The 71870-nt window shown below is 35.1% G+C and overlaps 6 protein-coding genes across 7 annotated transcripts in view; 1 reads left to right on the forward strand and 5 right to left on the reverse strand.

Annotated features, from left to right (window-relative positions):
* Positions 1-4861: 4861 nt before the first annotated feature.
* On the reverse strand, positions 4862-11197 carry LOC133870111 (transcription factor bHLH110). 2 transcript variants are annotated; one of them, XM_062307163.1, is made up of 8 exons: positions 10866-11197; positions 10606-10757; positions 9439-10117; positions 8714-8836; positions 8541-8606; positions 8006-8071; positions 5586-5645; positions 4862-5297 (listed from the first exon to the last, which is right to left on the reverse strand). In XM_062307163.1, exons 2-8 carry the CDS (start codon positions 10731-10733, stop codon positions 5148-5150), a joined length of 1272 nt encoding a protein of 423 aa, XP_062163147.1. In that variant the 5' UTR covers positions 10734-10757; positions 10866-11197; the 3' UTR covers positions 4862-5147. The 2 variants fall into 2 exon arrangements, with proteins under 2 accessions (XP_062163147.1, XP_062163146.1); XM_062307162.1 differs by having other exon boundaries at positions 10606-11197.
* A 13439-nt stretch (positions 11198-24636) lies between these two features.
* Positions 24637-28988, reverse strand: LOC133870222 (cyclin-T1-3). Its single transcript, XM_062307304.1, has 7 exons — positions 28837-28988; positions 27664-27957; positions 27474-27555; positions 26409-26546; positions 26160-26329; positions 25892-26046; positions 24637-25507 (listed from the first exon to the last, which is right to left on the reverse strand). Exons 2-7 carry the CDS (start codon positions 27831-27833, stop codon positions 24924-24926), a joined length of 1299 nt encoding a protein of 432 aa, XP_062163288.1. The 5' UTR covers positions 27834-27957; positions 28837-28988; the 3' UTR covers positions 24637-24923.
* A 1746-nt stretch (positions 28989-30734) lies between these two features.
* LOC133870223 (anamorsin homolog) lies at positions 30735-35620 on the reverse strand. Its single transcript, XM_062307305.1, has 8 exons — positions 35463-35620; positions 33852-33999; positions 32542-32708; positions 32376-32450; positions 32061-32214; positions 31786-31919; positions 31148-31222; positions 30735-31029 (listed from the first exon to the last, which is right to left on the reverse strand). Exons 1-8 carry the CDS (start codon positions 35463-35465, stop codon positions 30991-30993), a joined length of 795 nt encoding a protein of 264 aa, XP_062163289.1. The 5' UTR covers positions 35466-35620; the 3' UTR covers positions 30735-30990.
* Positions 35621-43936: 8316 nt separating this feature from the next.
* Positions 43937-47276, reverse strand: LOC133870126 (alcohol acyltransferase 9). The gene is made up of 2 exons (XM_062307182.1): positions 46718-47276; positions 43937-45042 (listed from the first exon to the last, which is right to left on the reverse strand). Exons 1-2 carry the CDS (start codon positions 47144-47146, stop codon positions 44116-44118), a joined length of 1356 nt encoding a protein of 451 aa, XP_062163166.1. The 5' UTR covers positions 47147-47276; the 3' UTR covers positions 43937-44115.
* Positions 47277-56955: 9679 nt separating this feature from the next.
* Positions 56956-64727, reverse strand: LOC133871842 (AP-4 complex subunit mu-like). The gene is made up of 13 exons (XM_062309281.1): positions 64498-64727; positions 63471-63565; positions 62859-63062; positions 62342-62458; positions 62112-62240; positions 61688-61814; positions 60929-61032; positions 60734-60838; positions 60535-60629; positions 58209-58296; positions 57958-58018; positions 57790-57863; positions 56956-57233 (listed from the first exon to the last, which is right to left on the reverse strand). The coding sequence occupies exons 1-13, from the start codon at positions 64553-64555 to the stop codon at positions 57135-57137; spliced, it is 1356 nt and encodes a 451-aa protein (XP_062165265.1). The 5' UTR covers positions 64556-64727; the 3' UTR covers positions 56956-57134.
* A 1487-nt stretch (positions 64728-66214) lies between these two features.
* Positions 66215-71870, forward strand: part of LOC133870462 (mitogen-activated protein kinase homolog NTF3) — a 6939-nt gene continuing 1283 nt past the window's right edge. Inside the window, exon 1 of the mRNA XM_062307592.1 lies at positions 66215-67071. Within this exon, the coding sequence (XP_062163576.1) occupies positions 66649-67071 (423 nt within the window). The 5' untranslated portion in view covers positions 66215-66648. The remainder of the gene's footprint in view (positions 67072-71870) is intronic.

Consider the following 71870-nt stretch of genomic DNA (forward strand, 5'->3'; position numbering starts at 1 on the left):
AATGTACATCGTGCAATGAGTCTAAGTAGAAGGATGATGTAACTAATAAAAATGAGTCGACAAAAAGTTCGAAAAAAAAAGCCGGTCAATGTGTTGCATTGGTTTCTTCTGATACTAAGGCTGCAGAGGTTGTTTATGTTACATCATACATCGCTACATATGTAGTCCCATGCTCAAGGCCGTACAAAGGACGAATATGGATTCAATCTTCTAAATTTCAAGAACCTAATACACACGGGTGCGCGAATTACCGATGATCCGTTCGTACTACCAAATCAAGTATCGCAGGTGTATTATGTCCAGGATCCGAAAAACCAAATTGGGCTGACTAAGAAACGTGTATGATGTTGGCAGTGGTGAAAGTGAAGATTATGCCGAGACTGACAGTTATCATGAGCACCAGCCTTTTAACATCAACATTACGGGAGATGTTGGTTTTGATGACATTGATTGTGCACGTACTAATGTACCGGCCACCGAAGCAATATAATAATTGTATGTAGAAATATGGTTAAACTATTACAGAGAATCCAAATATATGGTGTTTTGAATGATTTACTTATAGTCATTTCACTTTTATTTTTTAAGCATGTCATTTATGTTGCTACATATTGTATATTTTATTTACGATTAGATCTAATCTAGTTTAATGTGTTTGCAGGTAGACATGGCCCCCAAACGAATGACGTCGCAACCGAGAATAGATTTTTAGAAGCCTATAGGCCGCACACTGGTTGAGCGACCGGCTGTAGGGTCAGACGATACGACATAGGACCCTAACGAGACACAAGGGGGCGTAGATTCTCAGCAATGTGTAGGCCTTGATATGGACTTTGGATCATCAGTACGATCAGGACCTGAGACTTCACATCATAACGGTACTACCCGGGTGCCACATATATTATGGAATGGGAAAGTTCAAACAATAGGTATGAATTATTTTATATTTTATGATAGTAAGTTACTTTGATAATCTTCTACTAATTTAGTAATAATCAAGTGTGACGTAAATCATTTTATGAGTTGCAGATGATCAGGGTAAAAGGATTGTTAGGACTGTTGGTAGTCCTAAGGACATATGACACATACTTGAAAGGGAAAGTGTAGTAATCCAATTCAACCCCGCCTACCAACCAACTAGCCCGGGTAGCGAGAAATTTAGAAGGATTTGTGGGAAGATCATAAGAAATGGTCGATTTGTACAGTTGCATGGTAACTGGCGGAAGTTACCTACGAAAAAGAAGGAAGATATGTGGCGCACCCTAACGGTATGAAACTTTTTATTGACATGTCAATTACTTCTTATTTATAGTTTTGTAGCATTATATTTCCAATTAAGCTATGTGATTTCATTTTTGGTTTAGAAAAAATTCTATGTGGAGCCTGTTCATGACCTCGCAAACATAAAAAGGATAACGTTGATGGACCTCACAAAGAAAAGAAGGCAATACAGGTACGAGGTCAAGAAGGGTCTGAATTTGAAAGAATATGATACTGTAGAATTTGTGGTCAATAGAGCGGAGACAACGCCAGTTTTTGATGCAAAAGACTTCGAAATGCAAGTTGATAGGTGGTTGTCTTCGGCTGATAAGGTATTTTTATTTATTTATTTTGTTGAAGAAATCCTCATATTAACATTACGAAGTTTATAGGAGATAACATTGAAGGCCAAGACAAGCCGTGGCTTCAACGCATTTCTTCACACTCTAGGATCGAAGACAATCGCACAGGTTGCACGAGAAATGATACGTATAATAGAAAAACGTTCACGGCTCGTACGTACTGTAGTAAGATAATAAGCTTATAACTGATAATGTTAATGATATTGCAGGAGGAAGACACAGGAGAAACCCCGAACCAAGACGATATGTTCATTGTCTCGCATACCAAGAAAGATGGGAACTTTGTGAATGCAGCGGTTGGGGAAGCTATGGTAAGTACTAAATACGTAATATTATTTGTATGTTCAAGTTTTTATTTATATGTTTTGTGCAGGCGAAGATGAGAGAAATTATCAATAATCAATCGCCTGCAGAACGAATGTGCTCACAAGGGTCGATCTATTGGTCACATAAAGATGCGTGCGCACAAATGCTAGGACGGGAACATTCTGGTCATGTACGTGGGATGGGCTAGGGCCGACTCCCGGTAAATCCACCTCTTATACCTTCGGACAAGGATCAATCTCTAGTGCGTCTACTCCTAGGGAACTAGAGATGGCTGTTGAGATGAAACGTTTGAAAACTTTGTACGAAGCTCAAAACGTCCTACTTCAAGAGCAAAACGAGAAACTTGAAGAGCAAAACGTCCAACTTAAAAAAACAAACAACAAGTATGCAGCGCAACAAGAAGAGCTGGCAACCATCAAACAACTATCAATAGGAAACAACCAAGAAGGTGATGTTTTGGTTTAGTCTTAGTTTTTCATTAATTAGTCATTAAGTGACAAAGAAGCATAAAAATTTCATTGTTCTACACTTTGAAGAGATTTGAAGGGAAACCTTTGTGTATGTACAAATATTGCAGGAAGCCGATGATGATGATGAGAAATGACAAGGTGGCGCATAAAAGGGATAGTGCTTGTTGGCTACGAGTATGTTCTATAAAACAATCCCATCTATGCTCATTATGTTCTATTGTTTTGGATTTGTAATATTTTGGACTTATATTTGGATTTGTAATATTTGGGTTTTGAATTTGTTTGTATTTGGTTTCTTGAGTTTAATCTGTCTCAACTTTTAGCAAAACCCACTTGTGCTATTCATCAAAAAAACAAATACTTTTGCTTTTGCTTTTGCTTATATATGTGCCTATAACTACAAGATGTGAGTGGACTTTGGTCATGATTATGGATTTTTTCCATTGAGATTAGTTAAAACTTGTGTGATGAGTATCTCTTAGAGTTAAGAGTTAGATTTATCCATTATATATTTTTTAATGGATGAGGATATATCTCCTATCAAGACCCACTTGGATAAGGATACTAGCTTATTTTGGTTTTGAAAGAATATCAATTTTTATGAGACTATAAAAGCCTAATGACACAACAACATTTCATTTTTAAGCTTACAAGGGACTTATGAGTGAGTTAATAGTAAAGATGATGATAAGAAAGCCAAAAACAAAGAGCATGTACGAGGAGGAAACTCGGGCCTAAATCGTCCATAACCAGTTACGGACGGTTTTGGCCCAAACCGTCCAGAATTAATTCCAGACGATTTGAGAAAACCGTCAATAACCCAGAATAGCGACCCATTTTTCTGAACGGTTTCAAATCGTCTAGGAAAAACCGTCTGGACCTTTTTCCAGACGATTTTTTTTCCAATTTTTGGACAGTTTGAAACCGTCCTGAATTCTTTATTTTTTTGTAGTGTGCTCTCTATTATTCGACAAAAAAAATTATTTGACTTAAGTATTGGTGTGGTCTTATAATACATGATTTTAGAATTAATGTTACATGTCGTTCTTGTATCTCTCTTATATATAGGGGTAGGCAAAAATCAGCCCACCCGCCCCGACTCGCGCCTCGATTTCAACAGTTTTAAGGGGTACATGTACGGGTACGGGGCGGACCGGGTTGCGGGTGGGGGATTTAAAAAAGCCCAGGGACTCGCCTTGACCCGCGTGAAAAAAATAATAAAAAAAACCCTAATCTATCCCTAACTAAGTAAAGGCGCTGCATCTCGTTTTTTCCTCTTTCTTATTTTCTACTTTCTACTTGTTTAGACTCTTCACTTCATTCTCAAAGACTCTAAACCAGTAACCCTAAGCTCTTCCACTTCCACTAAGCCTCTAACCTCTTCAATCTTTATCCTGCGATCTTGGCTATGGCAAGATGCACTGCCTTCCATCCGCGACTTGACGACAGACGTAAAAAGACGTATTCCAACAGGGAAGAAGGACTTCTTTTGGTGGTATATTTTTGAGGTCTCTCTCTCTCTCTCTTTCTTTTTTTTTTTTTTTTTTTTTTTTTCCTGTTTCATGCTGGATCCCTTGAGAGCTGTGTTGAGAGCAGTGTAAAGAAGAAGACAAGATCTACACTTGTCACTCCAAAGACTTCCCTTGCTCTTCTTGACATTTTTAATTCCAGGTCTGTTTCACGCTCTCATTCTCTCCCTCTTCATGCTTGATCTGTTTGGTTCTATAATTTATAAATCGTATTTGTTTCGGCCTGTGCAATTTGGTGTTGATTTATGTTTTGTTTTTAGTTTTGGTTGATTGAGTGTTGATTTGGAGTTGATTTGTGTTTTGTTTTTAGATCTAGTGCTTCTGCGTTGCTAATCTACCCGTGGGAACAAGACAAAATCACCAATCTAGTACTGGTCTAGGACAAAAACACTCGCCCCGCCCTGCTCAACCTGTACCTCCCGTCCTGCACCCACCTGCCCCACACGTTGTCACCCTTTATTGTGCGGGGTGTGGGTTGAAAGTCATCAACCCGCAACTGTGCTGGGCTGGGGCAAAAAGGGCGGAAAACCACCTCGCCCCGCTCCATGCACACCTCTACTTATAGCCTCTAAAAAATAATGTGGCTTTTAAAATAATTAAGCATTTCAGCTTCACTTGTGACGCTTTTAATTAATTACTTTTTGGAATTAAGTCTTTGGCCAGACAACCTGTTTAGGACCCCGCCTGCTAAACGAAGTATACAAACACCTTCGAACTCATAATGCACTTAATTGGGTAAGAGAAAATTTCTTTAAATTGGGTTAGAGAGATTTATTTATTTATTAATTCATTTTATTAGACTAACTGACGTCATATGTTCTTAGAGCATACATAATTCTTACATGCACTATCAAAAATATTTGCGTGAATTTTATCAACCAAAATTGAAAGAAAAGAGAAAGGGAAAAAGAGGTTATGAAAAAGCAGCTTGGCCGGAGGTTCATTTTGTGAAGAAGAAGTACAGAGAAATTAATTAAAGGAGGTACGGTCTTCAAAATACATGTAAATGATACATGAATTTTTAATGGATCAAACTTGGTCCATCCTGGTATACATTTTGTACAGGATGACCAAATTTGCTCCACTAAAAGAAGCTACAGATCGATAAACCTAAACAATATGGGCTTTGATAAAATAAGCAGTATTTATTTTGTCTTGCCCAGTATTTAACACGTCTATATAATACGATACATACTTTATTAATTTCTTCCACCGTAGCTAGGCGGGGGCCAAACCCCTCCGCCACCACTATCTCCGGTGACATAAGACATGCACGACAATGGCACGAGACACAGCCCTCGGCTTCTGAGGTCCCGCCTGCCTTCTTCATTTCCATCTTCCACTGAACCCTGAAATCATAACGGTGTTTTGTGCAAAATGAGAAACAGATAATCTACAAAGCCAAAAAGTCTTTCTTTGAGACCATGCCTACAGGCAAAAAAACGCCTGAGTTTTACCCGATCTGAGGGGACGTTTTGCACGGTACCCCGGATATCTATTCGGGTGAAACCCCAGATATCCCGATTATATATCCAATAAAAAAATAAAAAGTCTTTCTTCCTCCTCCATCTACGTACCACACAGACTCCTTTCATCCTAACGGTCTTTCCTACGTTAGTGAAGTTTCTATTTCTTACCGCTTGCATTGTTCTGCAAGTCTTGTTTCGTGATGACTTCATGTATGGGACGCTCAGTGTCTGCAGAAAAAGAACTGAAAACTTAGTATATATATATTCAGACAAAATTAATTAATTAATATCGTATGCAATAAAAAATAACGATATTCTTAATTAATCTTATCTGCCTATTGTATGAAATTGTGGAAATTCAGAAGCACCTTCTTGATGAACATTTTAGCTAGTTCTCTATGACGACTCTATGTTTTTCAATATATAAATTAACTTCAAAAGTTAATATTAAGAATGCAGCATTTAATATGTACGAGGGCAACCATCCCACAGCTGTTCACAAAAGCATTTTTCTATTCTTTCTAGTGAGAAATTTATATGGTGATTTAGATCAAACTTGTTTTTACAAAGATAAAAGTGTTTATTGAAAATATCACATTTCATTAACTTTAGTACTTCATAATTTTTTGATGAATAATGATTTTCATTGACCCTGCAGTTATGGTGACCTAGCTAGGAAGAATCTTTTTTCGTCTTCTTCTTCTTGTGTTTCTTTCTTTTTGGGGAGGAGCGGGGTTTGGGGCCCGGCCGATATTTCTGCATGAGAGTTGCTCATATAATTTTTTCTGATATAAATATTATAGCTTGGAACTAGAAAGTGAGAAACCCGTATATTAACTACTTTTTTTCTGGTTTTTGGCCAGGCTAGAAAAAACTGGTGCAAGTTCTTTCTTTCTTTCTCTTTTTGATAGATTGCTGTACCTATTGATTAGGCACCGAAGAGCTTATATATCCTTCACCCCCTATATAGGTAGGCTGCTAGGGCGAATCTGTTTCCAAAGCAGCAGTAAACTCTTTTGTTTTGAGCCGCATAATTGGTAAGTTTTGTACAGCAAGGTGTTACTAGAACCGCCACAAAGAAAAAAACATCAATTCTCCAATACATCACGGTTAATAAATAGGAAAGTGTTTTATGTATTACAATTTTTACTATATAAGTTATTTACAAACTTATAATTGATGAAATGATTAGCTAGGCTTATAAGTTGGAGGAATTAAAAATTCCAATTGCAAGTTTCCTAATTCAGAACAAGTTTATCGATAATACACAATTATCACCATAATTCTATTAAAACTTGAAGATTTTCTGTGTATTTTCTCAATTTATTTAGAATTGGAATATTAATCCTTCTTTCACATGAGTACTTTGGGAGCAGGGGTAATGTAACATATATGCCATATATATGTTTTGAATTGCACAACTAATAATCTTTACAAAATCAATAATAATAGTAGTAGTAAAAAAAGCAAAAACAACAATAAAAATATGGTAACAAAAATAATAAATAATAAGGAAAAATATAAATTTACTTTTTGTGTTTTAACCATGTTAATGCCAGGAAAGCAGTTTTGCGACATCGGATAAAAAAAAATATTAAAAAAAAAATAGTAATAAGAAAAAACAGATCAGAGGAGTGACAAAGCCTCTTCTTTGCCCCCCACAAGGAGGGCAACCACCCCAAACAGAGGGGATGGCTCGCATGATCACCCCCATTAATTTGCTGCGTAGCCACTCCCATCAAAAGAGTGGCTCGCACAACCAATACCCCAAGCAAAGGGGATGGCTTGCATGGCCACCCCCATTTGCTTAGCATATACGTATGGCGACGCAAGTCGATCACCTCTGTATTGGTGGTGGTTGCACGAGTGACCTCGGGGGTGACTCACGTACTCCACTATGAAGTGTGACGTGATAAAACTGCTAATGTGATAGTAACTACATTAATGTCACACTAGCAATTTTAAACGGATTTTACTAGAGCGAGGCAAAAAACATAAATCTTAAGAGTTAAAATAACTTAAAAATCGAGGAAATAAATTGAACTTGCATGATTATTGAGCGAGTAAAAGTTTATTTATCCAATTAATAACAAATTAAGCCATATCATCATAAAACACTACATCATACCAAGGCAACAAGCCAACAACAATAAATCAGGCGATTAAAAAAAAAAAAAAAAAGAAAAAGAAAAAGGAGGGAGCATATTCTCAGCTAATATTATACCATAAAAAAGTGTACGTAAATCTCCTATATATAGGTTCCATGTGAGACTTATATTCATCTCCAAATGATGTGCGGTTCAAATTTTTTTTTATATTACATTATATATTTAGAAATGAAAAGAACCCTAGCACTCGTTTAAAATAACGTATTTCGTATGCTTTTCTTTCTAGAAGCATGTTTGGTAGCTTTACCCTAATTTGACGGCCGGTGGTCTCTCTCATCTTTGAAAATTTGACAAGTTTCATTATATTCTTTAAGGATATATATATATATATATATATGATGTCTCAGAGGCGTCAGATAGAGGTAGGCAGGTAGCATAAGAAAATCGAGATTCAAGAGGAATGTCGGGAAGTGAAAATACCTCGACCTGGTTTTGAAGGAATTTGATGTACCCGATAGCCTCCATTAGTACCGATGCTGTATCTGTCTGCCAGATTCTCCACCCACATGCAAAATTGACGTCATTTCGCATTAGCAAATTAAATAACACATTCTAATCTATTCGATCTTTAAATTCTTTCTTAATTATGTATTAAACAATTCAACTCCAACAATATTTGTAATATATATTTCAAGTTATATATGCTTCTTCTAATGGACAAAGCAGCCCATTTGGGTCCACGCTTTTATTAATTAAATGAAGGAATATATAGCATCCTCTATCTCCATTTCACGGTTTAAATTTTATTTTATTGTATTTAATCAGGTTTATAAAGTCATATCATTTAAAAATTTTATTTGATGCGACAGCCGTGAGGCATGGTAAATGAACTGAGGATTGAAATGAAGATGAACGATTTTAAGAATTTTAAGCGACAATATAAACATCATTAAATCTATAAAATTTAATCATAATGACGATGATGACGGAAATTAATGAGGCATGGAAACACTACCTTGCCAAAGGGAGCCACCAACTGCTGAAGAGCTGCAATTCTATCTCCTAGTTTTTCTTTCCTAACCTAGTTGATCAGTACCAAGCCACATTAATTAATTGCATTAATTAATGATTGACCTAAGTATAAAACAAAATATTTATGTCAAATTTAATTTATTCTTTGGCATGCACCTTAAATGGTGGACATGAAGCGCGTGGCTCCAATCGCGATTTCTTGGGTGCAACTTGAGATGCCTTTGCCTCCGTCAAGCTGGGTCTCTTTGCTTCTGTTACTCTGTTTGTGAACTGTGATATCTTTAAAATGCAAAGGGTAAAGATGATCAATTCAAATAATTGAAAGTCAGCCATTCAAAAAAATAAAATAAAACTAGAAAACTGCACACAATGTATAAAGCTGAAGGTGCGCCTATTTTAGCAAAAAGAGAAGGCTAGCTATATATATATTCTTTTGACACAAGTTTTCTTCTTTTTCAAAAACTATATAATATAGGGTTTTCGCTTTTCTAATTTTTCCCCAGTTAAAGGTTACAACGTCTGATGAACATAATCATATTTATCATTCGAATTGTATTCGATCACTAAATGCAAAATCATATATGCATTTGTTAATTATACGTTTTGAGGGTGTTTTTTATTTGAAAAATATTATATTTTGAATTGTTTGTTAATGGTTTTGTTTTGGAAATAGAAAAATAAAAGACAGAAAAAAAAATAAAATTTATTGTTTGTAATTATCATGAACCATGCATATGCTTAGAGTAGATTTATTATGTTCTGAATGATCATTAGCTAGCAAAACCTAACCCTATCACAAAACAACAAAAACAACTTACACGTTGATGATGATTTTTGCATATATCGATCCAAGCTAGGAGAAAGAAGAGAAGATTACTCACATTGCTAGGGCTACAAGACTGCCTGTGCAATTGCTGCATATGATCAAGGCCAAAAGAAGAGCCCTCTTTAAATACGCCAAAACTATCGTGTGAAGGTTGGCTAAAACTTCCACTATATGATCTTTCGGAGGATAATAGATCCAAGGCCTGTAAGTTCATCTCCGAGGAGCTTAAAAATGGCGATGGCGGTTGATTCAAGTTTGAAATATTTATGCTTGGATAAATCTGGCTGAAGTTCCCTCTATTTCCCACCGCCTCATGACTTCCAAAAGTACTAGCGCAGTTCTGGGCGTTGTTAGAGTAGATAAATCCTTTGGAGGAGATGGTCTTGAGCAAGAGCTTCTCACTGAGATCGATATTTAAATTTTTTTGCTCATTCTTTATGCGGGCCGTTGAGGGATGAAAATGGTAATCTTCAATACTTGAGGGGCTGTTTAGCATTTCGGTGAATTTGGGGAAAGATTCTGAGAGCTCTTCCTTGATTTTTGCAAGGTTTAGTTCATGGGCGGACTGACTGGTGAAACTGCCCGCATTGCTAGTCCAGTGAAAGCTCGAGTGATCTTGGAGCATGGAAGTACTGTTGAGAGAAGGGACTAGAATTTCACTATTTTGCCTTGAATCCCCTGGGTTGCAGAAAACTCCTCCATCCTGGTTTGGATTAAAGTTACCAGTATTATTCCTGCATATATATATATATACCCAGTTGAGATAAACGGTTAATTTTCTAATTTCAAAGGAAATCAAAGACATAAAGCAATGACTGTCATCGATCAGTTTATAGTAATATTATCACATGAAGTTAATTAATTTTCCAGTTGTGTGAGTAAATATATCTCATACTACTACTACTACTACTGTAGCATATATAAGGCCTCGGGAGTTCTTTTATTCTCAAAGCAATCGAAGAGCGGAAGAGGGAAAGAATTCCTGAACCTTTCGTGAAATATCTGATAATTGAACAACCTAGCAAAAAATTTCAACTTCTGGCCGGGCACTTTCTGCTTGATGAATACATCAAATCAAAAAAGAAAAAGAAAAAAAGATGCCAAACTCGAAAGTTCATTTATGATAGTACTTTGAATAGCCACACAAAAAAAAAAAAAAAAAAATCATTATAGAATGCTGAGAGAGAGTGAGAAAGAGAGAGAAAGTTGGAGCAAAACTTACAAAGTGATATTTGGGTGCCAAGAATGGTTGGTTCCAGGTCCATAGCAAGTTGTGGTGGGCAAAGAAGAAGAGCCTAGAAGCTGGTCTTGGAGCTGATGATGTTGGCGATGGAGATTTGCAGACTCCATGATGATAAATCGTATTTTAAAAGGCTTGAAAATCCCAAGATGATTAGTAAATAAAAATTAACTGGGTAGCTTTGCGATAGGAATCTCTCTCACTCTATTCAAAGAAAGACAGTTCAGGTGACACCCACATACCTGCTTGCTTTTAGCCACTTTTCTGAGTTTCCTCTTTACTCTTTCAAGTTTACAGCTTATTAAAGTAGCCTTGAAAAGAAAGAAAGAGAGAGCGTGAGTTATTCATCTCCATACCTCTCTCTCTCTCTGACTTTAATCATTTTCCTTCTTCTTCTTCTCTCTCTCTCTGAGCTATGTGTGTTTTTTTTTTGCTCTCTCTCTCTGAGCAATTACTGGAAGATGATTATGCTTCACCTACGCCATGATTAATATCCCTGCCTTCGATCCCAAGGCTTTCGACAAAGGTCTGAGAAGAGAAATGATAGCAACCATACTCTTCCTTCTTTCATCCCCACATGTCCAAAGCTCTTATATATTGCATTTGGTCGGTATCCAATTAAAATGAATCAGCAATCCACAATTCTCTACAGTGTACTCTCTCCAATTCTGTCCAGTGAATGCTCTTTCTTTTCTATGCCTGTCCAATGAATTCCCCCTTCTTTCCTAAACATGATGGGTATATGTGACACTATCATGTGTACAGAATTTGTACAAAGAAATTAAATCTACTACGGACTTTTACTTAGAATAATTTAAATCATCAAATTTTGATTTTAGTTTCTACAAACATTTTTAAAAAATTGTAACAGCGGTAATCTAAGAATTACACTAAATTTGAATGATTAACTTTGTATTACTTGATATTTGTACACATAATTTATCTATATATGGAATCCAAATAGTAGTCTCCAATATTTCTCTGGAGTCTGAACCTAGTTGACTAGAATATATTGAATTAGCATGCACCACCAGACCCCCCCCCCCCCCCCCCCCCTTCCCAAAAATTAAAAGAATTATGATTAAACCTAGTCGGGCTAGCTAGTTACTGACCCCTTTAATCGGAATCTAGGGGGTTTTCAAATTTCGACGCGAGCCGAATTGGGTCGAATTCGGTACATATATAGTTAGAAATTTCAGGTTGGCTTCAAATTCATGTTTACCATCACGTTGGACTAGATCTACAACCTTGATCTACGACAATGAGGGGCTTCAGGCGATTGAGTTCGCGAGCCCTAATTTTGTTGGAGAGTCCTAACTTAGTAGGGTTGGGCTAGATCTATGACCTCTACGTACTCAACGATCTTCAGAATCGTTAGATCTGTAAACTATAAAGTGAGGAGGGCTTCAAGCGATAGAGTTCACGAGCCCTATTCCATTAGGAGGCCCTCGGAGTTCAAGTACAATCGTCGCAACACCGAGGACAACTTCATGGGTTCTTGGGCGACAACAACAACATGGATAGGTTTAGTAATGGGAACAACGTTGAGGAGGCTAGGAGACATGTGAATGTGAAGGCAATGGTAGCGGGTGGTAACGTGGAGATCGGTGCAGAGACTAAGGGAGCAATAGTGACTTAGGGTTTTTTGAAGTCGGGTCGGATCAGGTTTTCTTATTTTTTATTTTTATTTTTTGTAAAATGAATTTCAAATTCTGACCTAACCCGTTTGGGATTCTAACAACTGTTACCGATCCCGAGTTGAACAAGCAGCTTGGGTCAGCTCGAGTGGATTTTGCCCAGCCCTAAGACTTAGGATCAAGAAATGAAAGTTCGAAAAGAAAATAATTGAACCATAGTGGAAGTTTACTTTTGGAGGGCTGGATGCACCACCTTCAATCATATCGGCTGGACTCCTCCCTAGTTAATCCGGGTTATGTATGGCAAACCACTTCATTTTTTTTTTTTAAACATTAAATTCAAAACATTCTATTTTTTATATCACTTTAATTATTTTTTAACTACTTTTTTCACTTTTCTTAAAAAATAAAATCTCAAAATTTATTTCTACTTTATATCACATCAACGTGCTTTTACTAATTTTTTTTTTTTTTAATTTTTTTCGAGATTCAAAACTTTACCAAACACAAACCCTGCTTCTTTGTTTGTGCGTGTCCCTCCGTCCCAAATTCAACGGCATAACAACTTTTCTGAAAATGTACTTAAGTTGTACCGATGAATTAAGAATCTTCAAAACGACTCTAACATTATTATTGCGAAGGGCTAGAATCACACAGACACGGGTAATTATTGGGTGTGCATGTGCCGCAACCAACATTTCTTCTGCCATATAACAATCACCACCTAGCTTCCAAGTCCTCTCATATTTTCATAGGATTATTTTGTTAGAAAATTAATTAAATTAATTATTTTTTATTAAGTAATTAGTGATTTAATATGGTATTATAACAACAGTTTTGATTTCTAACGTTATCTCTATCAATCATCTTCAATTTCTATTAATGTTATATAAACTCTCAAATTTACACTCTCAAATACTTATTCAATGGTGATTTTTACTGCCACGTCAGGAGGTAAGCATTTGAGAATGTAAACTTGAGAGTTCGTGTAGCATTTTTCTTCAATTAAATATTTCTCATGTTGGGTCTCACTTATTATATAAGTAAGAATTTGAGCTCACACATGAAGGAGTATATTAGAATATTAATTAAATAATTAAATAAAATCATTTCCTATCGGTTTAAGCTTTTGAAATATTTAACTAGCACCTTTTTTTGCTTTTTGTTTGTGGCCATGACCCATTCAAAGGTAAAGTTTTCTTCCAAATTAAAATAGAAGAAATTCTTCCAATTTAAACTAATATATATCCAATATGCGTAATTGTTAGCTGCATTTTGAACACATGTAAGTATGATGGCCATTAATTTTTAAGACAATTGCTTAAACGCAGTCGTTGCAGGTTGCAAGCCACAAGCCCTGTCAATTAAGCTTTACAAGTACATATTTTTCATTGATTCGGGGCATTATAGATTGAATATATATGCCAATTTTTATGTTACCCATGAGAACAATATTAGTATAGAGCAAGACAACTAATTAATTTCTACTTTGTCATCCCAATATTGGAAGAGCTAGGTGCCTTAAATTAAAGAATACCCCCATGCCAGGAGATCAATATTATATATGTTTCCTTTAATTAATTTGATAATCTCACTAGTGACCACTAATTTATATATTACTCCAAGACTAAACGAGAGTCGAATTTCAATTGAGTGTCCAAATACGTCACACAAGTTCAAATCAAGATTTTTTGAACCATTATATATTAATTCGCTTTTCATGCAAGGGAGATTTTGGAATTGTCAAGTGGTTTCAAGTCTTTACTGTTTAACCATTTATCCAAAAGTTATATGACTGTTGGATGTTGATTTGGTTAAACCCACAATCCTTAAAAAATTATAACATTCTTCAACACATCTAAATCTGACTTCACGGTGATCCACTTTATTGGTACCGACTTGATAGTAGTAATTTTTTTTTTCGGCTCCACTTATCTATCAAAATTTAATGTCTTAATACTATGTTCATACATAATATCAAGACATTTTAATCTAACCTATAATTCGCCGATTTTGTGACTTAAACTCATGACGTAATGTATAGTTACTAATTATTAAGTGCCTAACTATTAATCCAAAATTATGTTGTTCTAAAATGGTTTTGTACAACCAATTTTTTGTAGGTACCATAAAGTTATTTTAGCCTCGTTTGACTAGGGTTTTTTTTTTTTTCTCTATCAATAGTACTTGCAGCATTCTACCCTAAATACAAAATAATTAAACCTATTTTTACTTTTATGTCACTTTAAAAAGTACACTTTTTCAACATAAAAAGCAAAAAATATTTTTAAAAAAGTTTCATCAAAATGAACCTTTAATGGTCAAGACTCAAGAGTACGTACTAAACAATTAAACATGCTAAAAGATGCAGGTGTAAGGAGAATCCAGTCAGCATTCTACTAGTCAATATGATTCACATACTTTTTAATTTTGAGTAATGCTACACACTTATTTTCAGATTTTTAAGTGCAACATATTCATTGACATGACAACAAAATTTATCATTAAATTTAAAATTTTCTGTCACATTAAAAAGTATACACTTAAGAAGAATGGAAGTGAAAGTATTTGTAACTTTTTCTCTTAATTTAATGACAAAAGTAAAAGTTAATTAGACGTGGCCACTTACTTATATATCATTTCATATATGCTAGAATGCTGCAAGTACTATATATTGATAGAAAAAATAAATAAAAATAAAATAAAACAAATTAGAACCACCGGGGAGACACAATCCAACATGTGAAGTACGCAAAAAAAAAAAAAAGCATGGGTACCATTGACTTCTAAAAAAAAAAAAATTGACAAAAATATATATATATATATATATTTGAATGTAATCCATGCTCTTCTTTCTTTCTTTTTTACCCCCAGGGGCAGTATTATATATGATCAATGCAATTGTGTAAAAGACAACTATAAAATACGTAATAAATGTTAGATTAAAACGAAAATAATTAAAGTTATGCTCCTTCTTCACACCATGTGTAATTCAAGCGTAAGAAAAATAACATATATCTACCTCTATTCATTGAAGACGAATTTTCCAAAATACTGCCACCGGTGTCTCTCTGGTTGATACCCTAAGTGCAAAAGCATTCTTATTTTATGTGCTGAGGAGATTAGCACTTCTACTTTAAAATTCACATATTGTCCTAACGAAGTCTAATGGGCAGACTCCATTTATATATAGCTTGAAAGTACAAATTTTTTCAAGTGTTCACAAAATAGCTTAGCTCATTATGTATGGGCTCAAAAACAAAAATGACTACCAATCTACCCAAAAGAAATAAATAAATATATATATTTGTGATAGAGATATATATACATTGAATATAAATTAAATGATTAAAATCATATATTAATTTCTATAAGCTTAAACTTTGGGGACAAGTGGAGATTTAACATAATATCAGAGTCAGAGGTCATGAGTTTGAACATTGACTATACATCTTATTTCAATTAAATATTTTACGTCTTGGGCTTCACTTTGAATCCATACGTGAGGAAGAGTGTTAAAGTATTGATTAAATGATTAAATTTCCTCATTCCTATCAACTTAAGCTTTTGGGATAAGCTGTGGTTTATTATAGTATCAGAACAAAAGTTCTGAGTTCGAATCGTGTCTTTGTCATTCACCTCATATTTTAATTAAATATTCCATATGTTGGGTTTGGTCTCCCTTATTAAGAGTGAGTTTGGGCCCACACATGAGGGAGTCTTAAAATATACATTAAATTATTATATTCCTATTGGCTTAAACTTTTAGAATAAGCGTCAGTACGTTTAACAATACTTATGTGGGTCTTTTCTACTATAGATAGAAATTTCCTGCAAATTTAAAAGAAATTCATACGAACTAACTTTTAATAATGATATGCTCTCCTTGCATGTGAGAAACACATGCATATTTTTTTAATTTCATGTGCATTTCACATGCTTTTTTTAATAGACATGTATTGCTTTTAGAGGTAGGAAATTTCTGTTCTTTCTACTATCCATTAAAAGAACCAAAAGGAATAAGAAGAGATGGAAATGCTTTAGAAAATATGACAGAAATTAATTATCAATTTTGTTGAGTTGTGTGACCGTAAGAATCTATGTATATATGTTAATTTTTTTTTTTTTTTTAAAAAAATTATGTTCTCGACACAAAAATATTAACAAACAATCTATAACGCAAAACACTTACAAAATATAATTTTTTTTTTTACATATATGTCATATCAAAACATTTTGTCAAATAAAAAAAAAAAATTACCCACAAAGCACATTCACAAAAAGAGTGGTCAATTAGGAGTTTGGACCTTTCTGTCCATGTACTACCTATTAACCATTCACAATGAATTCTTTATATTTATATCTAAAATAGTTAATTAAAAGCTATTTTTTTTTTTATTATTTTAGCTAATGATTTTTCAAATGCATTTTACATCCCATTATCTATTATTTTTCTATATCATTTAAACATGCTTTCACTATTCTTTATTTTATTTCATTTTTAAAAAAAATATATACTTAATTCTTAATTTGATTAAAGAGAGAGAAATGAATATAAAGAGGAAGAGGAAGATCGAGAGAAAGTCATAAAAAACTTATGCATTTTAGTTTAAAGAACCGAATGAATATATTCTTTATAAGTTTGGTTAGCCATCTTACATAAAAATTCCAAATACTAAGCCATTGTAGATTCCACGTAATCATTTATATATGTTGTCGATTTTGAAAAACTTTGAAAATTAAAACTAGCTAGCTAGTGCCCAAAAACATATTTCCAGGCTTAACTTGTGATGTGTTCCTAATCTGCTACTGCTAGCTAAGTTGGCACCAATCAGCGATATTATTTAGAATCAGCATTAATGCTCAAAACAAAAAAGAAAAAAAAAAAGAAGAAGAAGAAGAGAGAGCTAGAAACCAAAAGTATAGTAAATATCTCCATAGATACCAAATAAAATTAGTTTTCTGTTTTATATTTTGACTCTTTTTTGGTCTTTCTTTGAAAGGGGAAAGAGGAGATGGGGGGGCCTGAGTCCAGAGGGGTTTGCCTTTATACAAAGGCAGAAAAGATTTCTCTGATATTTTTTAGTTCTCGTTCAAAACACTCATTATGGTTCTTGAAAGATAAAATTTTCTCAATGATATCCTCTACTAGTAAAGATAAGACTCTAAACCTAGAACTGGCCACTAGTCATCTTTGCACCAAATTATTTTTGTGACATTCACCTATATATCTATATATATATATATATATATATACACTTCTTTTCGTCAATTTTTTCAAATCTTTTTTTTTTTTTTTGTCGCGGCCCTCCGCCCTCTCTCTCTCTCTTGGTTGCACGTTTGTCGGTGTAAAATGAAAAACGTTTAAGGTATTATAACTTTTATTACAATTTTCTTTACAAACTCACGCGCCAGTCCGCTTTTGATGAAAATGAGTGTCACGTAAACTACGTATTACGTAACAATCCACATTTTAGTTGTTGACGTAGCAATTGTCAGATGGGTAGCTCATATTTTAGTGGTCGGCATGATAACTACTACATCATTTTGTAAGAAACTTGCAATTAAAGCTATAATACTCCGAATTACAACACTCATATAAAATATGCAACCTTTTAATTATATATATAAATCAAATGCCTGGATGTGTACTATATGGTGCTTGTACGGAATAGAGGAAGAAGTGTATATACTTATAAACTTTTTAGAAGAGTGATGACTCTGTTTAAATTTAGAAAACCCTAACTGACCTCCATAACAATGCTCAGGTACAAATCTCTCTTTCTCTTATATTTTTATTTGTTTGTCAGAGCCACACACACATGCACAGAGAGAGAGAGAGAGAGAGAGAGATATTAAGGAGATTAATTAGGTGTGATTAAGCTGTCTTTCTCCATCAAAGAAGGTCTATTATAATGTGATCAGACCCACCAAAATTCCCATCAGACGAAAAGTTGATGGGAGAATGTGAGATGAGAGCATGGGCAAGCTGAACAATGCTTTAAAGATATTTCTCCTTTTTACCCTTGACCGAGAGCGCGCCCACTCATCCTACACCCACCCAAATGTTCAACTATTTTTTTCTCTTCGATCTTCAAAGTTAGCCTTCTTTATCCAAAGCTTTTTCTCCCTTTTCCTTTGCTTTCTCACCTTTTGCATATTTCCTACTCTCGCTATCTTCCAAGACGCATTTCACTAAAGCTGCTTCCACACCAGTTTACAATACATTTTTCAATTATTACTCTCATCACTTTCATGAATCGTATATATATATATTTAATGTAATTAATTAAGGGTTTCATTTATTGCCAAGGCAATTTAAGCCACACGTACAAGCTAGTAATTTTAGCCATAAGATGCCGTACCAAGAGTCACATGTTGAACAATATGTCCAATAGATGAAGCAAATCCAAGAGTATATATATATATATATATATATATATATGCAGCCCCAACGATTGTGTAGGCTAATCATGCGTTTTCAAATAAAATTAAAAAATATATATTTCGAATAAAAAAGTGTGTTTGAAAACATTAAAAAAAATATATATATATTTTCATTCCGCAAATAAGGGAATGAGTTTTTAAAAAGCATGATTTTAATTTTTAAACATCGAACTGCAATTTTACTAAGCACTGCATTTTTTAAAATTATTCTGCAAGGCCACAATTTTATAAATTTACCTAGATACTCGACATTCTATAAAGATTGCTATAGCCTATAAGTGCCAAAGACCCATTTGCAAATAAGTTATCTTTATAAATTTGTTTTATGAGCTAGCTATGATGTGAATAGGCAGCAAACATAGTGAAATATTTATATAAAGAAGTTAAAATGAATTAGGTGGAATATGATAGGGGACAAAGTTTTCATTCAAATTGGATTGAAATAATTTATTTATTTATTTTTAACTCAATCTATAAAACTGACATTGACATATGTTCAGAATACATATGATTCTCACATGCAATTTTAATTCACATATTCATTTTTAGTAAAACATGCGATACTTACATGTATTTTAAAAAATACATATGAACGCATTCCCCTCTCTGAAACCCCTCTCTTGAAACCTCTTCTGTCAAGCCTGCCATGTTTGAGCTTCTCTCCCCCTCTTTCTTCTTCCCCTCTCTTCCTATTTCCACCATTTATCTCCCTGCGCACGCCTCCTTTGAGGCGTTTATCCTGCTAGACTTTCTGCTAGCCTTTATCCTGCTAGATTTTCGGCTAGCCTTTCTCCAGAACTATTGCTATAGCATCGTCGGCAGATTTTCCACAACCGGATCGGACTGGTGCGCCTCCTCCCGCTCATGGCCGTGGATCCACCGATATTTTGAAGTTTTTAGATCTAATGTTTTTCAACTTAGATCTACTAACTTCAGGAGGCCTCTCCACCACACGCTCCACACCATCGGATTCCCGGCTCCTTTCTCTTCAACCCACCGTCAACCGCTTCGTCACCCGACAATCACGCGCCAGATCCGGACGCTGTGCGAGCTGTTTCTCCCTGTAACCTGCCGCCTATTCCGATCTTCAGTAGTGGTTTTCCACCTCCGATACTTTGTGATTAGTTTCTGCTTTGTGTTTTTCATTCCCTGTATTTTTCTTTCCTGGGTTCTGGTCTCTCTTGGAGACCCATTCATTGGATATTTTGTTCTGATATTTGTGGTGCCAGTTCTCTTTCATCTCCAGCTCAGTGCCCCCCCAGCCCTCTCCAAGGGGTTGTTTTGGACTGGGTTGAAGGCCTCTGCACGGGTCATGCCCATGTTCTTCACTGATTTGGTCTCGAATCCGCCTTGTGCGGACCAAGCCTTAGCTTTGTTCAAGGTAGATAGGGCCGAAACCTTTTTAGTTCCTTTGGAACTGAAAACTCATCATTCCCTCCTTGGTTACCATTTTACCTATCATTTTGGCACTACTTTTTTAGATTTGAGTTTATTGTTGGGGAGCCCACCCCACTGTTTTAATGTTTGTAACTCTTCTTGTTGAATGAAATTCGTACTTACAAAAAAAAAAAAAAAAAAAAAAAAAAACATATATTTTAGACAGATATATAAATTGCATTAAAATAATTTTCACTAGTCCAATAAATAGGCAATGAATTTATACGCTTTGTTCCATTTATTCACATGGCAAAATATATGTTTTTGAAATTTGGCTAGAACAGGTTACTTGCGGTGTTGAATTGTTGAAAAATAAAAGCCAAAATCGCAAAGAAGCATCCCGTTTAGAGATGCGTTTGAAAAGAATAACGGTTTAAAAGATTCATGCTTTTTGCACAAATCAATGCAATTTGAAAAACGTAAAAAAAAAAAAAAAAATTACATTTTAAAAAATACAAACCGAACCGCATATTTTTAATTAAAATGGTCTATATATAACCATTAAACCAAACAGACGCTTAATTAGCTTGGTCGCATGCTTAGGAACATTTTAACCCAAATTAATTATGAGATTATCTTTCTAATTAAGAGGACCCCCAACACTTTGAAACGAGTATATATATATATATATAAATAACAAGCAAGCAGCTTTAGTGTGTTTGAATCCTTCAAAGACCAATTCTAATTTTCTTAGAGACCCCCCTAAAAGCAATTTGCTATGATTGATGACTTTAGGGGTCTATCCGTATCATCAAATAGAAAGCACAACTCTTTTTCCAAGTCCTAGCCTGTCAACGTTGAGTCAAACACCCCGCGATATTTGTGTCACTTCCTTATAAATCAGCTTTATCATAAAGTTATACCATTCTCTAAAATAATATCCAAATTAAATAATTTTACTTTAATTAGCACGTAGATGATAAACCAATATATATATATTATATTTTTTTTTAGTGTAAATTAGCTTAATTTGTCTTGTTTATCGAGTGATGTAGAAGGTTCTTAACCCAATACCTGTATCGATCCTCAAAGAAAGTAAGAAACTATTGCCAATAGTTTAGCCTAGCTTTCTCCTCCTTTCCTCAATAATTAGTGGTCTATCTTGCAGAGATTCCAAGGGACTTTAAGTGACTGCACCCAATAGGCCAATACTATCTAATTATAAGACTGCAATTGTTCATGCATTGAAGAACCAAAAATCAGAACCCTTCTTCATTTCTATTCCATTAACATGTTTATTAGACCATTTTCAATTGCAAGCGACCTTACATTATCTCGCAAAATTTATAATTTTTCTTTGATCGCCCGTTAATTTTGAATTTAGAGAATTTGCAGTGAGAAGTTAGGAAAGTCAAGCATAAGGTGTCTCACTAGAATCCGGCTAGCAAGAGGTCACTCGAGTCATTATTTGTTAGAGAAAAAAATGAGCTAAAGGAAAATTGAAGAAGAAGAGTGTTTTGTGAAAATGATACATACCTCTTTAAAGATTCCCTTCCCCTTTCTTTATGGAGTCTTTTCCCACACTTTATCGGTTAGAGGAGGCGTCTATGGGATAATTGATTTGATTATGTGGCCCCCACTCCATAGTGCATATGTTCTTTAGCCTTTAAGAATGAATGGGCGTAGCAGTCTAAGTGACAGTAATTAAAAAACTATAGATACGCCATCTCTTTAGCATTCGTGCACTCGTCCCACTTGGTCTATTTGGCTAAGTTCGATGAGTCTATATATAAGGTTTGTTAAAAATTGGCTTGTTTTGGGCTATCAAATAGGCTGGAAAGGCCCGCTTTTAGAAGGCTTGTTATATGGTAAATCATATGAGATTTTACATATTTAATAATGTATATGTTACCACGTCACTTAAAATTGACACTATATATATTATTGAAGACAACAAAACAAAATCGAATCATTGTCATTGTAACTTTAAACGGAGAGAATCCTTTATAAGAGCAAAAGATTATAATTACGAAAATGAAAAATCCATGAACATGTACATGATGTTAGTTTTAAATGTAACACTATGTATTCTCTCTCCCCTTATTTTAAAAGACTAGAGGATTGCAAAAAAAAATAAATCTTAATCTTAATAAAGTGTATGCTTTTCTTTATATATTTTTTGGCAATTAATTACTCACAACACACAATGTTTCCTTTCTTCTTTCCAATAATTAATCTCATTATTTCGTAATGCCTTTTAACATGAATATATAATTTACCTTTTGAGTCAAATATTTGGCAAAGCCCTCAAAAGGAGGTCTAAAGCAGCAGGATTTAAAGGTGTCTTAAGAAGAAGACAAAACATTTTGAACGGAAGAATATGCTTTCTCAAGCTTAGGGGCATGAAATCCAAAGCTAGGGGGCCATGCCCCTCCCCCCTCTCTTTGCTTTCCATCCCCACTGAAACCATAAATATTAATTACCTTATTCTATGCGATTCCCTCATCTTCCTATAATCTGTCTCTGTGCCAGACTTTGCTATATCGTCCAACGTAGCTTTTGCCGTCTATGTATGTTCATGTATATACCCCCCCTCCCCCCCCCCTATGAATCTGTCATATATATATATATATATATATATATATATATATATATATATTCAGCTTTTCGCAATCCACTATCTTTGTTTATGAGAAAGGTGGAAACATGTTTTTTGCACCCATGCATTTTCCATTGCCTTCTCGGAACACACCAGATGAATCAATGTCAATGATGTCATTCATAAGGTTCTCTTGAAGAGAATAAAGATATTAAATATTCATATTCATATTGTAATATATATGTATGAGATTGATTGCTTCAAAGTTATGCCGGTGTTTCGGAATCGCTCCAACAAAGGACGGAGATGAGGGATTTTTTGTTTTATAATTGAGGGAATCATGCTACTCTTTAAAGAAGGTTTAGGGGGCATTCTTGAGGGGAAAAAAGATACCCCATGAACCAGCCTGCCCACCTCTCTTTGATAAGATAGGCGACAAATCATTTAATTAAAATATATATATAACAAGTGAGATCTTTGGAGTTAAGCTCCATATTTAAGACCCCTGCTCTAGTATTAGGTCCATTCGTAGCTCACTAGAGTAATTTGATATGCCATAACAAAAAAGAGTTATATCTCTCTCTTTAAATAAGAAAACATTGAAAAAAAAAAATCAAAAAAAATTTTACGTCGAAACAAACAGTCTTTAGACCATCATGAGAGGGAAAATTTGCCCTATAGACAAACTAGCCTACCTCTCTTATATGGAGTGTAGGATTATATCAAATCAATTCTTGTGGTACAAAAATTATTTTAAAGCTCCTTATAATATTCTCTTATATCAAATCGGTAATTATGTCTAATGCCGTGAAAAATTCGTCCATTTTTCTTATGACACTCCTACAAAATTATCATTCTACCCTCAATTAAAAAATTACAAAATATATATATATATATTAAAAAAAAAAAGAAAAAAAAAAAAAAAGGAGTGGTGGCCTCTCCAGGAATGACAATAACCATCCCTCATATCTATGAGGGGCAACAACCCTCCTCTGCGAGGGACGATAATCATCCTTCATTGATCTAAGAGACAACTACTCCTCACAAATGAGGAATAATAGTTATACTTAACTGATTTTAAGGGCATTCGCTTCTTTTAGATGAGAAGTGGTTGCCTCTCATAGATACGAGGAGTAGAGGCCACCACCCCCTTTTTTTCTTTTTCTTTTTTAATATTGTTAATTATTTATTCTATTTATTTTTTATAATTTTTTTATTTAAGGGTAGAATGATAATTTTGTAAAAACTTTGTCAAAAAATAGACGACTCTGAACAAAATTGGATGGAATGATCGATATGATATAGAAGAACATCACGAGCTTTCAAATAATTTTTATATTAGCCTAAACCCCATGGATCGAATTAATAATTTTTCAGAAAAAAAAAAAAAAAAAAAGAGGCACGGTAACACATGAATTGAGAAATTAGAGATTTTCAGAAAATAATGTCCAATCAATTCCAAAGATTTTTTTTTTTCCCTAAAATGCCTAATAAAGCACAGATTATCAATGCATTCGATAGACGTATTTACATATAAGGTGCGTTTGGGATTGCGATTTCATAGATAATAAGTATAATTTTAAACCAAATTGCAAAACATAAATCGTTTGAAAACTGCGTTTTTAAAAATTGCCATTTGAAAACGTAAAAAATCTACTTTTTCAAATCGCAGATAAGATGATGCTTTTTTGAAAACGCAAAATTTTAAAGGCTAATTTGCGATTTTAAATGCTAAACTGCAATTTTGCCAAAACACTTCACTGCGTTTTTAAAAATCACTTTTTTTAAATCGCACTTTTTTAAATTGCAAACCCAAACCCAATCGAGTCCTAACCTTTAAGCCTCTTACTAAAAGCAGCAGAAAGACCTGCAGAATTCCAAGCGACGTTTAGAATGGACCCAAAAAAAGATGATAAAACATGTCCTGTTCAAAGAAAAATAAATAAATCAATCGATAGAAATAACGACAGCCTTTTACCAAATCAAAGCCAAAATTCCTTTTAGTACAGTCAGTATCCTTCATAACTGACTGGCCTGTAATTTATTTAGCAATGGTAAACTTTGAATATCAAATGTTAGTAATACTAATAATTTACAAGTATAACTAAACAATACTATCAACAGAAACAATGAGCAAGAACAATATAAAGTCTATTTGATTTGACTTGCAAACCGTGTTGACAACCCTTTCTCAACCGGACAGTCACACATGCAAAATACACTGAGCAAGATGAGTAGCCTCACGAAACTCCAATTCCAAATTCAAAACTCACAACATCTGTCCTTTGTTTCTTCACTAAAGGGGTAAATCCCAGCTCTATTCCATTTTCCAGCTCTCTCTCTATCCAAGCCTCGCAATCTATCTCAGCATCTATGGCTTCTGTAAACTTCATATTTCCAGCTGTGTCGGATCTCCTCCTTTTCAATGCCTGTCTGATCCTGTCAGTGTCAATCTTACTCTTGTAGCTTGACTTCCGATCAGGTTCCACTGATTTTGGCCCAATCTGACCATCACCATCCTCAACAACACTAATAGCACTGCCACTATCACCTGTCTGACATGGTAAAGCTCCTTTCACAGTAGGACAGCTTTGAGCTCTTTCCAGGTTCTGACTGCTAATAGACTTTACGCTTCCACCGTCCACCAGGATCTTAGGGCTAGAGGTGTAATCAGCCGTTGACCCACTGGAAACACATGTTTGAGGGCTATTAACCACAGCCTTCTGAACTACAGCTTTAGATTGAGTGATCCTCCCATTTGCAGTTGGTGGCGCTTGTTTTCTATCTTGCTTTACCAACTTGACTGTCATCTGCTGTATGACCTCTGAAAGAAATCACAAAGTTAAAAAAAGACAAAAAAAGAAAAGAAAAGGGCTTCATGGAAACAGCAGCCATCAAAAAGGCCAGGAAGGGGGAGGTTGAACACCAAGCAACCGCTATATTAGATGAAGAGACGACCATTAAAAGACATCATCCGTGCTTTAGAGAAAAAAATAAACAAACAAAACAAAAATGAGAAAGTGGAAAAACACATGTACACACTCAGACAACAACCAAGTCTTCTGGTTTTTATTAAAGCTATCTTCTATGTCCAGATTACTTTTTTTTAGTAGAAAGACCAACATGAAGCTGACTTCAATCCACACAAGCCATAATTCATGATAATAAAAGGACAAAGAACATTGTGTGGAGGTAAATCATAACTAACCTTTTAACTGTTTTGGAGAAACTTCAAACTCCAGCCACCAAAACTTCTTCTTCTTTGTAAGCAGCTCCATCTTTTCTAAGGCAGTGGCAGCAAGGAAGATGGAACTAGCTGCAATATAATCAGGTTTGTACTGCAAGCACAACGTTGTCCGAAGCCTACATGTCCCATTCACAGGATACTTTAAGTATCCGAAAGATCTAAAAAATCCAAATTTACATTTATGCTATGCCATATACTAAAAAACTATGATGAGAACTAAGAATCTTACGAATCATTCACAAAATTCCACGCTACTTTTGCAAGGTCAGAAAGCTCCAATTTCTTCAGAGCTGCAGCAAGAGGCTTGTATGGAAGTTGAATATCGAAATCAAAAGCAATTGTTGACATCAGAAGTCTCTCCCCAACCAAGATTAACTGCTTCTGCTTGTCATAAACTTTCTACAAGCATAAAGTGGTAAATAAGAAACCAAGATCATGCTATAGAAAGCCATAAGCAAGCATGGGCATCTCTGCTTACACGTTCTCTTCTTATTCTTTGTGAGGCTAAAGGATCCCATGCATACATCAACTCATACGCCAGAAAAACAACATCCTTCAGGTTGCGCGGTGTCTCCTCTATTTTGCAAGCAAGAAACAAGCTTGCAGTTGCAATTGTCTGTAAAATGGCACCACCATGTTACAATGGGAAGAAGCATAACCAGCTAAATACATATAACTAAAAATTAAGCATATCCTTTCAAGCTTCCACCTTTGGCATGTTGAGAAAAGCTGGACTTCACTAAGAAAAGATGTTCTTTATTATTGGAACCATATCTATTTCCAAGATCATTTGATAGTCTTTGATTCTTTTAAGGGTATACATAGATGACATCATTCAAAAGATAAGAGAACAACACAGATGCATCATTAGAACTTGCTTAGTGCTGCCCCACAAAACGCTCAGATTGATCTTGAGGCTCTTATATAAACTTTAGGTGGGGCTCCCTGTGGAATGATGAAAGCGTGGTTGTTCCTGTATCATCAAATTCATTGCTGTGGGTCTTTTTCTCTCACCATATTTTATAGCCTGTCTCCTGGTTATAAACTATTCATATTATGAAAATTCATGCCTTAAACTTCACCGCAGCGGTAAGACAATCAATGTAAATGATGCATTCACGTATAAACTATAGCAGATGCACATTAGCTTTAGAAAGAGAAGGCTAAACAAAAGGTCCCTTTTTCCTCTATTCATCTTCTTCTCACCACTTCTCATTCATCCTCCCCTGCGCCACCTACAGATTCAGTTGCGGGTGTCTAACATCAATTAGCTAAGGAGGACGAGGCGCAAAGAGCAAACCGCTCTTTGATTCCTGGTGATTTGCATGAGAACGAGACAGAGGGGGATTATCTATGGAGCATTTGAATTACCCTTGCTGTTTGAATGGTTGAAAGTCATCTTCTTCGTGGATTTTCTTTTTCCCGTGAAAGAGCATGTTCAAATATATCTCACATAGTCCAACAGTCATATCATAAACATCGATTACAACTCCCTCAAAATATTTAAGTGATAAGAAATAGGAAAGCATTATAAAATGTCTACCTGCCAATCATTCTTAGCATGAGATTGATGCATATAAAACCGATGGCATAACATCATTCCACTAGCTATTTTCACCTGAGGCCTGAAAGGCAGACAGCATATCACCATTATCAAACACCATTTAAGCTCACATATCAGGCACTACTAGAACTCAAAGTTATTAATATAATAAATCAAAACTTAAGCTTACAGGTTAAGCTTCTCGCCAAGCTCTTGAATAAATTTGCAATATGACATCCGCAAATGTGACTCATACTCGAAATCAATTCCATCCTTCCTGGAGGGGGAATGGTCTTCAATTTCTTTTCCACTGAAATACCACCTACGTGTATAGCAAGGAGGCTCTTCTGGCATACACATGGGTTAGCACCTCTAGAAATCCCACACTGATAATAATCTCAAAGAAAGAAGATACCAAAAAAATAAAACTCAATCCGAGAACTAAATTTTTGGTGCTTGTGTAGCAGCTTTCCCAATTAATCACCTACAGAGAAAAAACCAAGGAAAAATGAATTATCAATTTAACAAAGAGCAATCACCTAGGAAATAAGTTTTAGAGGAACTTCTGAAAAAAATCATGTTCTTACTAATATAAAGATCAAACATACTCTGCCATCTATATGCAGAATATCTAGAGGAGAAATAACAAATATTTCATGATTTTTTCCCTCAAAAAATCTAAGTAAAATCCCAGAATTTTACAGTTTACTTTTTGAGATTCACAAGCCCAGATGGCTATTTCACATGATATCAAATGACAAAAGATGTTCACATTAATCACAGGATAACCAGATATTGTCAACACAGACACGACTTGTGACTGATTCTATATGGAGAACACAAAAACAATGAATATTACCAGGAAAAGCTGATTTTCCTTTTAGGGTGACCAATGGAGGAGGTTTTTTAAAGTACCTTCCCATTGTCCCCATATTCATAAAAATTGTGCATAAATTCAGGAAATATAATCACAATATAACAATTATGAATTATACCTAGTAGGAATGATTTTTATCCATAAGTTTCAAAAGTGTTAATCCAAAAAAAAAAATAGTTTCGATTTTTCCATACAAAGACTACCTAGTTTGCTAGAACTCCAGAAGTTCTTGGGGCTATGCCACATTCAAACATTTTAAGGTCTACACAAGCGGAGCATACCACAACCATCGGATATATTCATTGTTTTTGTAGCCGATAAATCATGGGAAAAGATAATTGAGGGGGAAAAAAAAAAAAAACCCTAGAACCCGGTACTACCAATTCAATTACAACAAGTACTAATTTACGGGAGTTTCTCAGAAACCAAACACGAGCAAAGAGAAAGAATCAAAAGAATAGAAAGCTTCAGAGGAAAAAGTAGTACCTGAGGCTTGCGAAACTTTGAGGAGGCTGCGCAGCCGAAAACCCTGAGCTTTTCAAGGTTTTCAGTTCTGTGTATTGAGTCTATTGACTTGCTGACTTATGTGAAGTCCCTTTCTTGGAAGCTACTCTTTAGCGTGTGCTTTTTTACGCGTTCACATCTTTTCCTCTCACTTTACGACGTGTCTTTTTTTTTTTTTTTAAACAAAAAAAAAACATAAATAGATGAGTGAAAATAAAATTGCAATAATCGAAACAAAGGCCGAAAGATAATACGATCTATTGCAACAATCCATTAATCCACGGCTCCGGAGAAGAACCTTAAGATAAAAGGAGTAAAAGGAAAAACTACTGGCGATAGCAATTCATGGTGGGATTTATAAATGCAGAAGCACTCGAAAAATTCTTAATTTCAAACTAACTGCAAAACAAGCTATAAAAACTAAGAGATAATGTACATACAGATAATGAATTCCCATCGTAAATTATGAAACAAATAACAACAATGCCTTTATTTTGAGGTTCATATTTAAAAATGAAATTTTCTTTGCAACAGAAGAACTTATGTATAGAGCTTAAGGAGCAGGTGTAAAGAACCGTCTAATCTACTAGAAAGAGTCAAAATGGGCTTTGGCGCATACAGCTCATGCGCATCATAGCATACACACGTTGCAACAAGTAATGTCGTTGGGAGAGAGTTGACTAGAGATGGTGGAGGAGAGGTGCATGGCTTGTGTGGGCTTGTGTGGGTGGAGAGGTTGCAGTAAATCTAAAATTCAAACTCCAAACAAAAGTGATGTTGAAACCAAAGAGAAAAGGGAAATGAAGAATTAAAAGGAGGTTAGAACAAGAGTTATTTGGGTGGGAAAGGTGTGGAGGAGCTTCCCTCCTCTCAGCTATAGAAGGGTTTTCAAGTGAGAGATTTTTGCCAAGAGCATTTTTCAAGAACGTGTCTAAGTCATTTAAGTGTGTAAATGAACAAAATGGGGGGGGGGGGGAAATAGCAAAAGCAATAAAATAAGGACAAACATTTTCTACAAATTAAGTTGGAAGAAATTTTTTTAACTCAATTTATTAAATTGACATTTACTCTTAAAACACATGATTTTTTCACATGCATTTTAAAAAATGTATTTGACAATCACATTCGATTAATCTTATTAAAAATATATTTGAGTCATTTGTCTTCAAAACTGATATCAGTTTAATAGACCTAATTTAAGCATCGATCTCCATGGAATACTTCACTTGTCAATAGTTTTCGAAGACTAAACAGATAGTTGTTGACCACAAAAAACTATCCATTGAACCGATTAATCATAGATAAGATTATTGTGTTGCGATGACATCATCAGCTATCAATTCTCGCCAATCCAGGTCGGATTATCATTTATGATCATATCTGAAAACCAACAAGATCAAAGGATAAACCCATAGTTTTGCTTTCTTTTCCCCATTCTCTTTCTCGACAACCAAACAGACTCAGCAAAATTCAAAGAAAGAATAAAAGATCCAAAACTCATAACCCATGTAATCTCACCAACGCAATTAATGCCAGAAACCGACCATTTTCAGTCACATTAGTTGGGGCAAATTATAATGACAGACCTCAGAAGCTGTTGATTGTCGGAGGTTCACACCAGCCCAATGCTAGAAGGCGAAAGTTTATGCCTTAATGACAGGGAAGCCGGCAACCAAAGCCCCAGTAAACGGCGACTGTAACTGTAACAGTTATAAGTAGCAACATTCATGTCAGGTAAGTTTCAACCCGTACAAAACAAATAACAATTTGGCCCCGGGGGGGGGGGGGGGGAGTAGACGAGTAGTAGTCTCGGACACGGTAAATTAGACATGTCTGTAAGGGGAGTAGTAGTCTCGGAGACGGTAAATTAGACATGTCTGTAAAGCAAGGCAACATATCAGAAAATTTCCTCAATAGGAGGTTTTGTTGTTCACATTCATAAACACCACACCATGGCATGTATTGTCTGCTCTGAACATGAGCCAATCCCACAATTCAAAACTAGACTATAGTTAAATGAATGATTGAACTACAGCCAGCAACTCGAAATGCTGAAGCAAGTGCTAGCTGAGCCTGTTTGAATGTATCTGAAACTTCATCTGCATAACAACAAAACCTCCAGCAACCTTGTTATCTCTATATGTCTGCTGCAAGGAAGTTCCCGGAGAGAGAGACCTGCAAAAAGACATAAGTTGAGTATTTACTTGTTTCTTAATTAAATATATCCCTAAAATTAAAAGAGAGAGAAAGAGGGGGAGAGGTAGGAAAGGAAGGATTCTAATTTTACGAGTACCTTCTCACCCAGTTTGAATGGTGGGAGACCCTTGTAAGGGCAAGTACTGCACCGAAAAGCATCCCCTAGTCCACACTGCAGGTTATATAAGAACTTTCAGAGCATTGTAACGTTTACTAAAAATGTTGACCGAGATATGTTTAGCACAATTTAGGAACGAGCAACTGTATGCATGACATTGATAAAAGGCAGCTTTGACATTTGGTCGAACCCTTGAGATCTACTGGGGTAATATTTGAACTTTGATCATCCCGTGCTTTTAGAGGATAACACATCTAAAAACAAACCACTGTAGCTTATTTTCTTTTTCCTTTTTTTTTTTTTTTTTTTTTCTTTTTTAATAAGTAAAAAACCACTATTAACAGTATCATGGTATGTCACCCAGGTGAGACCCCATGGTATGTCACACATCTAAAAACAAACTACTATAGCTTATTTTCTTTTTTTTCTTTTTTGATAAGTTAAAAAACCACTATCTTACTATCATGGTATGTCACCCAGGTGAGACCCCATGATAGCATACAATCCACATGAATGCGTTAGCCACTTCACTCCCTCTTAAAGATGATGGTAATTAACATATGCAGCCAAAAAATGTCAGTCCACGCAATATTCACATCAAACAATATACGACATACACTGCCACATGCTGATTGAGGATTATTGATCTGCTCCGTAGTTGGTCCTATCTCTACTTTCTGCTCTGCTTCAGCCCTCCCACATGTGCAGTTTTTACAAGCTTTCCTCGTGCTTCCAACTTCGCAATCATCAACTGCACAAGCATATTGGTTCATATATGGAAATGCAAAGCAGGGGGAGGGAGGGGAGGATGGGAGGCAGCAGAATTCCCAAAAGTTACCGAATTGAGAAGAGTTAGCATGACAATTGTTTTTGACTCCTGTTTATATCTTACCGAGTGGTAATTGTGGTTTCTTTAAGTCCTCTTCGCTCAGTAGGCTATCTTCATCAATCAGATCGTCATTGATCTGGACTTTAGGTGAACTTTTTGTGACCTTCTTGATAGTAAATGAAGAACCAATCTTCCACACAGGCTTCTTAGCCTTAACCTGTGAACGAAGAAGACACTGAAATTCAACTAACTGGCCAGGTAGACACAACAAATATAAACCTTCCAATGAAGGTCACTCTTCCAAACTCAAAAAAACAAAAGAATAAAATAATAATAATAATAACAACTACAAATCAAGGTGATGGTATGAGAAAATACCATTGATTTGAGTCCAAGAACTTCCGCTTCTAAGAACCCTGCCAACAGTAACTTGCGCACAAGAGCAGAGATTGTCTGTGAAAAAAAACAAACCCTATTGAGATCTCTTGCTGCAAACTAATTTCATACACTCATTCATACACTCACAAAACTGCAAAGATATTACCTTATCTGTTTCCCCGGTAGCAGACTTAGAAGTCCTGTGAATTAAGATTGTCCCACCGGGCTTCAACACTCTTGAGATTTCCTCAAACAACCTACCACTGGGAAACTCGGCTGATTGACAGATTCCAACAACAATGTCTATGGAGGAAGATTCCGCAGGCAGCTGATCTATTATAAGTCAAGACCAAAATCAGAAGACTAATGAGAACAGAATATTTGAATTACAGACACAATAGAAACCTAAAATAAAAATAAGATTGAAATTCGAAAAACATATATGTAATATTAGAATGTCAGGTACCATATAATGTAATCATTAGAAAAATGGCTATCCATGTGAAAAAGCTAATAAAGTTATGACAACATGAATCTGCTTCACATAAGTCAAACTAAATATGAACTGAAATTATTCAACACGAGCACTGAGATTTTCCTATAACAAGAAGCATAATAAAAAGGGGGGAGGGGGGGGGGGGCTGTAAATAATCACTAGTATCCAACTATTTTTATATTTGAATTAAAAGAGAAAAGTCAAATAAATTACTTAAGGGTAAAGTTTGTGAAAACAAAGGTGCGATAAGTTAAATCCAAGCACACCCTTGAATTTCAAAATTTTTATGGGAAAAACAATTCCCTAGGATCCCCAGTCCTATATTACTGAGAGATAATGGCTTACACAGTGCTTTCTAGCATATACAAAAAGAATTCACAACTTACATAGAAACTATTAAAAAAGATCAATTATACTATCAATGTCAATCTTCACCAAAATGTGACATACATTACATTCACAAGCAAAAGGGCATTTTTGTTGGATAAATAGAAGGGCAAAACTGACAAAAAATTCGATGTTGAAAAAAATGTTTTGTCAATTTCTTTAATAAAAGATAATACAATTCTACTTGTAATTCACAGGAATAAATGAGGAAGCAACCCACCAATTCTGTGTGTGTGTGTGTGTGTGTGTGTGTGTGTGTGGGTGTGTGTGAGAGAGAGAGAGAGAGTACACAAGGAGGGGAATGAACATTGTAAAAAGGTAGAAACAGTCAAAGGGAGAAGAAAAAAGAAATTTTAAGAACAGACACATGCGGAGAGACAAGTGTGTTTAGCTTTTCAAGAACATAATTACATCTTTGTTGCCTGCTACCAAGTTAATAAAAAGTAAGCCGTACCCAGTAGCAACCTCATTGGAGAAACATGCACACAATCGATGGAGTCAAACAGACAAACACCCAACATTTACATGCATAGAAAACATGAGTTTTAGATAGATTAATGTTACAAATTCTGGGAAAGGAAAGAAAAACATACTCAGAGAAGATGCTTGAGTGATAATTTGAGGATCACATTGTTCAACCCCACTAAAACCAAGCTCACTAACTGCAGTAGAAATAGAACTAACTGGCAGAACCATATCATCTGAAAATGCCAGCACACTACCCTTCATCTTGGTGTTATCCTACAAAAGACCATATCAAATATAAAGATGTGAACAGCTGCCCAATGAAATTTCTATCTTTCTTTACTAGTCGAACAAGACTATGTACATTGTACACTTCCTCCATAACAGTTTGAGAGAACAGCCTGAATGCCCAACACTCTTTGGACCCAATACTAATGATTAAGGCAACAAAAAGAAGAATAAGAAAACAAATAAGAAGATAAGAAAACCAAAAGCCTACAGAACTCATGATCAATACGAAAACAAAAAAACCAAACATAATCTCTATCACATAGATCTAGTTATATAGTTTATATAAAAGTAATTTAGCACAGCAATAACAATGTAGGCTCATACTACAATCCAACTCATCAAAATGTGAACACCATACAACCCAAAGCACACAAAAGGCTCCTTGTGATGAGTATTTGTTGCCTCACATAAACATTTCTTATGTTTGAATGTGTTTCTTTAAACCTAGAAGTGTCGGAGCAAAATGGAAATAAAGCACAATTAAAAGCCACGGATATACAGATTTGACACGATCCATTTCAACGGAGATACAGAAGTGATAATGTCTATCTATTCAGTATTTACAAAACAAATTTTCTTAGTATACAATAACGAATAAAGAAAAATAAAAAGAATAAATAAAAAAGGAAAGAAATAAATTAGAATGGTGAACACCGCTCGTTGCATCCTAGGATTTCATAGGTACCGATAGTGGATAGAATATCAAGAAGATATAGTCCAACATACTACTTAACACCCCCGCCTCAAGCTTTAGATAGCCAACCAACTATAGATTCCAAACAAAAACAATGCCAAAAAAAAAAAAAGCTAATTGTTTTGGCAAAAAATTTAAAGGATGAGAATCTTTTGCTAAAACAAAATTTCAATTACCAAGTTCAACCTTCAGAGATTAATTACAAAAAAGTTTCTCAAAACTTATTGCACCTCATTTCAAAATCAACCAAAGAGATTACAGGCATACCCAATCCGTGGATTTCATTTACCATCAACCGTGAGAGCCACTTATAATTGCCAACCAGTTTTGAGACAAAAGTACTCAAAAGTCCAGAAATTAAATCCGGACTTTTAGCGGTTTTAAAATATCATATATCCCATAATCATGAACATATACAATAGAAAATCTGAAACAGAGCAAGCATATTTGAAATTTAAATATTGAGAAGAACAATTGGTACCAAAAAAAAAAAAAAAACGATTCTAATGCGACCATCTTAAATTAAATGAGAAACTATTTAATTTCTTTATACAAAAAACACAACGCAAGAAATTTCATTTTCATCTTCACTCTCCTGCTTAGGTTCCTAGGCAAACAAACAGCGCGTAAATGAAAAACAAGAAATTTGCTAAATTTAAAAATAATTTGTTTTTTAAAACGCGATCAGAGAAATGCGTTTCAATTTCTGAGAGTAGGATAAAACAAAACAGAGGAGGAGAGAAATGGGACTCACCATGTAGATCAGATCTTGGAGGAGCACAAGAACGAGCTAAGGAACCTTTAGAAACCCTAAGAACAACTATTCCGTTATGCTATTCAAGCGTTCCTTTGCGTGAGAGAATTTGGTGTGGTTTTGCCGACTTTTCTCTCTCTATTTATAAAAGTGGGAATCACGAAGCTGCGTAGTTGTAGGCAGAGGGATGTTTGTTTTTAAAATTGGGCACGAGGGTTTACGTGGACGTCGCCCACAGTAAAAGGCCAATTCGGGTGATGACGTAGGCGCTAGACGCGTGGGGGCTTCTTGGGTGCCGGGTGTTGGGGTGTGTTGTACTTCGCCACGAGTGTGTTGCCTCGTGGGCCGCGCAATGTGTCCACTTGATTCGGGTCAGTTACTTGGCTAGCCCATTTTAATTTGCAAGATGTTGATAGACTTCCAATGATAGGAATCGCTCCTTTCGGGTCGGTTTCTTGGCCGAGAGGCCCTCTCATCATGGACCGTAAATGGGATTGATTCTACCGTTAATCATGTGGAAGCACTTGTAAGACCAAAAATTTTATTTTATTATAACACTATTTTAATTTGATATACCACAAAGAAAATGGATGAAATACACATGAGGAGCTTTTTCCCCTTCTTTGTTCTATGGATCACGGACATGAACTTGATGGGCCAGCCCGGAATGGAGGCCCATCATACTTTCAAAAAGAAAGGACAGAGTATTATAAAACAAGAGTAGTGATTCACTACCACCTAAATATACAACTTTTTACCACCTTATCTATGTGGCAAGGTAGTCCCCCACTTTAATTTATTTTAAAAAAATAAAAAAATTCAAAAAGTTATGGGGGACCACCTTGCCACATAGGTAAGGTGGTGAAAAGTTGTATATTTAGATGGCATTGAATCATTATTCATAAAACAAAGGGAAAAGATATTGGTATATATTGCATCTGCCTATAAAAAGTTTCTCCTTTTTACTTTTCCCATCAAGAGTTTTGTGAGTTATTTTATTTTTCATTTTTCTACTTGTTGCAGACAGATGAACACAAAATGTATCATTTTTATTGTTCCCATTAAGATTTTTGAGGTTTTTTTTTTTCTTCAATTTTTCTGCTTATTGCAGACTGATGAAAAATCAGAAAATCCAGCATGTTTCGGGTACCATGTTGACACCAAGAAAAAAATTCACAAAACCACATGAGGAGAGACCACTCCAGAAGGTAGTGATAGAAACTATGAATGAAAGATGAAGAAGGAGCAAATAATGGGATTTTTTTCTATCTTGATACCCATAAATATGCTTAACCCAGAGAGAGAGAGAGAGAGAGAGAGAGAGAGAGAGAGAGAGAGAGAGAGAGAGAGAGAGAGAGAGAGAGAGAGAGAGAGAGAGAGAGAGAGAGAGAATAAAAACAGACCTTGCCGGAGACAGAGAACGCCGCCAAGAGTCTGCCGGAGAAAGAGAAACCGCCGGTAAGAGTGTACACCGATGAGATTTGTTTAATGGAGTGACAGCCGGCGCAAAGAGAGAAAATGGTTTCGAACTCGCTGGAGAGAGAGAGAGAGAGAGAGAGAGAGGTTTCTGCGTGGGGAGAAAAATTGGGGTTCTCCGCTTCTCTCCCAACTTTTCCCTTAGCTTTAGGTTTTTTAAAAAAAATAAATAAAAAATTATAGGTGGTGAAAATTGAGGAACCAATAGAGTAGATCCCGTCGAGGCTCCCATTGTTTCGGTGTAATTTATTTTTAAGAAAAATATATTTTTCACAAATTTTAATCAAATTGAAAACATTTATGCTTGACGGAGGAAAACATGTGGGTCTAGGCATGAAATGATTTATGCTTCATATTTTCGCAAACTAGTTTTTGCCAACTGCCCCTCGCTGCACACCTTTTCCTTTTCATTCTCTCATTCTCTCTCTCTTTTTGAAGTTGTGGGATTTTTTTACTATTTGAATGTATTATCTGTATTTACATTAGGGATCTCATTATTTTCATTAATGGTGAAAGTTTTTTTCAAATTTGATTGGAATAATTTTTTTAAAAATTTAATTTATTAAATTGACATGTTTTTAAAATATATGTGACACATTTTATTAAAAATACGTGTAAAAATTAAATAATAATAATAATAATAATAATTAAAAAAAAAAAAAACCTGTGAGAATTTATGGAATTTGCGTCTTATCATGGAGTTATTAGCCGAATATAGTTACTGAAATGTTGACAAAACCTTGTTGAGGCAAAATAGTTGCACAGTTGTCGGGCGACAAAAGCAAGTGACGCAATGGATGAGCAAAAATAGGAGGAGACTTAAAATCACCAATTGCGGGGACATGTCGAGGTCACCCGGCAAGACCCTTCAAATATGTCTCTCGGATTGTCAAAAGTCCGATGCTGCCGATGCGATGACTACTCATTGATAGAAATTGACGACGCTGCTCTGCTCACGCCTCACGGGCTACATAACAATGTCACCCTCACACTTCTCCAATTGACAATGTTTTAGTACCATCATCTCTGTTTCTTGTCTTCTTTCTTCCTGTGTTTGGTCTCGTCCACATTATTGTCCCTCGGAATACGAGGGTCTATCATTATATTCACCCATAATTTCCTTTCCTCTTTTTTAAGTTGGATTAGGTCATTGTCTGATACAGGTTCATTAGGATATTAGTAAGATTCAAAACGGTTGATATTAATGAAATTTGAAGATTTACATAGCGAGAGTCGAACCCTTGTCCTATTACTTGCCCAATCACGTTTGGATTACCTTGAGTCCCTACTGAATCACCACCACTAATAGTAAGTTTGTTATAGTTTAATGGATATTGGACAGTATTTTTATTTTTTTCAAAATTGTTCAAAATAATTTCATCCGATCCAATTTGAAGATGTTAGTTGATTGCACACCGAGCCCTTAATCAACAACGCCTCTAATAAAGGAACAATGAAATGTCAAAGTGACCTATCGGTAATCCAGCAGGACACCCACTTTGATGCCTAAGTTTTAGTGATGAACTTTGAAAATGAAAGTGAAAGTGTTTGGTGAGGATAAAAATGAGTGTACCTCTTAAAAATCCCACCTCTTTTCTTTTATATAGCGTTTTCAGTGCATGGTTTATTGATGATGGGGTTTAAGGCTAAGATAATTTGATTATGTGGCCCCCACACCATCAGTTCATACTTCCAAATTTTTTTGGTTGTAACAGAATGCTAGAAATCCAGGTGGCATTGGTTAAGACATTGTTGATACGGCTCCTCTCAATGTCCTTGCACCTACTTATTCATGATAAGCCTAGTCTGGCCAACCTAAATTAGTTCAAGCTTCATCGGCTTGATATAGACGACGTCCAACCGGCTTGTGTTGCTTGTGGGTTTTGTTGCCAATGGGCTTGGCTTAAGATTGTATCGAAGGGAGGCTGATTTAATAATCAGGGAAAGCATACTCTAAAGGGGTTTATTATATGGTTGACCACAATACATTAAATTGACATGTGTTTAAAATATATGTGAGAATATTATCACGTGTAAGCTTAATAGACTGTATTGAAAGGAATTCGTTTAACCAAACTGGAAGGAAAACGTTGCCTATCAATAAATTTTTTAGGATAATTTCATAATAGAGTTGTTAAAACATTAATTATTATTTTGAATTAAATAATTTATATTTACTATACAACTTAATATAATATAATAAAAAAGCAAAAGTGAGGTAGAAATGATCAATACTAAAAGTAATAAAACTCCTACCATTTAATTCAAACTAATAGTCAAATTTATTTTTTTTTTAAAAAAAAAAAAAACTGTTGTTGAATTATCATATAAATCATTATATTTTAGTACCAAACAAATTTTGAGAGTGACGTGCTCAGACAATTAATTATGGAAAAAAAAATGTTTGGTTTCATTATTTTATTTATTTCTTGTTCAACTCTATATGAGAGATGTGTAAATAAATTATTGAATCTATTAAATTATATGTGGGTTCTACAAATTTAGTGATGGATCGAGCAAAAGAGATGTGCAAGATATATGGAAAAACAAAAAAAGCCAAACGCATTTTTCTATGAATAAAGAAGGAAAATATATGGGAATGGATTTGACATTTGAGTGACAAATCTTGGGCTTCACTGAATTAGTTTACTATTTGTTGGCCCTGAAGTCACCCTGGCCAACTGACACGTGGGCCTTCACGAGGCAACTTAAAATTTTAGACGAAATAAAAGGCTTTCCATGTGGGTCTCCAAGTATTCCTGTTTGACTCCACTTGAGAATATATTTGTGCAGAAGTCAATGATGAATATATTTATGAGTTTTTTTTTAACTCAAAATTACTTTAATTGCTAGATAAGACTTTATTATTAATTATTTGAAGATACAAAAGCAGAACGCATGGTATAAATTAAAATGATAATTATTAATTAGAAGATATGCTTGGAAGTGTCGACCCGCAAAGTGTCACGTTCGGATCCTAAGATTTCTTTGAGATGACAAAATCTTTCATGTGGATCTATAAAGTAGGCTCATAGTGGCCTAGTGCCTTCTTCTTCTCGGTCCCATTATTATTTCTTATTATTATTATTGTTGGTTGCCTACTCTTCTTTATTTCTTTTTATTATTATTGATTGAGGAGCCTAGTGGGCCTTTTATATTTAGTAGTAAAGGAATAGAGAATAGACCATTCATGGCAACAGTATTAATGGGTACGGAATAAATTGTCTAAGACTCTAAAGTATTTAGGAATTTATTAGCAAAGAAAAATAGCATTTTAAGGTTACCAAAGTCGTGATTTATGAGGCTTTTGTAGATTTTTTTTTTTTAATAATAAAAAAAAGCTTCTAGGTTAAATTGGCTAAAGTTTTAAAAAGTTTATCACAATCTCGTTTGAACGAGATTAATCTTTTTCGAATGAGATTTAGGATTTCACAATTTTTTCTTTCAAGTGGCGACTGAACAAGGTTTAAACAATTAATACTTTAATCGTGGCATTCTGATTTTTGAGATCCTCTTGTCTGAACGCCATTCGAATGAGACTACGGTCTACGATCGAGGTATTCTACAAGTGCCTTCAAGACTGCGATCGTGACTATAATCAAGGCATTCTGAAACTTTGTAAAAACTTTATGCACATTCTCATTCGAATGAGGATATTCAAAATCTCAATTCCAACATCGAATTTTCACCGACTCAACCCTATATTTAAATATTACAACTTAACTTGTTTTGATATTGGATCCGCCAACTCTAAAACTTAACATACATAAACTAAAATCCCCTGTAACTGTTGTACGAGAACATGTTTAGACATGTGGGCCCATTAAATACCTATCTCAATTGTAATCGGGCAACCTACAATATAGCCATATAAGCAAGAAATTGTAGCCAATCCCAATTCTATATATACTACCATGTTATCATCATTAACCTAAATTTCACCATCCAACTACAACCTAACCAACTTCAATTAAACACCAAATAATAAATTAAAAAAACAAAGTGCTCTTGCAAACGTGCAAATAATTTTTTTTATATATATATATATCGGTTTAAGTTGGGAAATGGCCCCCTACAATGCCAGGTGTATGTGACACTAATGACCAACTATACATAATCACACATGGGCAGAGCTGGCATTCCTCAATCCCCAAAAAAGAAAGATCACGACCGCACTACAATCATTTCCCTGACCAATAAATATTATGTAAAGGATTCCAAACTTCCTTCTCCCAAAAATAATAAATAAATAAATATAGAAAAGAAAAGAAAGATTGCAAGCATATATGTAATTATCAGCATTATGTCACATATTGGGTTTTCTTTTCGGGGCAGAAATTATTTCACATCAATGTTAGCAAAAGATAAGAGTCACATTTTTTGGTTAATTAAAATTTTTAATAAGGCTCCATTAAACATTATAATTGAAACAAAAAATGATCTATTTCAAAAAAAAAAAAATAGAGATGATTTATTTCAGGATTCAAATTTTATTTTGTTACATTTAATAACATACATGATGCTACGTTATTTAAAAATATTAAATTATATTGGTAATATATTATATACAGAACTGTTCGTAGCCCTCAGACGTTAATTGATCTCTTCAAATAGATCTAGCCTACCACTTCCAAAATCGGCCATGCAAGTTAATTTAAGAGGCAAAACAAAACCGAAACCCTCCAACTTCAATTGATCTTTTAGATTAATTAGATCTAGCTGTATCAACCTTAAGAAGGTTTCACACATCAAGCTAGCCATTTACTTGGTAATTAAATGTTACATACTATAGCTTTTTCATTATACTAACTAAGCTGAAGCGACAGCGTCCATCAATCATTGATTTTTATTTTTATTTTTTTTTTAAAAAAAAGAAAGCTGATCCAAGAGTAATTTGTTCAATGCAGCTATTGAAATTGGTCGTTTTGAAATTTAATTGAACATTTTTTTTTTCTATATACAATCACTTGAAAAAAATTAAAATGAAAATCACAAAAAGAAAAGAAGGCAAAGAAACCAATAGATTGAAAGCCCTTGTTGGTTGATGGTGAAGGGAATTTAATTTGTCATGGACCACGAATGATATATGATATATCCCTGTGAAAAATAGAGAAATCTCCTGGCGCGACATATAGAATTTAATTTATGAGGAAGGATTTTGTCAATGAATAAAGGATGATGATTCCGATACTCATTCAGCCCAATAAAAAATAATAATAATGATGGTCTCAGTTTTTAGCATCCTCAGTAGATATATATTATTATTATTTTGTCCCAAGAACATGCTTTTGAATAAGAATATATTTATTGTAATTGTGATAAGATTTTGCACTTGCCAACCACACAATGAAACCCTAGAGCTAAAAAATATAGTTAGGGCGGCCATTGGAGGATCTTTTCCCCTATCTCTTTGCAATTTTTTATGTCATAGCTATGATCACAATCTGCTCGTAGGTTCCCCCCAACCAAAATGCTAGAAAACGACCATTGGTTTCAGATTGGGGTTTGTGACTTTTAGGCCGATCGAGACGATATGCCACGCCACGCCACAAAAGGCTTTTGAGATCGATGAATCTGGTAGGCGATCGAATACAGTGAAACAATAAAGTTCCTTCCTATTGTGTTTACTGTTTAATTACAACCTACCCAACAGTACTCCAAACCCACAGAAATTATGGGTAATTGTCAAAAAAGTATTGCCCAAAAATGTCAATTACATGGTGAGAATATCCTAGGTTTTTCTGTTTATGCTTTTTGGATGCTCTTTTAGCGATTAATTCTCTTGAGCTTTTCTCTTTAATTGTGAAACTTTTCTAATTTAGTTTATGATATTAGTTTAAGTTTATCTTTTTTTTTAAAAGCTGTAATGCTTTAAAAGTGTCTCGTTGTACAAATTATCGTGCACATACTTTAGCTAAATAGACCGTTTCTCGTCTTGTATTTGAAAGCATTTTCATAGATTCTCTCATTACATTCTCTCTTCCATCCGAATCAAGATCAACGGAAAAGATCCTCCTCTATAGCCCTTTTTCCCTACTCAATTAAAAAAAAAAAAATGAAAAAAGAAAAAAGAAGAAGGTTGTTTGTTAATGTTTTGATTTTGAAAACATAAAATAAAAGTGATTAAGAGACACTTGTATTTAAGTGTAAGTAATTGTACGTGCTCTCTTAAAGCCAAATAGGTTTCTATGCATGTTTTTGCTATGTTGTTAATACTTTGAAGCTTGATTTTTTATTTATTTATTTTTTTAAATACCATTATATCATAATCTGTTAAATTAATATACACTTATTAAAAAAAATTAAATAGATAAAAAAATTGTAAATTTAATATTTAATTAATATTTTACCACTTTTTTTTTTTTTTTTTTGTCATGAATTCAAAATTCCTCACAACAAGGCTCAAAACACAGAATATTTAATTGAAATGGGTGGTGAACTATAAGAGATAAGGTTAGAATTTAAGGCCTATAGAAACTGATAATAAAATAAAGCGATGAAAGAAAAAGAGAAAGACATTGAGATTATAGAAACTGATAATAAAATAAAGAGATGAAAGAAAAAGAGAAAGACATTGAGATTAAGGTGGTTTGATCTATGCCTACATTCACACGTTAAATGCTCAATTTATATAGCTTTACAAGTGATTTGAATAATTTCAAATACAAACATATCTCTTGGATTAGGGTTAACAAATTCATTAATTTACGATAATCAAATCATCTAAATCTCTTGATTTATGGGATACAAATAAACATTTATCACAAAATTTTTATCTTTCAACAAATGTTAAATCAATTTTAGTCTCAAAAGCTTAATATGGTATTAAGGCCAAAGTCATGAATTGAAAGCCTTATTTTACATTTTATCCCATATTTTAATAAAAATAGTTCATATGTTGTTTGGTTTCACACTTGAAGGAGATTGATAAAATATTAATTCAAATAATTAAGCTTAAACTGTTAGAATAAATTATGATTTATCAAGATCCCCCTCTATTGAACTTGACAAGAGATTGCAAATTAATTATGCATCCAATTGCGATCGAACATTCTAATTAAAACTAGTCTAATCATGTTATACTTTTCGATACTCAAATTACAGCGAGCTGCTTCCACTAGCATACTTATTATGTGGGAGGCGATCGAAAGAGAGAGAAAAAGAGGAGGAGCTCCTTTCAGATCAATCCGTTATCTTCTTCATGATACCCATTACCATCTTTGTTATCTTCTTTATCCAAAAACTCTTTCATGTAGAACTCAAATTTCTCCACAATGCCCTCCGGCATGGACACGAGCACTCTCACGGCGTCGGAGTCACCGATAACAGGTAAAAACAAGCAGTAAATATCACTTGTCAGAGGCCCCATGTGGAGTGGCTGCCCTTCTCCAAAATCCAAATCCTCTAATCCCAGCTTAGACCACTGTGATATTACCAGACTCGTAGACAGGTCCGTTTTTACTGTCTTGTCCTCGAGCAAATCAACCATGGACCTTATGCAGTCATCGTTTAGAACCGATTTTGCTTGCTGCACCAGCCTCACGACATGGTGCAGGTTAGCACTGACCAGGTCCTTCGCATTGGCCTGGGCGCATCCTAGCACGAACCCATTCCCATAAAAGCCTTGTGGAATCTCCGGGATCAGCTTTTTTCGGATATTAACGGAGAAAAGAAGCTTGGCATTGAGTGAGGGCGACAGGTCCAGTGACCTAACCCAGGAGCGCCACGTGTGCGATGCCAGGGCTTCGAAGGTGGTGCACTTTAGCGATGGTACGCACTGCCTCTTGAGTTGAAGAATGTGAGAGGTGGTGAAGATCAGGGATGTGGGCACGAGCGGCTGAGATTGTAGGAACTTTACGATGTCCATGTGAGTATTATCCTTGGGGTTTGTTCTGGTATATCCAGGGTGACTGAAGTTTATCTGTGCGGGGCTCCGGGGTTTTAACACTTGGCGGCTGTGGAAGGGAGTGATTGGTAGATCAAGATTCGGCTTGCCGGTAATGTGGGCCCACGCATGTAGAAACTGCGATGTGCCGATGCCGTCACATAGACAGTGATTGATCGCGGTGCACAAAATCATTCCTCCGCAACGGAGATTCGTCACCTGAAAAAGTTCAACAATTTTTTTTTTTTGTTTAAAATAAATAAATAAAGGTAAATTTACTAGAAGGAAGACTGGAAGAGGGTTTTTGATAGAAAAAAAAAAACAATAAATAAAAAAAAAAAAAGAAAAACTTTAAACAGTAAAATTTAATTACAATTTTTTATAAATTAACGTGACAGACCATATTTTATAAGAATAAGTATTACAATGACTGTTAATACATTTGAGTGACGGTGGAGGTGACAAATGTTACGTTAATGGAAAATATATACTTCTTGCACAATAACCATACACAACAATTATACAACTCTATTCACGTGGAGTAGGATTCATAGGGATTTGATTCTTGTACAACACCAATATAACAACCCCTCACATGAGGGTGGGCCCCAGTATGTAAGACCCACCCTCATGTAAAGGATTGTTGTATTGGTGTTGTAAATCTAACATTTTTCGGATTCATATGACCACTCACATGGATCCCACCCCACGTAAGTAGAGTTGTGTAATTGTTGTGGTGCAAGAATCACCTCTCTAAGTTAAGTACTATGTAAACTGATAAATGATGACCCGTTCACGTTTTAATAGCTGAGATCATAAATATTTCATTTATTTATAAGAAAGAAAGGAGGTACGTAGTACTAAAATTGCCCCAAAAGAAAAATACAGAGCCAAATACAAATAATTAGCTCAGCAACCGAGCTCCTAAAAGGAACAGAACTGGAAAGAGCGATTGCAGTTGAGTAGGGTCGCTTTACTTTTGGGTCATTGAACTGAAAGGAACATATGTGGTGCAAATATGGCTTAGTTCACTCAAACCGGAGCCTTTTACTAATTGACCATTATTGGTATTTTTAGCCATTCTCGACTTTTCCCTTTTTGTTGTCTGTGACTGTGAGTTTGTTTTTTTTCCTTTGTGTACGTGTTTTTCAAACAAAGGTAACTAGACTAGGTACGGCTAGAGTTAATTTCAACCCAAGGATTGATCGCATCATAGTGGCCTACCTAATTAATCAACGACTACGACAAAATCTCCTTAAAAACTATATATATATATATATTAAAAAAATAAAAAATTTCAAGTGAGTCAACGTTAAAGACAGAACTAGCCCTGTCTGTCTGGGCTAGACAATAGACATGGTAGAAGGCAACCAAAGCGACGTGGTTCTATGCACTAGCGAGGTGCTGTAGTGTAGGGTTGGTAGCATCATTTCAATTCCCGGGATTTATTATTGGAAGAGGAAGCTCAAGTGGAAGAACTGGAATTATGATTAGAGCACTAAGCTAATTAGTGCGTGGGTATCTGCTAATTTTCTCGGATTACATAGATTAACGAAGGAACAAATTCGTAGTTTTAAGAGAATTATTCAATCAAGACATCACTAACTAAAAAATTGTTGAAGAAGAAGAAACAGGAGCTCCGAGCTCGGCCGATCGGGGTTAAAAAATAATTTTAAAGTGAATATTCTTTTATAATAAGAGATGAGAGATCCATGCCACAAGGGTGAAAACTGAAAAGCCCCACGCCACGCACCCAGGAAAAAAAAAATAAAGGAACAAAGACGCTGTAAGGAAAAGCAACGAATAAAAGAGAAACATTGGCGCAAAAAAAAAAAAAGGGGTAGAAAAGAAGAAAAATAGAGCTGAGCCATTGAAATGAAAGAAATAATCAGACCTGAACTACAAGAGGAGGAACATCCAAGAAACTGAGAGCTTCCACCCTATACAAGAGCTTTCTCCAAGACCTGTTTGGTTTCTTGGAAAGTTCGAGAAATTCTTCAGCAGTGATGTCCATGAAAGCCTCAGCAAAGACGGCGCCTTCTCCATTACAATCAACCTTGAGCTTCTGATCATCCTCGGAAGTAGCCCTCAACCTCCCAGCTAATGGGTAGTAGTCGACAAGAACTTTGGAAAGAGAATATTTCAAGCAATCTAAGCTCACTGATTTCTTGAAAAGGTAGAGATATTTAATGGAGAACCTAAGGAACTTTTGGTCATCAAGATTGGAGAGATAGAGGGAATGCTTGGGGGTCGGGCAACTTGGGCAGATTAAGATGGGTTGGTTTGGATAGCAACAATCTGGGAGTTCTGCAGATTTTAACATATTTGCTATATTTTTTGCTCTTGCCCTCGTTGGCGATGATGTTTTGAAGCCAAGAGAGAGATAGAAAGACAAGGTGAGAGATGGGGGGAGCTTAATTTGTAGACAAGAGAGCAATGGGTCAGTCGGAGATCTACGGTTGGACATCGTGATAGTACGGTCAGATTCCTTTAAAGAGTGAGGCTAAGAAGAGGGCGGCAGCACTATTCTTAAAATGTGCCCTCCCTTTAAGATGGGTATCTTTTTTAAAAAAAAAATGGGTATCTTTTTTTTAAAAAAAAAAAAATTGTAAGACTTTCATTAAAAAAAATCAAGAGGAAAGTACAATATTTCAAATAAATACTAGTCACTAAAATGTAAATTCTACGCGACGGTCCATAACATTTGTTCTAATAAAATGTGAACCGAAACCTAAGTTTATAAACAAATTATAATAGAAGTTGTAATCCTCCAAACATTTTTCTAATCTAAAATGCATGATACTAACTCCAAAATCTTTTAAAAAAAAGCCACGGTTGAACTTAGGTCGATAAAGATGTGAAAAAAAAAAGGATGGAATTTGTCTCCGTATATATTAGATTATAAAAAAAGTACACATATTTCTCTCAATAGATATATGTAATATAAAAAATATAAAAATATAAAGTAATTAACGAAAAAAAAAATTAAAAAATAAAATAAAATGAAAAATAACTGAAAATTATATAAAAAAAATAAAATAAAATAAAAATAAATGAAGAACATTAACATTTTTTGATAGTTTAAAGGGAGACATTGACAATGAGGTAGTAATTTGAGAAAATTATGTGTACTTTTTCCTTAGATTATTGTACAGGGAAGGAAAAGAGAAACTAATAGGTTTTAGTTTGATATTTACATAGGGACTGAAGTTTTCCTCTAAATTGATTGGAATTATTTATTTATTTATTTATTTAAATTTAGTGTATAAAATTGTTATGTGTTACATATTGAAGCATGCTATAAGCACATATTTTTTTAAAAAAACATTAGTAGAGCTGAAGAAAATTACATTAAAAAAAAAAATGTTTTTTCGCATATCAAGAGACAACAATTTTACAGATTAAATCGGAAGAAATTCCAAAAAGTAGAAAATTCACCTATAAATATCTTTGTTGGAGACAATAAACGTATATATTTTTAGAAGGATATCAATACAATTAATAATTTAAAATATGCATTAACAATAAAATAATAATTAGAAGAGAATACGTGAATTCCACTCTCAACACACACTTGCCTACATTAGGTGCAGGTGGTTGGAGCGAAGGATTGCATCCCTGGTTTCAAAATGCATAGAGAAGTTGGTACCTCGATTGGCTTAGAGGGACAGAGTACTGTACCCATCAAGTAGCATGATTGCCGTGATAAAGCCACCTAATTTACAGTATCTACTCTTCACATGTTACGTGTAACTGTTGGAAATTGAAAACCACATATATATAATAAGAGAGATAATAAAAAGGAAGAGAGACAATAAATTGATAAAGGACTTTGTATTCTTTCACTCAACTTGATTAAAAATAACTTACTTATTATTCAACGGAACCCATCTGATCCAGAATATATAGATATATCATCAAATTATGGACCAAATTTCCAACAATTGCACTCCCTCTTCTTAGGCAGGGTCTCTCACATCCACATGTTACTACCCCCACTCCCTCTCTTTCTGCAGGGAATAACAGCTAGAAGATCGATATACCCCCATACAAAAATTACGTACACACTGCTGCAGAATAATAATAATAAAGAAAAATATATAAAAAAGTTTATTACATACTGGGTTAGCATTGTTTTCGCACATTTTATAAAGGGTACGTTTGCGTAAGTTGACCAAAACTAAGGAGAGATTCGATGGGCAGGAGGGGAGTCTCTCTCACAATTTTTTGTTATTGTCTTTGCTCTCTCTTCTTCTTTGGACAAAGAATAATAGCAATAGGGGATTCCAATCCTAAAATCATGTAGACAGTTGCACCAACTCCCTCTTGCAAAAATTGCTTATTGGACTGGATTCTTTTCTTCCGTTTTTGAAGGGTTTGGGGTAACTTGCGAGAGATTCGATTCTTGCAATTTTTTTCTTTTTTTCTTTGTTCTTCCTCTTTGGATGAACAATTAATTTGTGGTTTGTCTTCCTCCAGTGATACGCCTGTATAGTAAGAGTAAGAATAAAGTTAAAAATCACATTTTTATTTTACTATAGTTTCTTATATATGTTGATGTGATACTGTAACGACTTAAGGAAAAGTGTTTTTTTAGAATTCCTTATAAAATTCAGTTTCACTTAATAATTAGGCAATATGAGCACCCATGAGTATCGTTATAAACCACTCACTCTGTGTGAGCTATTCATCTTTTTCTAATATGGAACCGGAGTGTTAAAAACTCTCCCCTTAAACTCCTGACGTCCTCGTCAGGACCATGTCATGCAATGCTCCAGTACTACATAACCTGACGTTATTAAGTGGCTTTGATATCATTTGTAACGATCCAGAGAAAAGCGCTAGCCATATCTACGCTATCACCTCAAAAGAATTAGTCAATTTGAAGCTTTTTTAGAATCTCTTATAAAGCCTAGTTTTACCTAATAACTAAACAATGTGACCTATGAGTATCTTTATTATAAAATACTCACTCTATGTGAACTATTCATCTCTTCCTAATATGGATCCGAAGTGTTACAAATGCTGACTACATTTATGATTTGGCTTTTAAGTGCATGAAGGTTTGAGTTTAATTATCAGGCAGGCGTGCTTGTTTTTCTACTGTAAGTCAACCTTCGATTGGCATACACTTTCTCTTGAAGAGTTACCACTTCGACACAAGTTCCTCACTTCTCAATTAAGGTCTTTTCAACATCTCCTTCATTTGTGTGAGTCTCACGCTTCACCCCGTTGTACAACCACCTCCTCAGAGCAGTAGATCCAATTCCTTTTTTCTATTTCTTCGTTTTCTTTCCACGTACCCTCCGGTTGCAGGTGCATGAACCTCTCTTTGCTGTAGAGTAAACACGAACCGTTGTCCAATTCGCATAAATTGTTGTCCTATTCAATGGTTTCAGAATATAGTTGACTAAGTGCTGCCTCACAGAGTCACACCTGTCGTGGCCTTCAAGCTCTCTTGTTGCTGCTGCAAGTGTCACCCAATTAAGCTGGCTCATATATGGACTACTTCACATATCGCATTTACTGCCGACCCTCCTCTTGGCGTTCAGTGCAAAAAAATTGGACTAGGTCATTTTTTGTCCATTTCTAGATTTTATGGTTTTTGTTATTATATTTTCCGTATATCTCATATTTGGTTGATATTATAATATTCTCTATTTACGAGTTAATTATAATCGAATCATGGTGATTATCATACTTTGTATTTACTCTAAATATTATAAATAGAGACATCTATATTGTAGATAATCAAGCCAATGAGTACAATGTAGCCCTTAGAGCTAATTCGTAGTGGTAAAGTAGGTGTCTAACACCATACCAAACTACCGGTAATTTCTTGTCTTCTTTTCTTTCTCTTATCTTCATATTTATTATTCTATTTTAGATTTCTTTCGGTTTTCATCCATCACTATTTTAATTGCTATTGCTTTGGGACCTTCTTGTTGGGGCTCACAATTAATGCCTCTCTTGTATTTTCGATTATTTTTAGATTTGAAGCTTATCTGTTCGGACATATGAACTTCAATAAGTCGATCATTTCTCATGATCAACGGCCTGTATTACATACAATACATACAACACGTATATCCTATAATATCTCAAACTAAAACCGTCATAGTTGTGATCTCATACAACGGACCGGGGTTATCCTCTATGTTTACGTTGTTTCTTGCTTATTGGTTGTCATTATGAGCCGTTGGAACACTTGGTTTGTATTTAAACAACAAAATTAAACTCCAGTAAATTAGGATGGGCAGAGTCACTAAAAAGTTTTCTTCATGTTTTTCAATCCGTCATGAGCTTTGCCTTTCAGCGTTTTCTGGCTGCTGCTTTTGCTTTTGCAAGCGCTTTCTATTTTCTTTTCCTCGTTCTTTCTTTTTCTACCAAATCAACCAAAAATTGTCCCATTTTGGTGTCACGTCAAGTTTGTATCATGCTACATTATTATTATTTTATTTTATTAATATTTTTGCCTGGGTTTACGTGATGTGTTCTAATTATAGAGTAATGGTGCCTTTGAAATTACGATTTTATAGATAAAAAAATGTGATTTTAAACCATATCGCAAAATATGAATCATTTGAAAATTACGTTTTAAAAGAATTACAATTTGAAAACGCTGCTTTTTCAAATTGCAGAAAATATGATTTTTTTTAAAACGCAAAATTTTAAATACTAACATGTGATTTTAAAGGTCAAACTATATTTTTGCCAAACGCTTAACTGCATTTTTAAAAATCATATTTTAAAATCGCACTTTATGAAATCGCAAATCCAAACGGACCATAAGATTCGGTGCAATACCTAGCAAGATGCAATACATTTTATCTCGGCTGTTTATAAAGAATGACAAAAAAAAGAAAAAAAAAAAAAAAAAAAAAGCTTGGAGTACTGGGGACTAGCCATAGGCGTGATTCAGCCATACCTAAATCAGATGATGGGCTGGCCGGTCCCGAACCAATCCTTAGGGGTGGCTCATGACCCACTCCTTTTGGCAAATTGAATGGGTTGACCACCCCAACAATCATTGCAAGCTTCTTTTTTTTTTTTTTTTTTTTTTTTTTTTTTTTTTAAACTCGGGTTAAATACCCTATTAGTATATGAGTTTTAGGCTTTTTTAAATTTAGTACTCGAGTTTTCGTTTGTTCCATTGGTGGTACCTGAGTTAGGAGTAAAGCTCATTTAGTACCTCAATTGCATTTTTCGTCCAAATTTTAACGTCTTGCCACGTGTCTACCGCTAAAGTTGATACGTGGCACTATATATATATATATAAAATTTAAAAATTAATTAAAAATAATAAAATTGAAAAAAAAAAAAAAAAAAAAAAGAAGAAGAGGGGTGGTGGGGGTGGCCAAACACTCCCATTTTGGCCAAGGTGGCAGAAGAAGAAGAAAAAAAATATGATGGGTTTTGACTCTTAGGACTAACCGAACCACCCCCATGGCCCTAGGGGGTGGCCAATGGCCAAAATCCATACAAAAAAATTTGAGGGTTTGCCTATGGGGGTGGTTGGCCACCCCCCCAATGGGACACGAGGGTGGTTCGGCCACTCCAGGCCGGCCAAAACCCATCAAAAAAATTTTAAGGGTTTACCCATGAATCACCCTCAAGGGCCAAAACCTATCAATTTTTTTATTTTTTATTTTTTTTTCTACCATAGGGTGGTTCAGCCACCCCTTTAGCCGGTTTGGGCCACCCCCTTTGCCAAAATAGGGGTGGCTAGCCGCCCCATGGTGGCCAAAGCCACTCTTTTTTTTTCTTTTTCCTTTTTCAATTAATTTTTAAAGATTTTTATTTTTTATTTTTTTATATAGTGCCATGTGTCAACCTCAAAGGTTGACACGTGGCAGACCGTTAAAATTTGAACGGAAAATGCAACAGAGGTATTAAACAGATTTTTACTCCTAACTTAGGTACCACCTATGAAATAAATGAAAACTCAAGTACTAATTTTTTTTTTTTAAAAAAAAAGGCCTAAAACTTAAGTACCAATAGAATATTTAACCATTTTTTTAAAAAAAAAGAAAAAAGAAAAGACGTAACAAGTTCATTTAAAATAAATGCCCCAAATAAAATATATTGCATCCCTTATTGCACCGATCTCAATCCGTTGTTTATTATGTTGCAACAAAAGCCCCCACTCACATGTTGGCAGAGGGATATGAGGCTTCATATACCTACTGAATGATTCAGAGCACTAGCAACAGTTCATTCACTTCCCTAAATATATGAAAAACTTCTAAAACCCACCTGCAACATACTTCCTTTGGCGTTTCCTAAATTAAACTAAGGAAAAACTAAGAGAAGGTAAAGTGCTACCCAAGATTTTTGGTAGCACTTTAGCTTCACTTATCTTTATAAAAAAGAGAAAATTTCACTTAAGGGTACTGAACTATCGGTCTATTTGACTTAAGAGTACTAAACTTCAAAACATCTTAAACTAGGATATCCAATTTTCAAAACGTCTCAATGACAAGTATTCTGTTACGATTTGCCATTAAATCCTGCTAAAATTCTCAAAAATACCCATGTGTTTATTTTTATTTTTTTAAAAAAAATATACCCGTGTTTTTTTTTTAAAAAAAAAAATTATAAATTTTTTCAAAGGTTCAGGCATAGGTATTTTTGCAAATTCTGTTAAATTCTAACCAACACCTAAATCTTAGCAATTTTTTTTCCTCAAAAAAATATGGGTATTTTAAAAATTTTGGTAGAATTTAATAGCAAATCTTAACGGAATACCTGTTATTGAGACGTTTTGAAAATTGGATATCCTAGTTTGAGATGTTTTAAAGTTCAGTATCCTTAAATCAAATAAACCAATAGTTCGGTACCCTCAAGTGAAATTCTCCTTAAAAATAAAAAAAAATTTCTTTCTTCTCTCTTTTTCCTAACATTGATTTGAAACAATATTTAAATAATGCAAGGAAATAATAAGGAAAACTATTGTAAAATTTATTTGAATAAATAAATAAACAGTAATTTGGTTTCATAAAAAAAAAAAAAAAAAAAAAAAAAAAAAAAAATTCCTAGAAAAAGAAAGAAGAAGAAAATACTGGTGCTAGTGCTTGCTCCTCAGTCCTCACCAGTCCTCTTGATCACAATTCTTGATAGTTACGTTGATAGCAAAGGCAACAATCTTGAACAAGCATACGAAGCAGTTTCTCATATAACTTTAATTGTGTACTGTTTTCATTGCTCCGACGCACTACTATTAAAAATAAATTCAAAGAAAAAGAGGTGACGCCAAATAACACTTTCTTTTTTTCTTTATTTCTTCTTTCTTCTTCTTCTTCTTCTTCTTTTTTATTAAAAAAAAAAAAAAAAAAGTTTTTGGTCCGACTGACCTCAGTATGACTCATAAATAGGGTACGCGATTCGCAATCCATCCATGTGATGATTGAAAAGACTCAGAAAAAGGTTAATTTATTGATAAGACTGGAGGAGAGATTACATGGAATATGTGACTGGAAACAAATCCGGTGGATGTTTTATTTATTTATTTTAGCACGCCTTCTATTGCTAAGCAAATTAAAACCGAATTAAACGGTAATGAATTCTAGAAAGTCAACAATATGCAGCCGTTTGAGCATCTTCTTTTAAATTCAGAGTATTCTATTGAGTACATCTCTTTATATTTTAATTATGATTTAAAAAAAAAAAAAATTAAAGATGAAAATTTTACTATATTAATATTTATCATTTTATTATTTATTACCAAATAATGCGGTGATGAATATTTGATACGGTTAAACCTTCATTATTTAATTTTACGACTACAACAATTGAAATTTTTAGAAATTTTTAGAATACCTTAAAAAAATTTCAATAAACTACTATAAGCATCATGTGGTATAAAAATGTTCTAAGAACTCCCTATACATGGTATGTAAAAATAGCAAACAAGTTCTTGCAGTACTTCATTTCGGTTTAATTTTTTGACGGAATCGTCAAATACCACGTTAGCACCAATCAAATTTTGACATATATCACCCAAAATTTTGTTAAGTATATAAAGAGATAAAAACTATAATTTTAATTAAAAAAAATTAAAATAAAAGGTGATTCGGCTACTTTCTCAATTTTTGTGAGCGTAATTTAATCTGAAGGTAGTCAAACCACCCGTTAGCCAAATCATCACGTAGCCATGGGGGATGGCTTAAGCAAATAAAAGGAGAAATATCCTACTATCCCAGGACAGCCTGTATTACTAACAAAAAGTTAAGAAAGCGAATTAAACGAGGGATGAATCAAAAAGGTCATTCATGCAACGGTTTTAATCTCTTCCCATGCAGGGTTCTTCTTTCCATGTACGGGGGTTGATATTGGCAATCCGTGGGCCGTGGCTGGTTTTATGGGATGAGTTGGCTTTTAATAGTAAAACTTGTCAATGATTTTCATTTTTCACACACAAAGGGAGAAGAAGAAGAAGAGGAATTTCTATGTTTTTTTTTAATCAGTTTTTTGGGATTTTACGGGCAAGAAACCAAGGACTCAAGGAGGTTAACAAGATATGGCGAACAAAATCTGTATAAATAAAACCCCATTATATAGAAGCTGTCCTAACAATTTGGTTGACGGCACCAAGATTTTGTGCAACAGGATTGCTCTATTGCACTGCAATAAGATAGTTTCATGCGAGAGCTTGTTTGGGTCTCACTTGTTCGGACAAGTGTTTAAGCTACTCAGGTCTAGACTACTAAAGCACCTGTTCGAGCAGACAATATAATAAGACAATCTTATTACACGGAATCGAGATCCGATTGATGGATGTCTAATTCTAAGCCACTGTTCATAAAAAGCAAGAGAAAAAAAAAAATTAAAAAAATTGATTAGGATATTTTATCATGTGGGAGAGAGATGGATAATGATATTGTAATATCACCTTTTGTGATTCGGTTTTGGTAATAAAAATTCCAACTACTTGACACCCCATGATTCCTAACGTGAGGGAACAGTTTGAGCTTTAGTCACCTCACAAAAGAGGATAAATAGCACAGTAATTGATTCCTATGTGCAGTACATCTGTACATGAAACGATTTTGGGCACCTTTTTAAGTGTGCTTAAAAGTTCACCAGATTGTTCCATTAAATGTACATATTGTGCCCAAATAAAGTTTTTCTCCCTAGATGCCTTTGTAGTTGATATATCCCATGTATCTAGGCGGTTTTCTAGTTAAGAGATTGAAAAATTCCTGCTGTCGCCACCATTTAGTCAATCTAAACATCTATGCATATATTCATCTAATCGAGAAAAGGGAAAAAGAGTTGCTGTCTGAGATATTATAATTTTCAGCCAATAAACAATTGAATTTACTCATCAAATTTTATATGTTGTGACCCGTAAAAGTACCCATGTGGAATGCTACATACATTTTCCCAAGGAAAAAAGCTTTGCCAGAAGAAAAACAACAAAGATTCCCAAAATAGAATTAGTAGCAAAATTTTCATGTCAAAGAAAATCTGGCGTTTGAAAAGCAAAGAGCTTTTTCATGATTACCTTTTACATAAAAGAGTAATGAATATTCCAATATCTGGTTAATTTTCTTAGCCTTTTGGAATCCACTTTCCCTGGCTTTTAAAGAGTGATTTGGTTTTCTCCCATTCCAAGGATAACCAAAAAATTAGTCCACCATTATAAAATGGAATCTAGTTCCTGTCAAATCTATCTCAGATTTGGAGGAATATATGCCCTAACCCCAGCGGATAAGCGTATCAATTATCAAAGATATTTCAGTTAGTATTTCTTTTTACCATTGTGAATCGAAAACTCATCACCAACATGGTTCAGAATTGGGCCCGTGCATCTACATCATCTATTATGCTAGTTATGTGAGCTTCCCACCCCAATTTTCCCTTCGATCAAAATCTAATCATCACCTATTAGGCAACTATTGTATATTAACACACAACAAAACAACAAGTCATTTACCAAACCCCACTTCCCTCCAGGAGAGATGTCTCCCATAACCCCAACTTTAATCGTAGATTCAATACGCAGTTAAGCGTTCGGTAAAATTGTGTGTTTTAAAACGCACTCCCAAGCTTAAGATTAAAAAAAGTGAATTTTTCACGTTTTTAAACCGTTAATGTACTTTTAACATGCAAAATTGCAAAGCCAAACGGTACAGCTGTAACAGTGCTACTGATTCATTGATGAAAACACCTAATTACAATAGCATAAAAAGCATCACATTGACCATGAGCACACAAACTCTTTTGTTTAAGTGCAATTTTATGAAGTGATCTAATGCGATGAGAGATAAAACAGGAACAAGAAAAATCGGGGGCAAAATAGATTATGATCATAACCGGGCAACATACGAATTAGACTGTGTGACATATCTCACCCATCGATACGGATTGTCAGTCTTTGACTTCTTCGCTATCTGCAAATACTTGACCTGCGCCAAAAAAAAAAAATGGAGAAATGGGAACCTTAAACCATTAAAAAGAAGATAAAAACGAATACATGAAAAAAGGTTTAGAATATTGAAGAGTAAACATCTTTTTCCTAGCAGTACGCCAGTAGACATGGTAACGTTCATTGGTATTTTTATACTTTACGTGTATATAATAATACAGTTGGTATTTGTTCACATTGTAAATTTGATTGATTACCAAGCCAAGGTCAACATACCCAAGGTCTGAAGCCTGTAGTCCACAGTTTGGATTCTCTTTCAATTTGAAGAGGTAACAAAAGAAGTACAAACTCCCCCTAATTGCTACCATGCGAGAGCATCACCAACACAGTGGTGACAAAGCCTCAAGGCTATGACCCATAACCTCTCTAAGGCAAGGTAGAGACACCATTGCATGGAAATACTTTTAATCCATTATGTTATCCACAAGATCTTGCATATGGACTCAAACAAAAGAGCCAGTATACTAAAGCTCTGATGAGTTTGTTGTCATAACAGTAAACACTCAGGACCCTAACCAATCAACCTAACTTTTTACCTGAAGCCTTGAAGCATTGTACATTGGTATTGTGAAGGTCATGCTAACAGGTCCAGATTCCTTCACAATATTTCCTGCATTATAAATAAACACAGAACGATAAACCTTTATGACGTTGAAAGCATATTCATACAACAAAGTACAAAGATAAAGCAGACAGCCTTTTACCATGTGATTCCTGTGAAAACGTCAGCTTTGCGCGTAGAGTAAGTTCAGATCCACCAACAATCTACAATTTAATGCACCAATTATTCATTTGTACCAACAGAAAAAATTCATCACATATGTTAAAATGCAACTGAGGGCAGAAAAATTGCTATGAATTAGACAGATTAATAGAGTAAGGGATAATTTATATGTGTGTGTGTGAGTGTGCACACATGAGAGAGAGAGAGAGAGAGAGAGAGAAGCATTCTCGCCTTCTTCAAACCCCATTCAAGTCTTTTATTTGCTTCCTTAAAATCGGTTGTGTTTCCAACTGCTCCAGGCTCCAACTCAAAACTTGCTCTGAAATTTTTTTCCAATGGAGATGATAATTAGTAATGTTGAACCTGTAGAGGAAAAAGGTTTTGTTTTGTGTGTGCGCTGTCTTTAATTATTTCTTCACGTTTATCATTCAGGCCATCCAAGTCCCTACCATGAAATATATATGCAATGCTGTGAAGGCAGTATGCCTTGCCTTAATAGATATGTACACCTGAGTTTGAGCTCTTAGATAAATTTTGGAAAAGCTTTTTTGGAGTATGAAATAAAGCACAAGTGGCTACAAGTAGAAAACAATTAAAGTCCCTTGCAGGCCATCTGGAATTGCTTTATTGCTGTTGACCCTTTTTTATTTCATAGTTTAAGAGAAGCCCTGATTTCTAGTAATTTTACGATTAGTACAAAATAAGAACTCTAAGGTTTTATGATTTCAATGACCAAACATTTGATTATGAGGTGGATCAAATAAATGAAGGGATTGCACATGTCTAATGATATTAAAACTACATAGGCATGTGGTTATAGGCAATGTTTTTAGAGCTGCATTGTCCAGCCACAAAGAGATCTCCGATTGCCTTGTATAACAATAGACCAATGGCTTTTGCGCTAGGAGATCATCAGCTTGAACAGCAAACAACCAGAGCTATTAATCACTCCAAAAAAAATTCCATTACTGAAATATGTAAAACTATTGGAAAAAAAACAAAAATTAAGCATGGAATTGCGGCATGGCGCAGAATTGCCTTGCTAAAAAAAGATGTGAACCAGTAAATAAAATGTTCTGATTAACTCCCCAAAACTGTAATGGTAAAAAACTGGGGAAAATCGTAGGCCTGGTGATTTGACCTTTGAATCTGTGGAACCGTGCGTGGTTTGATTGGTTGGTCTTGATAGATTTCAAAATTTGCTTGAAATACAAGCATTTAAGCCTTTCTGCAGGCCACCCAAAACCCCTACAATGGTGTTGTCTATCTTTTAAGCTTAAACACCACATCCAGCAGCCAGCAAACCCACCCTCCCCTTGTCGATTGCAGTGGTATGTGACTTTCAGTTGAAGTTAGTTACAGATCAGATCAAGGCCAAAGATCTGAAAACTGATAAACCATATGACCATAAAAGAAATCCCTTAAACCCCACATACCATTTTGCACTTTGGTCACAACATTTGTGAAAAACCCCAAAATGGAGCCGCGATATTATTTGGCAAATCGAGGCAGGTTGTTGAGGTGGCTTCAGATTGGTCTTAGATTGCAAATTGCATCACTTATCGATGGACAATTTTCTATGGTGTTGCTTGTCACTTGTTACAAGGAAGACAGATTTTAATGCATATTTTTCATGGAAATGGTTAGGGATATAAGGAGGTGTGTGCCGATCAATATGGGTAATGGACACTTGGGATTGGATGTGGGCGATGGGATGGATTTTCAGGTTGTTTTACACTATCTAGAGTAATAGCTTTTGAGTTTGGATTGTTTTTAAGTGGCTGACATAACCAAGGGAATTTTGATGTCGATGTGTTGGGTTCTTATTGGGTTAGTTAGATATCCAGCATGAAGCCAACTAGATTTTGACACGTCAACAGTGTTTCAAGCCCGTGCTCATGGCAATAATCCACTATAGGTATAAGGCAGTTCTGAGGGAAAATTATCAAACAAAAACCTGTAACTAAGACAAGGAAATGATTGTCAAAAAAGGGAAATTAGAAAATACTTGTTTATGAAGTATAATAAAGCAGATAAGACTATATAATGTATGTTGATAATATAATTTGATGCCTCCACTATCATGTCGTTTTCTTACATAAAGTTGTGAAAATTTATTTGAGAAAAATTTAATCTTCTTTTGGATTTGTTTTAGAAAATTCAATAATTTTTACAAATCTATTTTATTTGTTTGCAATTTTAATTAATTAGTACTTAAATAAATTTATGACGTCATGGCAGATCCTGATTGGACCTTTGAACCTTGAACCTCTTGCTTCTAAATAACCTATAAGATGAAAGTTTATAGGATAGTTTAAACCCTGGTTGGGGTCTCAATGGACTGGTTTTTAAAACTATGGTTATAGGATAGTTTACAAAAATCAAAACAGGAAGACTATATAGATAAATTGTTACCCATTCACCCAAGTGTAAATAATTAAAAGTAAAGAGCACATTCAAACCATATAGATGAAACCTAACTTTGTAGAATGGGCATTAAAGCCTGCCCCAAATCTTTCCCTTTTACAATTGGCGTAACAAAGTGAAACAGAAATACCTTGCTGTATATGTTGGCAGCGGCATCTGTACTAGAATTGTGTTTGCAGTGATGCTTGAGGGGAACTCAGCACGCACTTTCAGAATTACGTCAGCCTAAGGGATTTTTTTTTTTTTTTAATAAGTAAAGGGAAAACAATTATGAGCTTTTAATATGGAGTATGTATCAAATTATTTCATTAGAGGCAACTTTTACTCACCTTAAGGGGTCCTGCTTCTTCAATCAATGCATTAATACGAAAAGGAGTCCTGAATGCCTGAGTCATGCGGTAATTCATGACAGGAAATTCACCATCTGGTGGTACCTATTTTATAATAGTATGATATATTATTCTTAAGCCCAAACTGAAAAACAAGTGTCTCTGAAAATACATCATTATCTCAGTTACACTCACCAGGCTCAGAGTTCTGTCAATGTCAAAACTGTCAAGGTGTACAGATTCATGGAAATTACAATCATCCAGAATCACAGCCCCTGAACCAGATGAACTACCATAATCTGTCACAAAAGGCAGCACAATAATATCATGCAAGGAAGACTAAATAGATGCACAAAAATCTGTAATAATAAACAGCCAGGACCAACCCTGCAGATCAATTAGAGAGAGAGAGAGAGCATGTAACTTCTTGTGACCGATAGGTTCAGCCAATTTATAGATGAACTATAAGCTCTCATTTAGCTGTGTATGTAGTTTGGACTAATCAATTCAAACTCTTTCTTCGGTAAACAAAATATAAAGTAGTCTTGATAATACAGTGAAAGACAGTTAACCAGTCTTCATTACATAACATGTAACACCTCTTGAAGAGCTCTCCATCAGCGACACAGACAATTTTAGCCCTTTAAGCATAGTAAAAGACATTATTCTTGCATTCACAACACATATATATATATACATGCATATATGGATACATACATAAGTGCAAACTTACATACGTAAATGCAAAAAAAAAAAAAAAAAAAAAAAAAAAAAAAAAAAAAACATACGATATCTATATATCAGAAGATTCAAAACCTTCAAACTAGATATATGTGCACCTTTTGCAGCTTAAATCCATCATATAATCCACAAGTCAGAGGAATAATCTGAAAGAATCACATGAACAAAGGCCAAAGAGTATTTGAAAAAGAACTCTATTGTGTTGAGCAATACCATAGATTGACCTTCCACCGCTTCCTATGCTCAGGTCATCATTAAGAGCAAGTCGAATTTCTGGATTCCCTGTAAGATAACTCTTCATTTGAATGGTGCCATCAATCTCAGAAGTTAGTATATATCCCTGTATAACCCACATTAAATGAGTAAAAATGCTTTGAAGTTCCAACACTTGAAAGTACAAAAAGATAAAAGACAAAGTCAATACAACGTAGAATCATAAATAAATTGAATTCATCAAGAAAAAAAGAATCATAAACCAATTGAACTAAAGACAAGGAAAAAAAAAAGTCCATCTCTAGATTGAAGAGGCAAACAATCTATCCCCGGAAAATAAGCTTAATGCAGTTCGCTAGGTTTTTTGGTTAATCCCATAACTTATAGTAACAGAAGCACAAAGCAACGAAACAACGATACTCACACTAGAGCTGAATGTCACACTTATTTTCTCAATTATGTCGACAAAAATTTCCTCCCTCTTTCTACCGCCAGGCTCATTTGCTACAACAGACTTTGTAACAGCTGTCCCAGGCATTCTTTTGGTCCTTTGCTGCAGACATGTGAATTTGACAAGCCCATAAAAACAAATATTTAAGTTGGAATGAGGACTGTACATGCCACTACAATGTGCTTGATCATAAATATTAGTACCATAAATATGGAAGCAGGTCCAAGGGATGGCAAACGTGCTGCATCGACCACAATTGGCTCGTTAAAAATATATGACTTCAAAAGCTCAGTGGACGTTGTTTGCACATAACCAAAATCCTGCCATAAAGGGAGATCGGTAAAGACACTAATATAAATAATAGTTCTTCTTAAATCCAGTACGGATGATATCCGTGGCTCATTTGATAAATAATGATATCTAGCAACTATGATAAATGGCAAAAAAAATTGAGAAAAATCTTCAACAAAAATGGGCATTAAGGCCTTATTGTGTTAGGTAGAGAGAGAGGGAGAGAGAAAAATTACCAAAATGTCCAATGTGACAAAACATAAAGTTGGCATGAACATAATTTCTTTCCATAGGTCCAATATAACTTTTAAATTAACTAGCAATATTATTCTGTGAAAATAATAAGGCGCAACCGCATCTGAATTTTTTTTTTTTAAACAGTCATTCCAACAAATGAAGGAAAAGAAAAAGATATGAGAGCATACTTACAATGACTTCATCCAGCAACTCATACACAAGCACAAAATTTTTCCGCAACGAATCTTCATTGAGTACTCCAAGGTAATCTTTGATGACACGTGCAATCCTTTGTAAAAGTTCCAAAACAAGAGAGGGTGACACATTAACTCTTGTTGTAGCAACAAATAACAATCCCGCAACCTTGACATGAAAGTAGTTAACACCGTCTGCGTTCTGTCGACAAGACAGATAAAAGAATAATATCAAGATACATTAGAGAATACATGGAAGAATATGGCACAATCACACAAGTTAATTACATTTATCCACATATAGTACTAGACAACATGCCCTAGATTACATGAACAAAATAATCTCTCATATAATAGAATATGAGAGACTTTTGCTTTAAACATGTTTGTGGCAGGGGAAACAGACCATTTACCTCAAGTATGAGTATAAGAGAAGAGGAATTACTAACAATAAAATTCAGAAATAAAAGACATAAAACCACGCTGAGGGTTAACTCTACTTTAAACATGCAAAATCATATATGTCAGAAACGGCAATGATTGTTCAGCCCATATGCAGCAGCAAAATGGAAGTACACTGCATGTGAGATATCTTCAAGAGAATACCTACAAAGACAGGTGGTGCATCCCCTTCTCCATCCTCCTTCCAAAACATCACTTTGCGGAAAAATATCTCGGCAGTCCCCTTTTGCACTTCTCCACGATCTGCATTTTATTTAGAAAATGTTGGATTTGTATCATAAAACTCAGTTACATATACCAGATTCAGAAACAACAATCATTCGCAAATGTTATACATGTTTGCACTTCATCCCTTAATGGGATACCCAAAAAAAACAAAAAACAATTCAGGGCTAAACTTTCAATTTAGCTCAGTTTTTTTTTATTCAAAACGTTTTCGGTCCAACATTTTCAGCATTTTCATGTGTTTGGCTTAGCTTGAAAAACTTGGTCAATCCTAAAACATTTTCGATTAACCGCAAAACATACCATTGTTTTCTGTAAAATGGTTTAAGGCATAAAACATTTTCCCGCCAGAGCCACACCCGCGAAACAGCAGAAAGCAACATTTTTAGGTGACAGCCAAACGCAGGAAAATCAATCGTTTTCCCGGAAAAAAGTTTTCAACTGCAAACGTTTTATGTCGAAACAAACAGTGCTTAGCACCAAATATCTGCCATTTCATTCTCACAGACAATATCCATGCAGAAATTAGCAATCTCAGTAACTCCACAGCAAATAGTCGGTAAATTTTGTAATACATTAAACAAAACTAACTACATTTTGGACCTTTTCAATTACAAGAAATTATCACAAGCTTTCTTTAGTTTACACGTCATATATACTCCAATTTTGGTTACACAGAGAAATTAGAGTACACTCTAACGTGATTTAATTTCTCGGCTGCATCAAAGCTCACTTATACCCAAATCAACTTCATTTCAGAAAAATGCGTTCATAAATATTCACCAACTAAGTTACAAGTAAAAATTTCAGACAATAAACAAACACGTCGTTAAATGAAAAAACACATGCACAACATAAACAATGAAATTTATCCAACAATAATAATATGCAATTTGAGAAAAATGAAAGGAGAAGATTTGAGGTAAATAGAGGAAGAGAGAGAGGCTTACAGTCACGGAATACGATGTTGTCGCCTCTCTGCGACAGCACGAAGAACTGCGAGATCATGGCCGGAGACCTTCTTCCTCTGTGTCTCTGTGATCAGTGTTTTATCACTCCGATTGCTTTCGTTTCTTCTTTCTTCTTTGCTTCTTTCGGTTCAATCGTTCGAGGCAGGGTCTCCGTTCTGTGTGGAGGACGATTTGACCATCCACCAAGCACCAACCAGCAAATGCATAGCTCTGCGCCACGTTAGGGGCACGTGGTTCTTTTTGAGCAACAGCTTTGATAAATTACTACGAACGTCGTCGTTTTGACAAAACTCAGTGCATAGTTAAAAAGAAACTCGTAAAATTAATATTAAATTAGGCTAATATGAGTTTTCAAAATTATATAAAATGTCTACATCGAAATCATTGGACACAAACAGACTCAACCAAATTTGATTATGCATTTTTCTCGTCGTTTTTAATTATATAAAATATGAAAGAACAAAAATAGTAGAAGAATATATTATTATTAGATGAGTGCTCCTTCAAATAGTACATTTTTTACTATAGTTTTTTTTATAAATTAATCCAGTAATATACATGATATTTGCTATGTTAAACACTAAAATATAGACTATCACGTAAAATTTACTTTCATAAAGTATAGATTTCCACGTGAATTTATAAAAACAATATAATAAAACGAACTACTAGTTACGTAGATGAAAATGCTTCGCATCATAAGAGAAAGAATATAAAAGAAAAATTAGTGCTAAATAATGGACTGAAATCTCCGATTAGTGCTAAATAATGGACCTACCCGAGAAGATGCCCCCACCAAACCCTTTATCATTTGGGAATTACGATATATAGTGTAATATCCTTTTCAGGTAATATTACATATCATACGAACATTATACAAATATTTTATAAAGCTGACGCGAACCCTTGTTAGAAATATAAAAATAAAAAAATTCAATAATTGTTAGACTTTACCGCATCAGCTTTGTAAACTATTAATATGATGTATAATATTAATCTATCATTGTCCTATTATATCGGATCTTTAGCAATCAATCCCAATGTGTTAAATAATAATTTCTCTTATTTGTAACTCTTTTTCTTTCTATATTTTTATGCAAAACACTCTTATTAATGAGTAATTTTAAATACTATGTAAGTGTCTATAAAAAAATAAGGCGACTTTTAAAATTATCATTTAATTAAAATTATTATTTGATTTTGATCAATCACACGCCCAATGATAATTTTAAAAGTCACCTCATTTTTTTATGAACACTTAATATACTTATATGACATTTAAAATTACTCCTTATTAATCCCTACAATTTTGACTCAAGTGATAAAACTTTAGTAATTTCCTTCTTGTTTTATTTTTTTCAAAATAAAAATATTAACAAATAATTAAAAATATAAGATACTAAAAAATTACTTTTACCTTTACGGCATAAACTTTTTTATAATATAAAAAAAATATATATATATATATATAAAAGGTATTAACAAACGGATTGAGATCAACAGTTTTGACAGCATATGATGAGAGATCACATATTTTGAGCTGTCCGATCTGAATTCCATGGGAACTCTTTCACTTGTATCAGTTGTATGCTAAGTTGCAATCAATTTAGACAAAAAATAATAATAATAATAATAATTTACTGGAATATCTATATCTATATAAAAAAATAATTTACTGGAATCCCTTATCTCAAAGAATATGCTCCGTCCATCCCAAAATTCTCAATAAACGGCGTCCTTTGTTGAGTCATAGGCATAGATCCCCGTGCCCAATTGGTAAAACATCCGTACCCATCGTTGCAAGAGAATTGAGCGAAACCCTGGCGCGACATCTTTGTCATTGAGTTTCTGGTTCAATCGCGACGAGAAAGCCACGAGTTCCTCGCTCCACGTGGGGCAATTCCGGCGCGAAATGATGGCGGTGGACTAGGTAGGGTTCGTGTAGGAATCTGAGCGATATAAAATGTGGGCTTTGTTGAGGAACTCGAGTGAGAGTGAAGGAGTGGCGATTCTTGGAATCTCTAGGATTAACTTGGGCATTGGATTACTTTTGTTTTGGGGAAGTTTGGGAATGAATTAAGAGTGAGCTTAAGGGTTTATTTGGTCAAAATACAGATCTATAATTAGGGAATGGCAACGCCGGTTGAGCCTCCGAATGGGATTAGAACGCCAGGGAAGCACCACTACTCCATGTGGCAGACCTTGTTCGAGATCGACACCAAGTACGTGCCCATCAAGCCCATCGGTCGCGGGGCATATGGCGTCGTTTGCTCCTCCGTGAACAGAGAGACCAACGAGAAGGTCGCGATAAAGAAGATACACAACGCGTTCGAGAACCGCGTCGATGCGCTGAGAACCTTGCGGGAGCTGAAGCTTCTTCGGCATCTTCGGCACGAGAATGTTATTGCCTTGAAGGATGTGATGTTGCCGATCCATAGGAGAAGCTTCAAGGACGTGTATTTGGTTTACGAGCTCATGGATACGGATCTGCATCAGATTATTAAGTCTTCTCAGACACTCTCTAACGACCACTGCCAGTATTTCCTCTTTCAGGTAACACCCAATTGTTGGTCCAGTAGGAGACTAGACTTTTGTAGTTTCTGTTAGAATATTCATTAAATTTTCACTTTTTATCGGCTTAAGCTTTTGGAAAACCAGAGATTTATGAAAGTGTCGGAGATGATCCTAACTCCTAAAAGCATCTCCAGCAAATTAGATAAAAGTCCCAACTTTTTTCTGTTCTTTTTTTTTTCTCCAGCAGATTAACTAAAAATACATCTCTAGCACACTGGATTAATACAATTCTCATTCACAGTCACCTGCTAAACCCTCTGTATACGGCATTCTCTTTCCCAAATCACACGGAAAATTCACGCCCCACCGCAAATTCACCATAACCCTTTTGGTTACTGGCTATACCGTCCTTGCCATAACCGCAAACTCTAGACAAAAACCCATCTCGGCCGCTGTTCCTCCAAGCCAATTGCCTCTCTGGCACAGCCAATTCCACCATTTGAATGAATCCCACAATTCTCCCAGTAATCAGGGTTTGTAACTCTAACTTTGCTACTACAAGGCTCCAGTTTGAGCTCCTGCCAAACAGATGATCCATCTAACACAAACCCATTTCCAAACAGATGATCCATCTAACTCACCATTTGAATGTAACCTACAATTCAAATTGACCCCACCATTGGAGAAAGACCCAGAATTCACTTTATTTCCGCAGTTTAAGAAAGGCCCAGAAATCTGATTAGAACCGGGGTCTGAGAAAGTTGATATTTTGAGGGAAAAGTGGCCAAATTGTGGCTTGGAATGGAGAGAGAACGTTGGGATGGGAGTGTTAGTTGGGAAGGAGGAGAAATGCGCAAAGAAGATGAGGGGGGAGTTGTGTGGGGAGCCAAAGAGACCAAGACCAGACTTGAGGGAGCGAGAGAAAGGAGTAGATGCTGTGGTAGTGGGGGTGTGGTGGGAGAGTAGGAGAGCTTGAGATAAAGGTAAGAGGGGAAGTTGGTGGAGAGGGAGAAGGAGAGGTCTGACGGGGAGCTGCCGGTGGTTGTGGTGGTGGAGGAGATGAAGGGTTGATTGAAGATGGTTTTGGGTATTTTGGCCTTGAGGACTGGGTTTTGCTTGTGGTTGTGGTGGTGGGGGTCATCTTGGAACTTGACGGAGAGCTTCATATCTTATGGCTGTATGTGTATGTAAAAGGAGATTGAAAAATAAAACACTGGGAAGCAAACTGGGAAGCCTAAAAGGAGAGTGAGAGGAAGAAAACGGTAGGGTTAAGAAACAATAAATAAAATAAAATAAAATAAAAAACCATTGAAAAATAATATTTAAAGAAAGTAGAGAATGAAATAGAGAATCTGTTAGAGTTTGTATTGAAAAATGAGTAGGTAAAATAAAGAATGTTTTTTAATTAGGTAAAATACCTATTGCTGCTAGAGATGCTCTAAGTTTGAATTCTGTCTCCCCACCTTGTATAAGTTTAATGTTTTATGTGCTTCCTGAATGAGAGTGTTAGAATATGAGTAAATATCACAAATGTTCTATAAGATGAAGTTTTTGAGAAAAGCAGTTTTTTTTTTTTTTTTGATAAGTAAAGTATATTGAAAAAGCACAAAGGGGCGCAACCCATAGTACATAGGACGTATACATGAAGCCCTTAATTCAAAGAAAAAAGAGAGCACCTATCTATGAATTCAAAATAAGAACACTCATGCATAAACTAAATTTTCTCTCTCCACATAAACAACGTTTGTAGCATCATTTTCTTCAAGTTCATCAAATTAGTCTCACAATCTTCAAAACAACGTGCATTTCGTTCCCTCCATACACACCACATCAAATACAATGGAGCCATGCGCCAAATCGGTATCAAAGTCCGATTACCGTTTTGTCCCCTCCAACTCCCCAACATATCTTTCACCAATTGCGGCATAACCCACTCCACCCCAAACATTTGCAGAATCGTCCTCCACAATTCTATAGCAACCATATAATGCAGAAACAAATGGTCAATAGACTCTCCAAAATTCTTACACATATAGCACCACTCCATCACAATAATGTTTCTCTTTCGTAAATTATCCAAAGTTAAGATTTTCCCTAAAGTTGCCGTCCACACAAAGAATGCCACTCTCGGAGGGACCTTAACTTTCTAAATACTTTTCCACGGAAAAGAAGACCGAATAGGACTATATAAAACCTTATAGTAAGACTTTACCTAAAAAGATTTCTTTCGCGCTGGAATCCAACACATTTTATCCTCTCCCTCATTTCTAACTTTAAGAGTATACAACATCTCAAAAAATCTACTAAACCCTTCCACCTCCCAATCATGAACGGGGCGAGAAAACAAAATATTCCACAGAATTGTGTCATTTTGTCTCTGCATATTCCAGGGATACAGATGTTGAGGGTGACGGTTCTCTGCAAAGGGATGGCGTGTTTGGAGTGTTCGAGAAGGTTTTTGAAATTTTGGGGCGCTTCTCCAAGGTGCTGGTTTGGGCCTGTGGATCTTCGAATCAGTTGGGCTTTAAGTCTTTGCTTGGGTTTAAACGTAGGGTGGGTTTTGTGGCGGGCCGGGTGCTGAAGAGGGTTAAGTTAGTTGTTAAGAGGTTTCGGGCTGGGGCTAAAGTGGTTAAGCCCTATGCCAAACTGGTCGCTGGTTCGGGCCTTAATGGTTATTCGGTCTCTGGTGGGATTTCGGGGCGGAGATCGGGTCCGGGGTGTCCTCTGTGTTCAACGGAGGTCCTTGGGAGCGCTTTTCGGCCGGTCTTGTCGTCGGCGGCAGATTCTGGGGTGGATTTGGGTCTGTCTCCTTCCGAGGCTAGTCCCAGTGATCGGCAGATCGTTCCGGTGGTCGAGTCCGTCGAATCCGTCAATCCGGTTACCATACTTCCCCCTTTTCCGGCGCCGGTTTTGATTCCTCCGGTGATTCTGAGTGATCTTCTTTCTGGGGTGCGGTCTTCTTTGGCTTCGAGTTCTTCTGGTTCAGGGCCTATCCTTCGGCAGGCAGCGGCTCTTCCGTCGGCTGGCTCTGTCTTGGTGAGGTCGGGTGTTGAGGATTTTCAGTCTGGTGAGCTTGGTGCCTTGTCTGGCAGTGCTGGGTTTGTTTCCGTCGGCGTCGATTTTGGTGTTCCTTCAGGAGCTCTCATTCGGCAGGCAGTGGTGCACTCGGTTGCCCCTGCCTTGGTTAGGAGTTTTGGTGGGGATCTTCCTTTTGGGAAGGTTGGAGGTCCTCCCGGGGTTTCGGCTTTCATTCCCCCTCTTTAGTGGGTTTTGTTTCCTCCGTGGCCAAGACCGTTATCCTCTGTGTTTGGGTGCTCCCAGTTGCATGGGGTGTCGTCAGGGATCGTTGAGGTAGGAGAATCTTCAAAGGGGGTTGATTCGAAGGAGAGTGTTGTTGTTTACCCCAGGGTAGTGGAAGGTAGTAGGTCGTGCTTTCGCACGATGGGGGTTACGTTCGTGGGATCTGATCAGAAAGGATTTCTTGATTTTTTGTCTTTGCTTGAAGATGAGCGCTTTAACTCTGATTCCCCTCCTAAGAAGGTTAAGGAGATAATAAGGAAAAAGGGGAAAAGAGAGGTCAAGAATCTAGAATGTTCTATTAATTTCGATGCTAAGGGAGTGGGTTCTAGCCGACTTAGGAGTAAGAAGTTGGGGATTTGATGTAGAATTTCATTTTGGGTTTTTCAGGTTTTTGTTTTTGTTTTTTTTTTTTTTTTTTGGTGTCCTTTTTGTATACTCCCTGTATGCTTAGGAGCGCCTTTTACGCTTTTCTAATATATTCTGCCTATTACCTATCAAAAAAAAAATATTCTCCTCCACCCAGGCATCCTTGCCTCTAGCAATTAGAAACAATAGAAAATTAGTTATTTATCATATTCGATATTTAGTTAAAATATTGATTAAATTTACCCGTTTCATCAGCTTAACTTTTGAGACAACAAGTAATATATTATAATATCATATTAGGTCCATTGAACTTAAATGTTTAACGTGCCTATTGAATGGGAGTTTAGAATATGATTAAATTTCGTAGGCCATGTTTGGCAACTGTTTTCATTTTTGTTTTTTACTTCTTCCAAAAAAATCAACCTCTTTTCAAAACTAGTACCAAACAACTCTCTTTATTTTTCTCTCACAAAAAATTCAAATCTTATTTCACATTATACTACATCAATCACTTTTTATTCCTATTCAAACCAAAAACTCACAACAAAACTCTTTAGCAAACATATCCATAATTTTCTATCAGATTAAGTTTTTGAGACAATTGGTAATTTATTAGTTTTGATATTTTATCTAAAAATAGTGATTCGAGACCATCTCCAAATTATGAAGTTTTATTCGGTATTCTAAAATTAATGATGACCGGTTCTTTTTAAGTAGTCACCTTAACCATTTTGATAGGGCTTGCTTAGATGTATTATCATTGGTTCCGGAGTTTGATAACTTGATTTGTGCTTTCTAATTATATTGATTACCACTTCCTTAATTTGAAGTTGTTGCATGTCATTCATGTAATTAGGTAAAATCATTGTGATAGTGGCATTGTACAACTGGTTGTAAATTAAAATGGTGTCGAATACAAGTTTTCTTGGTCAATTTTCTTGTGTGGATATGATAGACTCATCTTGAATATCCTATGTTGTGCTTTCTTGTATTGAAAACATGTTTTCATGTTTGTAATAGATTAGTGTCAAGAAAACATGTAAAATTTGAAATTAATTTCAAGATTTTCATGAATGTGTTGATATTATTAGGTTTCATACTGGACTTATCGAAAAAGAAAAAGAAAAAAAGTTTCATACAGGATGTAACTTCCATGCTCTATCATGGCTGGA

This window comes from Alnus glutinosa, chromosome 6 (assembly GCF_958979055.1).
Source record: "Alnus glutinosa chromosome 6, dhAlnGlut1.1, whole genome shotgun sequence".
Taxonomy (NCBI): Eukaryota; Viridiplantae; Streptophyta; class Magnoliopsida; order Fagales; family Betulaceae; genus Alnus; species Alnus glutinosa.

Coding starts and splice junctions, on each gene's coding strand:
- LOC133870223 (XM_062307305.1), bottom strand. Junction 32,709..33,851: donor CACTCAAGCATCTTCTCTGA/GTATGTTTTTCT, acceptor GACTTATAATAG/ATCAGCTGCCTGCGGAATCT. Junction 31,030..31,147: donor CATTCAAACTGGGTGAGAAG/GTACTCGTAAAA, acceptor GTCTTTTTGCAG/GTCTCTCTCTCCGGGAACTT.
- LOC133871842 (XM_062309281.1), bottom strand. CDS start 64,555: ATGATCTCGCAGTTCTTCGTGCTGTCGCAGAGAGGCGACAACATCGTA. Junction 60,839..60,928: donor TTGACAGAACTCTGAGCCTG/GTGAGTGTAACT, acceptor ATTATAAAATAG/GTACCACCAGATGGTGAATT. Junction 57,864..57,957: donor GTTTTCACAGGAATCACATG/GTAAAAGGCTGT, acceptor TTTATAATGCAG/GAAATATTGTGAAGGAATCT.
- LOC133870222 (XM_062307304.1), bottom strand. CDS start 27,833: ATGTGTATGCCAGAAGAGCCTCCTTGCTATACACGTAGGTGGTATTTC. Junction 26,047..26,159: donor TGGAATTTTGTGAATGATTC/GTAAGATTCTTA, acceptor TGGGACATGTAG/GCTTCGGACAACGTTGTGCT. Junction 25,508..25,891: donor TTCTCCAAAACAGTTAAAAG/GTTAGTTATGAT, acceptor GATTTCTTTCAG/AGGTCATACAGCAGATGACA.
- LOC133870126 (XM_062307182.1), bottom strand. CDS start 47,146: ATGTTAAAATCTGCAGAACTCCCAGATTGTTGCTATCCAAACCAACCC. Junction 45,043..46,717: donor TTCCTCCTCTTGTAGTTCAG/GTCTGATTATTT, acceptor GAACTTTTTCAG/GTGACGAATCTCCGTTGCGG.
- LOC133870111 (XM_062307163.1), bottom strand. CDS start 10,733: ATGGAGTCTGCAAATCTCCATCGCCAACATCATCAGCTCCAAGACCAG. Junction 10,118..10,605: donor TGGCACCCAAATATCACTTT/GTAAGTTTTGCT, acceptor ATATATATGCAG/GAATAATACTGGTAACTTTA. Junction 5,298..5,585: donor CTTGCAGAACAATGCAAGCG/GTAAGAAATAGA, acceptor TTATGATTTCAG/GGTTCAGTGGAAGATGGAAA.